The sequence below is a fragment of the Lissotriton helveticus genome, chromosome 4_2, assembly GCF_964261635.1.
Source record: "Lissotriton helveticus chromosome 4_2, aLisHel1.1, whole genome shotgun sequence".
In the NCBI taxonomy this organism is placed as follows: Eukaryota; Metazoa; Chordata; class Amphibia; order Caudata; family Salamandridae; genus Lissotriton; species Lissotriton helveticus.
In genome coordinates, this window is record NC_136064.1 from 34,592,877 (window position 1) to 34,664,965 (window position 72,089).

Consider the following 72,089-nt stretch of genomic DNA (forward strand, 5'->3'; position numbering starts at 1 on the left):
CCCGGCCCAATCGATGAGCGCTTTGGATGTTGAGCATCGTACCTTCTGGCATGTTTAGTAATTTGTGGAGGAATGATTTGAAAAAAGTGAGTGAGTCAGATCCTTAAAGGTTCTCCCCCAGGCCATAAATACGGAATTGTTCCGCCTATTCCAATTCTCTAGGTCTTCTGCTTGTTGTTGGAGCGATGAGACTTTTGAGTGTAGTTGAGAGACACTGACGCAGGTTTCTTTTAAGGAAGAAACACTTTGTTCGACTGAGGAGACCCTTGTCTCTTCCATAAAGGGTCAGAGAGCTCTGATTTCCTCTAGCAGTAGCTCCATAGATACTGGTGAAGTTGGATAAGGTGGTGAGGGAGGATCCTTTTTTAGCCGTTTGGTGTTAGATTTCTTTAGGGGTAGAGAAGAGTAATCCATTGTACTCTCCAAGCTCTGAGGACAAGACGCTAAAAAAGTCCTCTAGTCTGGAGAACTCAGAGAATATCTTTGAATTCTTAATAAATATGTGCTTTGGTTTAATAGATGAGGAGTTTTATTCTGCCCATAAATCACATCCATAACACTCCCTTCTGAACAAATGTACATAAGGTAAAGCACTCTAAGATCAAAAATTATGTAAGATGATGCACATCCATGGAAAAGAGAGACAGTTCAGCAACAGACAAACGAGGTTTCTATGTGCAAGCCTAAGAGCAATTTTGTTAATTTGAACAGTACAAATGTTGAAGCGCAGTGATGCCTCTTTCTAAATGAAAAATGCGAATTTAATAAGAGCTACGTGCTGTGGGAGCGTAATAGTAAGTATGTAGTGGTTGCACTGCACGTTGCAGAAGATATGCATATCAGTATTCAGCAAATGATATGCAGCGTTGCTTAATGATGCTCCGGCGTAAAAGACAAGAATTCCCCAATCCTGGGTATACTGAGGGCACATGTATGTAAATATTGTAATTTTGATATTTTTATGGCAACATTATGAGGAGACGTTATAGTAACTCTTTATTCATTACAACATGGATGCTCTTCACAATGCAGTGTGAATGCCTCAGCAGAAATCAATTGGTGAAACACTTCTTCAAGAAATCCCATTCCCAGCGTAAGTAAGCATTAAAGTCTCATTTCTGGGCTCATTTAAGAGACATGCGAGTAGTTGTGAGAGTTAAGGCTTACTTACTGCAGTTTACTGAAGAGACGCGCAATTGCGTGAAAAACAAAATGGCGGCTGCGGCAAAACGGAGGCGCGAGAAGACTTACTGCAATCGATAAATCTTCCCAGACAACGTTTATGGAGTTGCCAATGTTAACAAAACGCTCCCGTTGTCTTCATGAGTCTGCATTTGCCTCCTGCAGCATGAAAAGCTGCCTGGTATCACAGAGTCCGCCGAGCACACCGGAGAGCCTACCCATGTGCCGCCATACCTCTTGGGCACCTAGCCACACAACCCCCCTGTAAGCATGTTTTTATAACGAAAAGAGCACACACACTTTAGCACTTGTTAGCAATAGTAAGAGTCCTGAGGCCAACAAAAACGAATTCAGCAAAATATGAGGGGAGAAGGCAAAAAGGTTGAGAGGACCCTGCAGAAAGGTCCAAGTCTAAAACAATCCGTTTTGGGAACATTTTTAAAATGGTAATAGACTAAATAAGATAAAATTATATAAAGTTTAAAAGCGTACTGTGCAATATGAATTTTTAAAGTTTTACTGCAAAATGGGTTAACAAATAACCAAGTGGAAATTAAAGTCAATGGTTGCAGATGAAGGGGAAGAAAAAACGTGAATTAGGCAGGAATATATGGGCTCCAGTTAGAAAATGGAGGGAATCTAGACACTGAATATACAAGATGAAAAAATGTATAAGATTGTCTGGTCCATATGTATATTCGTGTTTTCTTTTAATCTTGCCTTATTATCCCCTTTTAAGTACCCTGATTTTAATATCTTTGTATCACTGATGAGGCATCTATTTATTCTGAATATTTATCCTTATTTGTATAATGACTGTCTAATGAATTGATATATGCAATGATATATGTAATGTAATTACTTTAAATACTTGAATCATCTCAATAAAAATAAAAAAAAATAAAAAAAATGGTTGCAGATGACCTGGAACTAGGTGCAAATTCTAGTCACATAAGAGCAGGGGTGAGGCAAGTCTTGCATGTTGTACCAGTAACATGTTTTACCTTGGAACTGAAGCCATCACTTAGAGATTGGTGGGATGGAAGCCTCAGCTTGTTCTAATGTTGAAAACTCTAGACATTTCGGCTTGCCGACCTTCAGGCTGCCAATTTTCAGTACTACTTACTGTGCCCTATCTAGGGAAGGGTGACGGTCATTGGATTACCCTGCCTGGGTTTGACATACACACAAACCATTGTGGACCCAGACAAGCAGTAGGTAGTTTTTAGGTCTCGGCTAGCGTAGGCTGCGCATGCGCAGTCTCGCTGGCGAGATCTCATTTCTCAGAGTAGCGAGGCTTAAACCCGCCCCTCTTCTCCATTGGCTGGCTCCCTAAACGGCGGCCAGCCATTGGAGAAGAGGTTTCTGTGACGTCATTTTTTGTAGCTAAGCCCCGTCCTTTTCGGATTGAGGGGCGTGTTTTTTCGTTTCTTTCTCTTTGAGTCAAAAACACGCCCCCCAGTCTGAAAAGGACGGGGCTTAGTGAACAAGGTCTCAGGCATTTCGAGTTGTATTCTTTATTATTATTATTATCCAGGCTCAGCGCAGACTCTGTTCAGATAGAACACGGGAACTGCCTTAGGCGCTGTCGTAAGCAGTCCTCATGTAAGGGTCAGGCAAATGCAAATACAAACATTTCCTGGTACCGTAACAGTTTTTTTGACTCCAACAAGACACCGGCTGTTTGTTGACTCTACTCTGCCCAGTCTGGCATGGGTATTTGCTGTGAAATTCCGGCCACATCGACTACCTCACTAAAGTCTTACAACTATAGGTTAATAAGCGTGCCCAGGGGCCTCCGCTAGCGTTTAGTGTGTGTCGGGAGCGCACGTGCCGCCGCCCGCTCTATGGCCTGTAGGGTACTCTGTGCGCCGTGTGCCAGTGGGGGACCTGGTGCGGTGCGGGTGGATTGTCGTGGCCCTCCCCTCCGGCTGGGGGGTGAGCGCAGAGGCTCCCCTAGAGCGGGGTCTGGGGCAGCGGCTGCAGCCAGGGGATGAAGATGGCAGACGCAAAGCACTGGATTGGCTCTGAGACAGACCAGGAGCCGCCCGTGGTTAGGCGCAAGAAGACATGGGTCAAGTTCAATGATGGCACAGTCTTCCTAGCTGTTTACACTTTGCTCCGCTGGTATCGTGAGTGTATTAAAGGCACAGGAAGTAACTGATAAACTGTAACCATCATTCACAACCCATTGTCGTCCCAGTCTCTGTTTGCGGTATTTTTTTGGGTAAACAGACATAATATCGACTACAAAATAACGAATGGACATAATAACGAGTCCAAAATATAGGCTGGACAAAATATCGAATGGACAGAATAAGTAATGTAATATCGAATGTTAAAAATATAGAAAGTTAAAATATCGAAGTATATAATATAGGTTATTAAAATTATCGCATTTTTAATAATATGGCATTTTTTATAGTGTTTGTTATGTTATTATATGTGTGAAAAGTGTGTATTTATGTTATAATTAATTTTAATTAATGAATTTTGTTTATTTATTTTTTGCGTAATTTAATTCTGTAGCGGGGTGAGGGTTTATAGGGGAATAGGGTGGGAAGTAATTGAATAATATTTAATTAAATATGTAAATGTATATATTGGTATTAATTTTTAATTAATTGTTAATTAATTTATATTTGGTAATTAATTACATTTTAATTGGCAATTAATTTATTTTAATTAATTGATTAATTGGTAAATATGTTAATTTTACTAATTTATTTTCTGAAGCGGGTTGTGGGTTTATAGGGGAATTGGGTGGGAAGTAATTTATGTATAATTAATTAAATATGTAAAAATATGTATTGGTATTTTTTTAGAAATAATTGTTACTTAATGTGTATGGGTAATTAATTAAATTTTAATTGCCAATTAATTTTATTTATTGATTAATTGCTATTATGATAATTTTACTAATTTATTTTCTGTAGCGGGTTGTGAGTTTATAGGGGAATAGGGTGTGAAGTAATTTATTCATAATTAATTAAATAAATATTTTTTTTAATTGTATTTAATTTGAATTATATGTTAATTAATTTTTAATTGTTAATTAATTAATTGTTAATTTGTAATTTATTGGAATACGTAACTAATAGTAAAAACTAATTTGTAATTTTAATTGATTAATTATTATATTATATTAAATTGGTAATTACTTTTAATTCATTTTTTATAGATATTAATTTATATTTTTTTAAATAATATAAGAAGTATTTACTTTCCCTACTGTTGCACTCTCTGGAGTGGGAATAGTAATTTTTACCCCTACGCTATCCAACGCTTTCCTTACTGTTGCACTCTTTGGAGTGGGAATAGTAATTTTAACCCCTACGCTATCCAAAGCTTTCCCTACTGTTGCACTCTTTGTAGTGAGAATAGTCATTTTTACCCTTACGCTATCCAACGCTTTCCCTACTGTTGCACTCTTTGGAGTGGGAATAGTAATTTTTACCCCTACGCTATCCTATGCTTTCCCTACTATTGCACCCATTGGAGTGGGAATAGTAATTTTTACCTCTACGCTATCCAACGCTTTCCCTACTGTTGCACTCTTTGCAGTGGGAATAGTAATTTTTACCCCTACGCTATCCAACGCTTTCCCTACTGTTGCACTCACTGGAGTGGGAATAGTAATTTTTACCCCTACGCTATCCAACGCTTTCCCTACTGTTGCACCCACTGGAGTGGGAATAGTAATTTTTACCCCTACGCTATCCAACGCTTTCCCTACTGTTGCACTCACTGGAGTGGGAATAGTAATTTTTACCCCTACGCTATCCAACGCTTTCCCTACTGTTGCACTCTTTGGAGTGGGAATAGTAATTTTGACCTTTACGCTATCCAACGCTTTCCCTACTGTTGCACTCTTTGGAGTGGGAATAGTAATTTTAACCCCTACGCTATCCAACGCTTTCCCTACTGTTGCACTCTTTGGAGTGGGAATAGTAATTTTTACTTCTACGCTATCCAACGCTTTCCCTACTGTTGCACCCACTGGAGTGGGAATAGTAATTTTTACCTCTAGGCTATCCAACGCTTTCCCTACTGTTGCACTCTTTGGAGTGGGAATAGTAATTTTCACTTCTACGCTATCCAACGCTTTCCCTACTGTTGCACCCAGTGGAGTGGGAATAGTAATTTTTACCCCTACGCTATCCAACACTTTCCCTACTGTTGCACCCACTGGAGTGGGAATAGTAATTTTTACCTCTACGCTATCCAACGCTTTCCCTACTGTTGCACTCTTTGGAGTGGGAATAGTAATTTTAACCCCTACGCTATCCAACGCTTTCCCTACTGTTGCACTCTTTGGAGTGGGAATAGTAATTTTTACTCCTACGCTATCCAACGCTTTCCCTACTGTTGCACCCACTGGAGTGGGAATAGTAATTTTTACCCCTACGCTATCCAACGCTTTCCCTACTGTAGCACCCACTGGAGTGGGAATAGTAATTTCAACCCCTACACTATCCAACACTGTCCCTACTGCTGCACTCTTTCTATTGGGAATAGTAATTTTTACCTCTACGCTATCCAACGCTTTCCCTAATGTTGCACCCACTGGAGTGGGGAATAGTAATTTTTACCCCTACGCTATCCAACGCTTTCCCTACTGTTGCACTCACTGGAGTGGGAATAGTAATTTTTACCCCTACGCTATCCAACGCTTTCCCTACTGTTGCACTCTTTGGAGTGGGAATAGTAATTTTTACACTACCGCTATCCTACGGTAATAATATTGGATATTATTTATATATATTATGTTACTATATTTGTAACTGAGTTTTGTATCGCGCCAACTCACCGACAGGTCTCAAAGCGCTTCTGACAAGTACAGCAACAAGAGAACAAAGTGGAGATAAAGATGTTAACTAGACTACGGGGATGTAAATGCGTCCTTGAAGAGCAGAGTTTTCAGGGTTTTTCTAAACCTGAGAAGGTTAGCCTCTCTACGGAGCACCTCCGGTAGCTTATTCTAGATGGTGGGAGCTTGAACTGAAAAAGCTCTGCCTCCTTTTGTTGCCAATTTGAAACGTGGGCAGGATAGCAGGAGGGAATCGGAGGATCTGAGGGCGCGCTTAGGTTCATAGATTCTGAGCCTATCTTTTATGTAGGCTGGCGCCTGACCATGAATTGCTTTATGGCAGATGCACATGCTCTTAAATTCCACTCTTTGTTTCATAGGGAGCCAGTGCAGCCTATAAAGCAAAGGAGAGGCATGGGTCCGCCTAGGTACTCCGAATATCAGACGGGCTGCGTCGTTCAGGATGACCTGTAGACGATTGATGGAATTTTTAGGGAGGCCTAGGTATAGTGCGTTGCCGTAATCAATTCTCGACACAATAGTAGCTGAGACGATGGTTTGGAGCATGCTCCTTGAGAGTAGAGGGGCAAGCTTACGTAGCTGCCTGATCAGATTAGTGCATGAGCCAACGACAGCGGACACTTCGTTAGTCATTGATAATTCCTGGTCGATTTTCATCCCGAGGCTCTTTACATTAGAGCACGGTTTTGGGGTAGGTCCAAGTTCTTGTGGCCAGAATAAGTCATTCCAGGGGGAGGTAGAAGTAGAAACTACAAGAACCTCCGTTTTATCTGGATTTATTTTCAATAGGTTGGACGACATCCAGTTCACTGTGAACCGTAATATATCTTGGGCTAAGGACTGAGCCGATATGGTATTGTCGATACTCAGCAGTAGTTGAGTATCATCGGCATAATTAAAAACTTTACAGCCCATGTGTGCCAGGGATTCTATCAGTGGTTGTAGGTATAGGTTGAATAAGAGTGGAGAAAGCGCAGACCCTTGCGGGACTCCACAAACTAAGGTACCTACTTCGGAGACCTGATCTACTAACTGGATCCTCTGTGTCCTCCCTGATAAGAAGGCTGTCAGCCACTGGAGAGCTTGTTCTCTTATCCCGGACCTAGCTAGTCTGTCCAGGAGCAGTGCATGGTCGACAGTATCAAACGCCGCTGATAGGTCTAATAATATCAGGGCGCTTGGCTTTTTACTGTCGGCCATGCATCTGAGCTCATCTAGTACTGACAGCATTACTAGTTCCGTGCTATGGTGGGCACGAAACCCAGCTTGCCGCTCCTGGAGAAGATGGTGGGTTTCCAGGAGGGATGACAGGGATTTTAGTACATGTTGTTCTAGTACTTTTGATAAAAATGGCAGCTGAGAGATTGGCCTGTAGTTCTTTAGACTAGTTGGATCTGCTCCAGGTTTTTTTATTAATGGTTTGACACGTGCCTCTTTGAAGGTGGTTGGTAATGATCCAGTAGCTAGTGAGGTGTTCAAAAGGTCTAAGATCTGGTCCTCTAAGATCGGGATTGCTAATCGGAAAATATCGGGTGGACAGGGGTCAGCAGGGGAACCTGACTTGGTGGATGCTGCTAGCTGTCTAAGGGAGGTAGCATTGATTTCAGGAAACCTAGTAATGATAGGGGTTGAGGAGTGTGAAGGGGACAGTGGCAAGATGTGTATGACCGGGTTGTCTTTCTTGATGTCTGACAATATGGACGCTACTTTTCCAAGGAAATATCCCTGAAAGGTGTCACAGTTAATCAATATGTCTACCTTTTCCTCCTTCTTACTTAGCTCCTTCAGAATTTGAAAGGTCTCTTTCTGGATGTTTATGGCATTATTCATGCGTGTCTCAAAGTAGTCCTTCTTGGCTGAAATAATGAGCTTTTTATACAGTTGAAACGATGTTCTGTATAAATCCTATATATATATATGTTTTAACAAATATGATTGTACATTTTTTTTAAAACACTTTCATTAATTATTTAATTATTATAAGGTAATTTAAGTATTTTTAAGTATATTTTAGTAATTCATTTTTTATATTAATTCAATTTAACATTGTTTTTAATAAAGTCGATATTTTTATAAACTATATTTTTTTACTCGATATTTTTGTACTTACCTGTTTGTAGATACAAAGTCGATATTCTGTCTGTCGATATTTTGTCGCCGATATTTTTGATAGTCGATATTATGTCCCTCGATATTATGTCAGTGATCCATTTTTTTTTATACCTACAACATCACCCAGATTCTGAACGAGGGCCATTCCACCCTTTTCGTTAATAGCCGTTTTTGTAAAATTCGATAATGAGTGATGATGGGGCGGGTAGTGAGGTGTGTTAGTGTGTGGGTAAGGAGGGTTGATTCAAGATTGTCTGGTGCCTTGTAGTGATTACCCCAGACTGTCAGGAAGCAGAAAATCATCTTTAACGAAGCGCTGCTGCCATATGACTGTGTGTGTGTGTGTGTGGCTCTGTGTGTAGCTCTGTGTATGGCTCTGTGTGTGTGTGTGGCTCTGTGTGTGTGGTTCTGTGTGTTTGTGTGTGGCATTTGCGAGAGATTAAACTATTGGCATTGTAAATGACAATGCAATGTTTTTTTTCTTGCCTCTGTTCCCTGGGGCGTTACTAGGCAGAGATGGGCGCGTGGCTGACCTACACTGAGGGAAGTGTAGCTCTCTATGTGTGGCTCTGTGTGTGGCTCTGTGTGTGTGGCTGTCTGTGTGTGGCTCTCTGTGTGTGGCTCTCTGTGTCTGTGTGTGTGTGTCTGTTTGTGTGTGTCTATGTGTGGCTCTCTGTGTGTGTGGCTCTCTGTCTGTGTGACTCTGTGTGTGGCTCTCTGTATGTGTGGATCTGTGTGTGTGTGTGTGGCGCTGTGTGTATGGCGCTGTGTGTGTGGCTCTGTGTGTGTGTGTGTGTGGCGCTGTGTGTGTGGCTCTGTCTGTGTGTGTGTGGCACTGTGTGGTGCTGTGTGTGTGACTCTGTGTGCCTCTGTGTGTGTGTGGCTCTCTCTTTGTGTGTGTGGCTCTCTATGTGTGTGTGTGGCTCTGTGTGTGTGTGTGGCTCTGTGTGTGTGCGTGTGTGTGCAAATGCAAAAGGTCTCGCATTTGCGAGAGATTAAGCTCTTGGCATTGTAAATGACAATGCCATTTATTTATATGTTTTAAAAACAAAAATAATGTCATGAGCAATGCCAATAGCTCTAACTTTAAGAAAGACGAGACCATTGCATTGTAAATGCTTGTTGCTTTATGGAACCAAATTCAAGCACAGCAAGAAACTCAGTTGACAATAGAAACCTAGCACCCACTTGCCATTCAGCCCTGTGTACAGTACACCTGCAGCACAGAGTGGCAAGGCAGGATGCTGAAGCCAGCAAGGATCCCTCAGTCTCAAATGCATCATGTCTGGGCTCCAGTTGAAGCCATGCATTGTGGTGTAAAAAGCAGGGGCAGGGGCAGGGGGCCGGGGGAACATGGCGGCGGCAGGCTAGCGGCTGCTGCGAGGCTCCGATCCTGAAGCCCTAGTTCGAGTTTTTTACAGGTCTCTTCCCCTCTACGTTTAAGCGGATTTACAGCGGGTTTATAGTGGACCATGCTGGCTGTATAGGTGAGTGAGAAGTCGTACTTTGTTTTCCTTCTCGGATGTACGGCAACTTAGTTCTCCCTCTTACCTTTTTCCCCGCGCCTATGGTCCGAGAGTGACTGCGGAGAGGCAGAACGCTGAAACCTCGAGCGTGGAGCAGTGAGCAGTGAGCATTGAGAAGGAAGAAGAGGGCTCTAGGACCTACGCGGATCACTTGGCAGATGAGAGAACAGCAAGTTTGGACTCATGAACGGCGGTACGCCAGGGAGCCGGTTACCGGTCAGCTGTATCGGGTCTCTGGTGAAGCGTTACTGCCGACATCAGGAGCAGGACTTCAGCGTACCAAGAATGGATGCAGTGGTAGCATTATACGACCCCAGGCAGAGCTGACTGCAGTCCGTGCAAAGCCCAGGGTAAGCTCTAATAATATCGGGCTCCGCAAGAGAGCAGCCCTATGGTATCGGTTGACAGGGGTTGTAAGCAGAGAGTACTACTCATACGTCCCTGTGTCCGTATCTTGTTGGGAATCCACAGTTTGTATGGATGCAGATAGGGGTCCTCCTGTAACACCGCAATTTGCTTTGGGAAACGTAAGCCCCTCCAGGAAGAGGGACACAGCGAAAGGACTCGTTTCAGTGAATTCACCTGTACAGCCTCCCAAGGTGGGAATAACTATCAGCGAACAAAAGAGTGCTACCAAAAATAGATACCAGCTTCGCTCTCGAAGGGAGCTTAAGATAAAGGGGGTCCTAAACACTGCTGACTTGGTCGAGGCTAGTAGTAAGGGTCCAGAGCCAATTTCACCTGGCAAACAAAGCAGAAAAGGGGGGGCGAAGAAGGGCAAGACTAAAGATTTAAAACAATCCAAATTTAATTTGCCTAGAGGTACCCTGTCACTCAAGAGTTACTTTAAGATAATGGAGCATGCACTGTCTTCCAAGTCGGACAGCACCGGAATGGATGGAGGGGGCGAAAGGGAGCAGAGTTTAAATAATCTGGCTCAGGTAGCAGTTTACCCGCTTTTAGCTTCTTTCCCCTTGAGTAATAAATATGGGGGTTTGGAGTCAGCTGACACGTCAGAAGTAACAGTTGAAGCAGTCTCCACAACCAAAGCAATTGATGTAATTGATGCAACTGCACAACCCTCAGTTAGTTTTCCAAGGATCATTAATCAAGAACTAAGTCATGAAAGTGAGCAGCCGGAAAGTATCACGCAGGATGCTGAACCCCAACCTCTCCACATCGAGGAAGAAGGGGCTTGTGGAGGCAGTGAAAGCCTTGGATCTCTTCTGCAGTCTTTAAGAGGAGATTTACTAAGCAGATTTGAGACTTCCGAAAAAAATCAACAGCGTTTGCATGATAGATTTGATCTACTAGAGGCAAAAATCGATGGTATCAGCATTAGAACCAGTACGTTGGAAGGGAAGGTTTCAACACTCTCAGAGACCTCAAACATTAATTCGAAAGATATAACAGCCTTGAAGGCCCAGAATCGATCTCTGTCTATGGATCTAGAGAGATTGGAAACCCAATCTCGCCGGAGCAATTTGAGGATTCTAAAAATTCCGGAAGGGGCCGAGGTGGAGGACATAAAAGGCTTTGTTTGCAGATTATTACGGGAAGATATTCTCAAGGACCGTCCGGATATCGACCTAGAAGCAGAAATTCAGAGGGTACGTAGAGACCCATATAGGCTGCACCCAGACAGGAAGGCCCCCAGGAAGATTTTGGTATACTTCCAAACATACAGTGTGAAAGAACTGATCCTGAATAGATGTTTATCACGCACTTCCCTACACTTTCAAGCTAACCCATATCACATTAGATCTGACATAGGCGGCAAAACTGCTCAAAGGCAGTGGGAGTTAGGGTCTAGAATGCCAGAATTACGTTCCATGGGGGCAAATGTACAGATGAAATTTCCAGCACTTCTCAAAATTATGTGGAACAATAAAATGTACACGTGCCAATTTCCAGAGGAAGTAGATGCTGTTCTTGATAGAATGAAGGCTCAAGAGGAATAGTATAATTAGAGACAGTTTAGATGTTCTATTCCCCAAAAATCTACCATTTAGCGGAGGGTAGAGTATGCTTGCAATGGAGTACAGGGAAAGAGAGGAATAAAAAAGAAAAAAAAAAAAAAGGGGGGAAAAAATATATAAAAATAAAAAAATATATATAATGTTTCCACTACACATCTTTAGTTAAGAGTTTTTTTTAAGAGTTTGCACGAAATAAACAGGTAACATAGGGGAATGAGACCTGTACATATGTTTTTCTTTATTCTTAGGGTAGGGCAATCAGGGAATAGGGCCTCTTAGGGCGTATTTTTGCCAATTAGGAGGGAAGGGTTCCCCATAGGGAGGGTGGGTGGGTGTTCCAGGGGAAGGGGTAAAAAAAAACAAAAAATGTCCTCATGCACCATAAAAAAGCTTTTTACTTTTGTTAATAATTATTATTTTTATAAGGTACTACGTTTTGCTATTAGCCACATTCAAAATTTAAAATTAGAGTATGACTCAAGCTAGCCAAACTACAATCCTCTCCTGGAATGTGAATGGATTAGGGAGTTATAAGAAACAATTCAACGTTTCTCACTTCTTAGAAAATTCTGGAGCATCATTAATTCTTCTACAGGAGACTCACTTGGAAGCAAATAAATGTAGAGATATTTTTACAAAACACAAGTGGGTTCAGGAAATTTTTTGCTCAAAACAATCGGGTACTACGAGAGGGGTGGCAATCATTATTCGTGCCAATAAAGGAATAGTTGCCCAGGATTGGGCTACAGATCAGTCAGGGCGGTGGTTGGCGGTAGTGGTATCAGTGGGCACTGTTAAACTTTTATACTTTCATTACGGCCCAAATGAAGATAATCCATGTTTCCTTCATAAACTAGCAAGCTATTTATTACAATTTTCTATCCCTATAGTGCTAGGGGGAGACTTTAACTTGTTATTGGATGCAGATCTAGACCGCACTTCAAAGGCTAGATACAACAGCCCAAAAAAATCGATTTGTATGCTACATAATATTATTAAGGAGTATGCGCTGTGCGATGTCTGGAGAATCAAACATGGCTCCCAGAGAGAGTACTCGTTCTACAGCAAAAAAAACACCAATTCTCCAGGATAGATTATTTCTTGCTTGATAGAGCGATGTTATCAGATATACATTCTATTGCATATATTCCGAATGGATTATCAGACCACTCCGTGGTTAAGTTATGTATTAGCATGCAAAAAAGGAACCCATCAGAATACAGGTGGACTCTGGACAGGACTATTTTATTAAAAACAGATTTCAATATTAGCACTAAGAAAAGTATAGGAGAGTTCTTCCTATTTAATAATGATTCAGCCCCGAACCAGATCATATGGGACGCTCTTAAATCTTTTTTAAGAGGTATATACGGTTCTCAAATGGCCTTGAATAGAAAGCTAATTAAAGGAAAAGAAGTAGACAACCTCAACTTAATTAAAATAAAAGAGCAGCAACTTCTCTATGCCACCTCTAATGATCGAACTGAAATATTGAGGTTGGAAAAAGAATTAGATGACCTACGAATTCAACATAGATTACACTCTGAAAAAATAATAAGAGATAAGTGGGAGGTAAGCAAGTTGCATAATTTTGAATATGGGGAGAAATGTGGATCATTACTTGCCTGGAAAGCTAGATCTGACAGGTCCAGAAACAACATTAAAACTCTAATACAACGAGGAACTGGCGCTGTTCTATCTGAGGATGAAGATATTAAAGAGGAGGCCAGATCTTTCTATGAAGATCTTTATCGTGAAAAAGTGAATATTTCATCGGAGGAAATAGAAAACCTAGACATTCTGAGAAATTTAACTTGTTTGAGCAACGAAGAAATATTTTTTTTCGGAAAAGAAATTACCGAGGGGGAAATCAGATCTCAAGTCGAGAAAATGGCAAGAAAGAAAGCTGCAGGTCCGGATGGGCTCCCAACAGAAATCTATAAGGATAATTTGGATGAATTTATTGCTCCAATGCGTAAACTTTTCAATGAAATCTTCATCCAAGGTCAGCAAATCCCGTCTTCTTGGCTGGACGCAACCATTTCATTAATTGCGAAGCCGAACAAAGACCCACAAAGGATAGAATCATACCGACCCATATCCTTACTGAATTCAGACTCAAAAGTTTATTCAGGTATCCTGGCAAACAGGCTCGCTAAGGTGATTAAATCCATTATACATCCGGACCAACGCGGATTTATCCCGGGCAGACAATTAAATGAACTCACATTTCAGGCAATTGGAGCTATCGACTATGCAGTTCAAAATAAAAAACCATTGGCCATAGTCGCAATAGATGCTGCGAAAGCCTTTGACCAAGTAAACTGGAAATATTTATGGTCAACGATGAAGAAATTTGGCTTTCCTGAAATTTATATCAAAAGTGTGGTGTCTTTATGCAGAGGTCCCAGGGCCAAGATTCTGGTCAATGGAGGATTGTCAGAATGGTTCAGTGTTGGCAGAGGAACAAGGCAAGGATGCCCCTTGTCTCCACTGCTGTTTGATATCTACATTGAACCTTTTGTCTGTTCTTTAAGGCATGATTCTATTATTTCTTCGTTTAAAATTGGGGAATTATTAATTAGGACAGCACTATATGCAGACGATCTTCTGTTGTATACCTCAAACCCCCTTGTAGCAATTCCTAGGCTATTTATGCTTGCGGAGAGTTTTGGCTCGATTTCAGGTTATACTATTAACAAGGAGAAAACCGAGGTAATGTGTTGGAATAACTTACTCCCCATTCCAGAAGCCAAATGTAAGATGAGATATTTAGGTATTTATTTAACCCAGAATATAGATGACACTCCGAAGGTTAGCTGGGAAACAGTGATAAAGGAGATTAAAAAACTTCTGTCTAGGTGGAACACTCTGCCTTTAAACATCTATGGCAGAGTGAATCTTGTCAAAATGATCATTCTTCCCAAGGTTACGCTTTTGTTTAATTCTATCCCCTTAGTTTTCAGTAGAAAAGATATTCTTAATTTGCAAGGTAGAATAGGGTCGTTTATTTGGGCAACAAAATCTCCAAGGATAGCCTGGAAGAAGCTAAGGAGAGGATTAAAATTAGGTGGTTTAGCTCTCCCCGATTTATTATTTTACTGTTATGCTTTCCAGCTTAAAAACTTTAGGATACTAGCTAATAAATTGGATTTTACCTCAAATAGTTTACTATTCCAGGCAATGCTGCAGGATCTCCCGTTTGGTACTGATTATTTTCTGTTTAAATTTGGTGACAAAATTTTTTTCAAAAAAGTCAGGCTGAAAGTTCGAAAGGCTGCTTTATACTATTGGTCGCAGATGTGTAGGTTGCTGTGTATTCAATATTACCATCAATACTCCCCAATTTGGGACTCACCAGGCACCCCGGAATGTTTAATGGACCAATTGGCTCTCCCCTTAAAAAGAGCAGGCCTCCTGAAATGGGGGGACTTATGCGATGAATCGAAAGCTTTAAAGTGGGAATTTCTAGAGGGCATAACTGGAGGGACGTTAACAAGGTTTAAGTTTTATCAACTATCGGCCTGGTGGGGTAGTCAAAACTGGGACATAAATGATGAGGAACCGTTCCTAGAACTATTTAGTAAGCCTAGAGAAATGAAAAGGGAAACGGCACAATGGTATAATATATTATTGAATAATAAAGACAATTTGGAAATAGAGATTGCAAGAATATGGGACCCCTCTACAGTTCAGATGGCCGAGGATGTAGAGAAATTATGGATTGATTCTTTTTCATTATCCCAAAAGATAATCAAACCTTCTAATCTAAGAAGAAATCACTTATACACATTGCACAGAGTATATTGGACTCCAGCGAAACTCTCTAGGATCTCTGGGGCGCAATATTTTTGCCCTAGGTGTAACCTAATGAGCGCAAATGACATTCATATGTTTCTTGAATGTCCTAACATAGCTAATTTTTGGGAAGAATTGTGCAAATTCTTAGAAGAGGTACTGTCGGTCCCAATTCAATGTACACCCAGATTGGTTTTCTTCGGCCTATTACCTGATTATGTGTTTAATAGTAATTTATCACAGTTTATTTTCTATGTAATGACCATTGCCAGAAGAGAGATCTGCAAAGCATGGAAGTCTGTATCCCCCCCGAAATTTGCAGAGTGTCTTAAATACATCGTCGCGGTGAGTAAATTTGATATTTTATGTGGGGGTGATAAAGCTGTCAGGTTGTGGTCAGCAATGAATGCCTGGATCGAAAAGTAACAATAGTCCAATGATTATGCCAGAGGTAAGTGGTCCTGTCCTTCCTTAGCAGCAAGTACCAATCTGAAAGGAAGTTGGACGGGTAACGACCATTCCTCTGGGCAATCTTCCACAGCTATCCACAAACACGAGGGCTGGAAAGGACAGTTTGTGACAGTGGCTTGAAGAGCGCCTACTATAGAGCAGTCATTAACTGGTGGCATATATGAGGACAAAAAAAAAGAAAAAAAAAAAAAACTACTGTGAAGGCTTTGCTGACTTTTTTTGGTTTTCTGAATATCCAGCATGGCAAGGTCGGAATCTGTGTCACAGCTCAATGACATTGCATGCTTATTTTGTTTGAAAATGCTCTGAGTAGATTAATGTCCAATTCATACCATTTAGAGTTGTATCTATGTCAGTGGCCTCAGCCCCTTCTCCCTGGCCTTCAGATGCCAGAGAAGTTAGAAAATCTCCCTTTTGTGAAGGTGCTATGAAACCTCTTGGTTTCTCCTATGGCCCCTAGGCCTCCAGGAACAAATTCTCTGTTCCATGTATCTCGACGGCTAGGAATCCCACAGGGTTCAGGACAATCTACTCATGAATGGGCAGGTGGTTCTTCCATAGAAGAACAGAGCTGTTCTTAAGTTGTTTACTTTCCCAAGGCCAAACAGGAGGCTAGGCAGTTGAAACTTAGAGAATACTTCAAGTTCCTCAGTACAGGTGGACAGAAGGTCACCCCTAAGCCTCTTTACACTTGGGCCCACACAATCATAATTCTTCTTCCTAGTCTTTACCATGCCCATTGGCTTTTTTATCAGTCTGTGGTGCACAGCCACTTTCATCCTGTACACTAAAAAGTGATTGATGACAAAAATGAACTAATTAGTTCAGACTTAACCTGTGCAGCAATTCATATTTATGTGCCTGCAAAAATATTCCAGAAACTATTGTTCAAAACGGAAGGCACCAGGTTCTGAGGCACTTAAACTCCACCATTTTCCTACACCCTGGTCTGTCCATGGAATAAAGCTACATCAGCCTGTACAGTGGAAAGAGCACTTTGTATGTAGCTACTGCAGTAATATACTATCTTTAATATTTAGGATGTTGTACCTTTGTATACAAAGCACTAAGCCATAGACATTTGGCCGACGAGGAACATGCCAGGGTAAGTTACTTAATGTACAAAGGTAACTTTTTGTACATACAAAACAGTTTCTGTTGTTACTCTTAAGCTAGGAAAGCTCGCTCCAATGGTAGGTCTGAACCGTGTTTTTCCAGTCACAACTTAATTGGACTCAGAAGTCCAACAGTTAACTTTTATGCCATTGGTGCATTTCCTGTGCCAACTTACAGTTGTCTTTCTTAAATTATTAATAAACCAAATATTTTTGACCCATTTTTTCCTTCTGCTTGGAGGCAGATCACATTCACTGGGAAAGGTAATGGGATTTCAAAGTGCCCAGAGTCAAATTCCAAAAATCCAAAAATTGGGGGACGGGGTTAGGACGTTAATGGTTTAATATCTGTATCAGGGTGCTTCTTTTTTAGAGTGGATACTGTGTGTGTCTCTGAAAATTCATGGGCCATACATGTAAAAAGGAATGTATATTGTGTAATCTTACAAATATAGTTATATGACCGTAAGTACATAGCAAAAAATAATATGATTACAAAATTTACTGGGAACCAAGCACTCCTTTGTAGAACTTGAATCTCCTGGGGTAGCAAAGCCGAGCAGTCCCAGGCCTACTCCTGGGAGGTGGCATGAAACAAAAAACACTCATTAAATTATTGTCCATTCAGTGTTTTTTTATTGTAAAAAGAAAAAAAGTATTTTATTATGTAAACATTACTAAAGACTACACCTTAATTAGCGCTATAGACAATCAGGGGAATTGAAATACATTTGGTTATGTCATTAGAACATTTTACTTCCCCAGCAAGCCTCAAACACACAACTCCCCCACCTGCATTACATGCACTGCCATGTAAAGGGGTAGTCTATTCAGTGTGTCAAAACATTAACAAAAGCAGAAGACATGTATAACACACCATTACAACACCATTTAAATCAATGGGAATAGTATCAACATTCAATACTATGTATTATTTTATCTTTTTAGAGTTTTATATAGCGCGAACTAGACCCGAAAATATCAGGTATTGCTTTACATGAGCACCAAATTTGTTCCACAAGGACATGGTTATTTTTGTAAGGCACCGGGAGATTAAGTGATTTGCCCAGAATAAGAGGATGTTGAGCTTTGTTGCCAAGACTCGAACACTGTTCCACAGTTTCAAGGTCGACACCGTTCTAGACGTAAGGCTATATCCTCTCCCCAACTATTCATTGCAGTATAAAACTTTGCACTATCACTAATCAACATTGTCAATTAAGCTTTATGTTTAGTAAAATGTGCCCCACAGTGTTATTTCTATCTTTACACTGCTGCAAATGCAGCCATAGGAACCACCAACAGGGGCCCATGCTCTCCCCAACCCAATTAAACACACGAAGGCTCTAGGAGTGGTTTGGAAACCAAGCAAGCTTTTCCTGGGGACATCAATATTACCCCAGGAACACTTAGAGCAACACTAGGGATTGAAGTTGCAATCTCCTCTGCCTTCCACCCACAAACAGATGGACAGACAGAAAGGGTCAATCAAAGTCTAGATCAGAGCCTACTATTTTTAACATCCACTCTAATCCCTCACTGGGATCAGGCCGTACCCCTGGTAGAATTTTCATACAATAACAATATTCATGCAGCTACGGGCTGTTCCCCTTTTTTCCTCACAGGTCATCATTCACGCATTGTTCCAGCAATCCTCCTATTTCACCCATGTCTTATGCCCTCTGTATCTACTCGTTTACCATTATTGCAAGAGATACAAGGGCAAGCCTTTAAGTGCCTCTCACAGAATAAAAAACAATATCACCTACACACACGTAAAGACAATCATGCTCCCCTGTTGTTATAGGAGATCATTATGAGTATGAAGTTCAATATATTTTGGTCACCAAGTGTATACATGTGAGGTTGTATTATCTCATAGATTGGAAAGGTTACCATACATCAGAATGATCAAGGGAACCAGCATCATTCATCCATTGACACCGGAAGCTACCAACACCAACACTCCGATTGGGCCTCAACGAAGTCAGAATCTGCATCTGGAACATTAACGGCTTAAATTCGAAGCTGAGCGACCATGACTTCTTGAACTATCTCAAAACTTTTGACATTATACTACTCCAGGAGACCTGGGAAGATAAACCCTTCGACCCACGGGGAACAGCTCTAGCTTTACCTCTGCTATTAAACACTCCATATTCGGACGCCGATCGGGAGGTTTACTCCTTCTCTCCTCTATAACAAAAATTGGTGAGATGCATCCTATAAAAACACATATCACCGCCCCAAGCTGTATTCAGGCTTCAACGGTCACGCTGTTCTTCAATCAGACGCGGTACAAAAGGGGGTGGTGATGGACGGAGCATCTGAATCAATCAAACACTCACACCCAGTCAAAAGATCTGGGTTTAATCAATCACCGTTCTTTAGCCCACTCTGCCACCCCAGTTCTGACATGGCTATATGCAAATCAGTCTGACCCTGTGCCTCATGGGAACAGTCCAGCCCGAACTGCCAAGCCATGTCTTTCTTGGACCGGAAACAAGCTTCCGAGGACCGGTTTCTGGCATTCCAGCCGTCTTCAGCCCGGCTTGCTTGGGCTAAAGAATGGTGATGGATTAAACCCAGATCAGTTGACTGGGGGTGAGTGTTTGATTTGCTCAAACGCTCCGTCCTTCATCCCCCTTTTGTATCGCTTTGTTCGCCCTAAGTGTGGCAGTGTATGCTCAGACGTGAGTCCCTTGCTCACTTGGCCACTGGATTCAAGATAGCCTGGCTGATGAGGATTATGAATCCGAAACCGGTCCCAGGATACTTGTTTCCGGTCCAGGGAAGACATGGCTTGGCAGTTTGGGCTGTACTGTTCCCGTGAGGCACAGGGTCAGACTGATTTGCATATGGCCATATCTGAACTGGGGTGGCTGAGTGGGCTAAAGAATGGTGATGGATTAAACCCAGATCCGTTGACTGGGGGTGAGTGTTTGATTTGCTCAAACGCTCCGTCCATCATCCCCTTTTGTATCGCTTTGTTCGCCCTAAGTGTGGCAGGGTATGCTCAGGCGTGAGTCCCTTGCTCACTTGGCCACTGGATTCAAGATAGCCTGGCTGATGAGGATTATGTATCCAAAACCGGTCCCAGGATGCTTGTTTCCGGTCCAGGGAAGACATGGCTTGGCAGTTCGGGCTGGACTGTTCCTATGAGGCACAGGGTCAGACTGATTTGCATATGGCCACGTTTGAACTGGGGTGGCTGAGTGGGCTAAAGAATGGTAATGGATTAAACCCAGATCAGTTGACTGGGGGTGAGTGTTTGATTTGCTCAAACACTCTGTCCATCATCCCCTTTTGTATCGCTTTGTTCGCCCTAAGTGTGGCAGGGTATGCTCAGACGTGAGTCCCTTGCTCACTTGGGAATTGGATTCAAGATAGCCTGGCTGATGAGGATTATGAATCCGAAACCGGTCCCAGGATGCTTGTTTCCAGGCCAGGGAAGACATGGCTTGGCAGTTCGGGCTGGACTGTTCCCATGAGGCACAGGGTCAGACTGATTTGCATATGGCCATGTCTGAACTGGGGTGGCTGAGTGGGCTAAAGAATGGTGATGGATTAAACCCAGATCAGTTGACTGGGGGTGAGTGTTTGATTTGCTCAAACGCTCCATCCATCATCCCCTTTTGTATCGCTTTGTTCGCCCTAAGTGTGGCAGGGTATGCTCAGACGTGAGTCCCTTGCTCACTTGGCCACTGGATTCAAGATAGCCTGGCTGATGAGGATTATGAATCCGAAACCGGTCCCAGGATGCTTGTTTCCGGTCCAGGGAAGACATGGCTTGGCAGTTCGGGCTGGACTGTTCCCATGAGGCACAGGGTCAGACTGATTTGCATATGCATGTCTGAACTGGGGTGGCTGAGTGGGCTAAAGAATGGTGATGGATTAAACCCAGATCAGTTGACTGGGGGTGAGTGTTTGATTTGCTCAAACGTTCCGTCCATCATCCCCTTTTGTATCGCGTTCTTCAATCAGACAGCACAAAAGGTAATCTTGATAAACATCTCCCTCCATCCTAAACATAAACTACAAGCATCTAAAGAAGCAAGTAAGAATTATAGAAGAGGCTGACACAGACAAAGTCATCTTGGCAGGAGACTTTAATATGCATCTTTTAGGGAATAACCAGGAAGATGACCTCAAGCAGGATCTAAATGGTATATGGGACATCCCGACCCAGGACCGCACAACGGTAACAAAACCATCAAAGACCTCAAACTACCTACTCTCAGAACTAGAACATCTCAATTTGAGGGCAGTCAACGGCCGCTTTAAGGAAGATAACCCCCCGGCACCCACATTTCATTCTCCTAAAGTATCCTCCTACCTTGATTTCACTTTTACAATACTATCTATGTTCGACAAGATAACCTCATTTCAAATAGGGAACAGTACACTTAGTGACCACATGCCACAAGAAATGACACTTTATACTACAGCAACATTATTTCAGGAGGCCGAAAAATCCATTGTTACAGTAGGAACAACCAACCTTCATCGTATTAGGTGCAATTCAACAAACATAGAAACAGTAGCAGTAATAGCAAAAGAAGTGCTTAAGGAAGTACATGACCTCTTAGGCCACCCGTTGGAAACGTGGGAAAAATTCACCGTTGCACTTGGCAACAAATTTCCCATCAGCAAAGGTCCAAAACGAAAGAACGTAAACGACCCTCCGAATTTGATAGCAACGAGCACAGCCTCCAAGAAACTGAAAACAGCAACTCCGGAGGTCACCTGGAAATCAAAATTAGCAGCAGTCTCTATGTGCCTCAAAGGCCCTTCTTAAGAGAAGAAGATGGGCCAGGAAAATGACAGTGAACAACGAATTTTGGGCTAAACCTTATCACGATGCTAAACAGAAAAACAGCACAAAATGTAGGCAAACAGTAAATAAAGTACATCGGCCAAACATTCACGGAATTAACTCCCACATCTCTGAAGAGATTTGGACAGCGTTCCTCTTTAAACATTTTAATAATAAAGAAGAAACAGTTTTACACCCCAAAAGTCTAGAGCCTGTGAGCTGCAATAGCAACGCAAAAGAGCCAGTACCACACTGCCAATCTCCTACTGAGGATAACAATAGATTAGTATTAATCCAAGAACAACGAGTACCAACAGAATCCCAAGCACTTAATGCCGATTGGAGATTAAAAGAGGGGTACACTACCCAATCAACCAAACAGATAATGAAACAAATAGCAAGGGGCCGACTGGCAGGAGCCCCGGGTCCTAATGGAATTCCAGCTATGCTGTTTAAAAATGACCCGGACTACTGGAGCAACGCACTTGAACCTGTTTTCAAGTATGCAGTTAGAAATTCCACAATTCCAGAATTGTGGAGAGGTTCTATTATAAGCCCAATTTATAAACAAGGAATAAAGGCTGAGCCGAAAAACTATTGCCTAATAGCTCTGATCGACATCGAGGCTAAATATTTTGCAGGACTCCTCCTAAACAATATACCCACCTGGGCTGAAAAGAATCAAATAATACCATTAACACAAACTGGATTTCGGAAAGGGCAAGGATCAAAAACCAACATAATGGCCCTGACCCTCCTCATGGACGCAGCTAAACGGGAAATATACGCTCTTCCTCTGCTTTATAGACTTTGAGGCAGCATTCAATCACGTAGATCGAAATTAAACTCTGGCAAAAACTTGATGGCTGGGGGATTCCTTCAAACCTCCTACTTCAATTAAGGAACTTACACACCAAAACATGGGTCAGGATAAAGCTCGGTGACGGTCGACAAATATAAAAAAAAATTCCCACCTCAAAAGGACTTGCGTTTTAGCCCCTATGCTATTCAACCTCTTTGTAGCGGACTTACCAGTGAAGCTGAATAGCTGTGCAGCTCACGCACCAAAATAGGGAACTCTACTCTGTCAAACCTGCTTTATGCGGACGATTTAGTTCCGATAAGCAGGACCCCAATAGGTCTCCAGTACCTACTGAATGTCACTCAGACATACTCTCAAGAAAATGCATTAAAAATAAACTACAGCAAAACAAAAATAATGGCAGTAAATTACCGCAAGAAGAAACATCTGAGCTGGTTCCTTGATGGTCATCGCTTGGAACAAGGAGTAAGCAATAAATATCTAGGGGTAATGTTGGACCAAAACAATTCATCAAAACCACAATTAGAAGCCCTGCGGAGAAAGGGGGCAACGACGTACCTTGCCATAAAGCCCTTAAAGAAGCTTTTACCGGGCCTGGCATTCGACCCTCTACTAAGGATCTTGCAAGCAAATCTCCAGCCAACGATTACTTACGGGAGTGAAGCGCTGAAGGGAAAAGATGCAACAACTCTTGATAATATAATAACTATATCATACCGCGCATTTTTCCAACTCCCGAAAATGGTCTCCCCGGCCCAAATACGATTGGAATTTGGGCTCCAAAAACAGTCCCTTGAACGCATGGGAGAATATGTGAAATGTTGGCACAAAATTAAAGGCGATGAAAAGGGAACCCAGAACGACCAACTTTAGATGGAGCTTTCCCGTCCAGGAAAATCACCAGCAAGCGTTTACCTTGAGGAATCTATTAAACATCTAGGTTTAAGAGAGCTGTGGGACGTCCAGGTAAACCATTTAACATTCAAAAAAACGGTGACAAAAGTAACTTGTTTACTATCCGCAATTGAGGACAAGAAAACTTTAGCCAAACGATCACACGACTGGATGGTTCTACATACATAAAACAAATTAAAACCCAAGTTTTACCTGAACATGGGATTAAAAATTAACATCAAGGAAAAGGAGAAGCGTGGCTCAGTGGTTAGAGGCGGCAGACCTGGAAGCTGAGATCCACTGTGGACCAGGGTTCGATTCCCCGCCACAATTCTCGCTCTGGTGCCTACTCAACTCACGGGGTCACACTCTGCGACTCTGGGCAATAGCTTGCTTAATCTCCACTACGGCCCCTCGCGGCGGGATGCCTGGCTTTCACCTTGTGGACACCCTGCTGGGGTTTCTCATAGGGGAATACCAGGACGGGTTCCCTAAGCAAGCGCCGGGACGCTTACGGGCAGCTGTGCGCTTTACAAGTCCAGCACATTTACATTTACATCCAGGTAAACCATCAAACATTAAAAAAAACGGTGAAAAAAGTAACTTGTTTACTATCCGCAATTGAGGACAAGAAAACATTAGCTAAACGATCACACGGCTGGATGGTTCTACATACGTACAACAAATTGAAACCCAAGTTTCACCTGAACATGGGATTAAAAATTAACATTAAGGAAAAATTCCTAAGACTCCGACTGGGGGCCGGCCCCTTTAAACAATCCGCCTTGGGAGAAAAACGAAGGAGCCCAGCAGTGTAGTTTATGCGGCAGCGGTGTTGAGGACGCAATTCATGTTATATGCATCTGCAATACGTTAAAAGATATAAGGGTTACCCTGTTAAAGCCAGCACTCTAAACAGTACGGAGCCAGAACATGCAAGGCTTGAACCCCGATCTGGTTCAGCTAAATTGCCGGCTAATTAAATTCCTCGATATAACCAAAAAGAATAAAATACGGGAATGAGCCGCAAAAAGACTAATCATCACATGAACTGACTGGAACGTAACAAGAATAGCCATAGTCAAAATAATATTAGCAACGAGCATGGGTAATGTACAGAATGTTTTAATAATTTGTGTTATTTTAATACGATGTAAAACCATTTATTATATAACAATTTTAACACAATAAATGTTATCTTTTGTATGTAATGGTTTTAATTAATCAAGCATAATAAAATAAACTTCAAACTTCATCCATGCTCCCCGTCTAACAAGGCTATTACATGCTCTCAAATCCCCCTCAAAACCGCTCCTGGTGAGGAGGCCTTTGGAGGGTAAAACTGTCATGAGGGTCACCTCCCCTGAACATCTGAGGTGCTGTCATGCTGGTTGTCTGGACCATTACCAACATGATACAGCTTTAAGCCTGCTGTCAGAAGAAACTTCTTGCTGTCAAATGTGCATATTATATGTATATGCAAGAACTTTAGTCTCTGGTGACAGTAATAAAAACCGAATGTTGTGAGATACATCATTGCATGAAGATGTATTTTTTTGCTTGTCACGTATTTCAACAACTTTGTAAACCCCTGGTGGCATTGGAAGGTTGACACTATGACTCATGTGTGTGCTTTTATAATATTTATTGAACTGTTGGCAAGTGAAACAGTTGGCAATTGAGCACGTGCAGATTGCCCCCATGTGCAAGCATCCGATGTAATGTTTCTACAATGTGCTCCATTCCATGATGTGAAAGTGCCGCCTTTGGTGTCACTTGCACATGTTTTGTGCACTCCCACTTATTAGTAGTTAAAGCTCAGCACTCTGACTCAATGCTTAGCCTCGTCAGATGTGGAACACTTACCTGACTCATCCGGTTCCTAATGGTGCCGTCTTCGCTCTATACACCACAATGGCCTTCTTCCACACCTTAATTTGGATAGTAGCTCCCTCGACGTCTTCGTCATATCTTCAGCTCCCTGGCAACCTGTAATAGATGCGCAGCACAAAGAGTAATGGTTATTTGTTCAGGTTTCCTCCCTCTTCGTGTCAGGTAAAAACAAACCTTTATTCTAAGATCTTCATGTTTTAACAATGAAACAAGAAAGACGTATTTCTTGTTTAGCACAAAATGGTATTTCATTTACTTTTTTAACTCTGTAAAGTGAACCTTGAATTCTTGCTAAGATACAAGTAGCAATAGAGACTGGGGTTATAAGTGTCTGTTGTCGGAACATTATTTATGAAACATTTCGTTGACAGAACTTAATTATGCAGCACGTGTTCGCTGTTTATGAAATGCGTTGTATTGCTTGTTAACTGACCCTTGAGGAATACTCGTGAAAACAGACAGTCTTTATTTTTGCGACAGTGTTGTAAAAAGATTGTGTTATACATATTTCTAATCAGTGGCTGTGATTAGGAATAAGTGGTGATTATTAACTAATGTTTTTTTCATTTTGCAGATCCTATACATATTGATAGGAGCCTTGCAAATACTGATATTTTTGTGGATTGCATTATAATCACCTAAGAACTAAGCACATTAATGACAATTGAGCACTACATTTATATATTATCATAAATAATTAGTTTATTTCTTTACAATTAAATAGTGTGCAGTAATATACCTTAACTTAACACCATTTACCGAATATCACAGTGTGCTGCGGACCTAAGCCTGAACCTGAGACCCTAGGAACCCAAAACCAGAACACATCAGCACCCGAGCGGCAGACCATATCGGTGATGTCCTGGTACTTCTTTCTCTTTTCTCTCATCCCAATCCCGGCTTCCACTTGGTAGGTCAATAGCGGGCAGTGTTGATTTCATTATTTATTTTTTTTTTTTATCCTCATATTGCGATATTATGTTTTTTTGGGAATATCGGGTTTCAGCCTCTGCAACTGGTGTACCTGCACTGCCCCCAAATACGAGTGGGCTAGGGGAGTTTACCATTCAATCCAATTTGCATAGGAGACCCCTTTGAAGCCCTCACATAAATAACTTTTCTTTTTTTTTTCGTTATTGGGGGGAGATAGCCACCATTGACTACTCGATGAGTATTAAACTCATCAACAGAAGTTACCATCGCTTAATCATAGGATCATAATTCCATCTCGACCACTAGTTAGGATTATAATGATTTTCCCATATTTCCCAAAATTTGTTCCTGTTAGTATGCTTTCCCCTTCTATCTAGTTTGTTTACTTTCAAAGCTGAACTCATCCATTCCCCAACCGTGGGGGGTACTGGACCGACCCATTTAATACATATATCCCTTCTTGCGAGGAGAATCAAAACAAAAACCAGATTTTCTTGCTCTTTTGTTAGTTTACCGACTCCTATGTAGTCAATCCCAAAAATTACAAGAGTAGTACTTACAGTTAGTTGTTGCTGAAGAATTGAGCTTAGGGTCTTACCCACACTGGACCAGAACTCGTTGAGGGATGGGCACTCTTTAAAGATATGGATGTCGTCTGCTTTCTCTTCTCCACATTTTGGACATTTCCTGATTTGGGCACCTTTAAATTTTGACAGTCCAATAGGCCCTATGAATCGTGAAGATATGGTTCCTTTTTAGAGCTGCTGATTTTAGTGTAGCCCAGCATTTCTCGATTGATTGTAGCCACATCCCCTCAAGGTCTGGAATTTGTAGGTTCTTCCCCCAGATTGGTTCTGCGATCTGAGCATTTTCATCTTCTGATGTTATTAGGGCCCAATACCATCTGGCTATCTCTTTCTTTATGGGTAGGACTTTCAGCATTTCTTTTTCTAGCTCTTCAGTGTCCTTTTCCTGATATGTGAGAGTATTTGCCCAGCTGGATATCTGATAATATTTGAATTTAGAAATGGTAGAGTTGGTGATGGTTTGAAGATTCTCCCAGGTGATCAATGATGATCCCTTCAGTATTTGACCCCAGTGCTCGATGTTAGCTATTCTTAACGGATTTGCCAAGCTATCTTTTAAGCAGTCCGGGGTACCTGGGGTGTCCCATATAGGAGCATAGGGCTGTAGTATGAAATATTTAGAGTCCCTCTAATCTGGGCCCATACTCTGGCCGCGTACTTCAGGACCTTCAATTTTATGTTTTTTTTTTTAATTTTGGGTGGCCGAATTTGTATAAGAAATGGTCAACTTTCATAGTCATTGCTTGAAGATATTCAGGATAGTAATTGTAAACTCTCAACAGTGGTCTCATGTTTTTAAAGAAAAAGGCTCTATAATATTCCCACAGATCAGGGCTAGCTATCCCACCGTGTTCTTTTCTTCTTCTGATTTTTTTTCACGATATTCTAGTTCCCTTAGACGCCCATATAAAGCTCGTAATTTCTCCTTGTAATTTTTTCAGTGAGTTCTTTTTAAATTCTAGGGGAGTTGTGTTGAACAGGTATGTATATTTAGGTAATATAGACATTTTTATAATGTTTGATCTGCCTAAGAAAGTTAGTGGAAGGGTATTCCAGGTCTTTAGAAGTTTTCTTGTTTCGCCTGCCACTCTTTTTTAATTTATCTGTGATATTTTTTACAGGTCGTGTACTAATGTAATTCCTACATATTTGATTTCTTTCTTTGTATTTGGGTTGGACAGATTTGTGTTCCATGTCATAATTTCAGTTTTGGAGTGATTAACTAGGTAACCTGAGACTTTCCCAAAGTGCTCGGGGGTGGTTTTGATTTCAAGTATAGAAGACTCGTAATCGATAGTGAAGAGCATTAAATCGTTGGCATATAGGGCCACTTTTTTGGACCATTCATGATGTTATGTTATGTTATGTTAATTGAGGCTTATTGAGCGCACTAACACCCGAAGGTTTCTTGGCGCTAACTGAGAAGACATGTGAATGAGCAGAAAAAAATTTATTCAGAAAGGGTAAACAAAAAAGTCTTAAGGAGTTTCCTGAACTGAAAAAGAGAGTTGCTGGATTTAATAGTCAGAGGAAGGGAGTTCCAGAGCCTGGGGGCAAGAAAAGCAAAACGACGGCCTCCAAATTTATGAAGTTTAAATTTGGGGATGACAACCAAGTGATGGGAAGCTGAACGAAGGGAGCGAGCAGGTTGATACAGGGTGATCCGGGATTTCAGAAAACCAGGGCAAGGACAGTGAAGGGATTTGAATGCCAGGCAGCCCATCTTGAAGGCCGCTCTCTCCTTCATTGGCAACCAATGGAGCCTGCGAAGCAGGGGCCTTGCCGATTGCCACTTAGGGATCTTGAATATGAGGCGGGCTGCCTGGTTTTGGACCACCTGAAGACGGTGTAAGAGGAAGCGTGGGAGTGCATGATAAAGGGAATTAGAAAAATCCAGGCGCGATATGACAAGGGACAAGACGACCTGACACAGGGCCGCGTGTGGGAGTAGGTGCCTGATCTTCTGGATTTTTCTGAGTTGAAACATACACGAAGAAATCGTGGCACCCACTTGGGCCTTAAGTGACAGTTCGGCATCGATTGTCACCCCCAGACTCCTGACGGACTTGAGGGGTGTCGGGGGGGAGCCCAAGTCAGGAGGCCAAAACTGCGGGCCCCAAAAAGCGGCACTGGCACCAGGAAGGAGTAGCTCAGTCTTTCCAGGATTGAGTTTCAATTGATTCTCATTCATCCATTGATGGATGTGGATCATAGCGGCGTGGAAGTTGTTAGTCGCCTGAAGAGAATCAAGTGGAAAGACGAGCTGCAAATCGTCAGCGTAATTGAAGACGCTGACGTCCCAGTTGTGAAGGGAGGAAATTAAAGGACGCAAATAAAGGTTAAATAATAACGGGGAGAGTGAAGAACCCTGGGGAACACCGCAAGTGATGGGGGATTTGGTTGCAGTGAAGGGGCCAAGGCGCACAGCTTGTGATCTTCCCGTCAGGAATGACTCCACCCACTTGAGAGCCATGCCCCGGATGCCAGCTTGTTCGACACGGTGGAGAAGAATGTCATGATCCACGGTGTCGAACGCGGCAGACAAGTCCAAGAGAACCAGAGCCTGCGGTCTCTTGGCATCTGCGTTCTCTCTCAAGGTATCCATGACTGCCAGGATGACTGCTTCCGTGGAATGGGCTGGCCTGAAGCCGGCCTGATTGGGCTCAAGGAAGACCGAGCTCTCGATGAAAGTGGAGAGACATCCGGTGACATGGGCCTCAAGGAGTTTTGACAAGTAGGGCAGCAACGATATTGGGCGGTAGTTGGAAAGTTCGGCCGCATCAGCCCCTGGCTTCTTCAGAAGAGGCAAGAGAATAGCCTCCTTGAAGGTTCCAGGGACTGTGCCAGAAGTGAGCGAAGCATTCAGAAAGGGAAGTACACACTCCGGCAATTTTAAGCAAACCTCACGCAATACCGCGGGAGGACAATGATCCTCCGGCGAGCCCGATTTTACACGATTGGCTAGCTTCGCCAGGGAGGGGGGGTCCAGAATGGGAATTGAAGTGAAAGAGGATAGATTGCCCGGGGGGGTGTCCAGAGATAAAGACGGCCGAGGAGTAAAAATGATAGAATTTTTTATTTTAATGATTTTTTCAGAAAAAAAGAGGTTGAGAGCATCACAGGTCTCTTTAGAAGGGGTTTGAACTGGAAGAGTCCTATCGTCCGTGGTCAGTTCGTTCATAATCCTGAACACCTCACGAGATTTGTTGGTAGCAGTCGGAAATATGCTCCGATTTGGCTGATAAGATAGCCAATTTATATTCCCTCCGAGCGGTAACAAACAACTGTCTGGAAGACAAGGAATAATCCCGTCTCCAGATACGTTCCCATTGGCGTACCTCAAGTTTCATTTGCTTGATGTTGGCCGAGAACCATCGGTTGGCATTAGGATGTCTGGTACAGGGGAATTTGACTACTGGGGCAAATAGGTCACTAGCCCCTTTCAACCAGCTGCAGATGTTAGTGTCGAGCCTATTGATATCCTCATAAGGGAGGGTGCTCGGACAGGTAGAAGCAAATGTAGTTATAAAACCCTTGGTATCGTAGTTCTTCCAATTGCGTGCAGAGCCCCCTGCCCTTAGTGGGGCCTTGATTCGCCCACTAAGTGTGATGGTCAGGTCAACTATGAAGTGGTCTGACCAAACGCATGGGAGTGTAGAAGGGGTTGAAAGGGATATATTCGAGGTCCAGACCTGGTCTAGTATGTGGCCTTTTGCGTGCGTCGGAGAGGTGACTTGCTGACTCAAATTCAGACTAGTCAGAATCTCAGATAATGCTGTGGCCTGTGCCCCAGCATTGGTGTCCTCAAACCAATAATTAAAGTCCCCAACTAGGGCAAAGCTAGATAGTGAAGGCAAAAGGGCAGACAGCTGTTCGCAGAGTTTCTCTGCGAAGTCTGGCATGGGACGGGGCGGACGATATAAAAGGCCGAATGAAAAGGCCCCCACTTCCGTCCCCAGATTAATGACCAGATTCTCTACTTGAGGAAGTGCAAGGGAAAATGACGAGATAAGATGAAACCGTTTCGAGATAATGGCAGCCACCCCCCCACCGGGGTGATCGGCAGTGCGGTCAGCATGGAGAATAAAATAATCCGGGGGAAGGGCTGCCAAGATGTCAGGAAGAGAATTCTCAGTGAGCCAGGACTCAGTAAGCAGAAGGAGATCGGGGCTTTCTTGTAGCAGCAAGGTGAAAATATCTGCCTGGTGTTTGACCATAGAGCGGGTGTTTAGAAGTAAAGTCCGGATGGGGGTGTGAGTCTGTGCAGGGGCCGACCGGGAGACCGGGGGGCCGGGCGAAGGGGGGGGGTTGCAAGAAATACCAAGTGTAGTAAGTTTCCCCATGGTGACAGAAGGGGGGGCCAACCCAGGTAGATGGTAGAGTCTGAGTTGGCTAGCAGTGTATGAGATGTTATGACAAGCCTCTCCTGCCCCTTGCCCCTGCCGGCCGCGGACGGGCGCAGACGGGCTTAACTCTGGCGCAACTCCGGCGCGCCTACGTCGCGCCCGCTGCGCTCGTCCGCTGCGCTGACACATGGGGGACGTCTAAATAGGCTATGACGCGGTGGTGGGAGGAGTCAGGAGGGCGGGATAGGGGGGAGTGAATTAAAATAAAGTTACCGTTCGCCGCTCGTACTCAGCGGGACGGGCAAGGCGTGGAGCTGCTCGCAGTCAGCAGCAATGAACAGGCAAGTTTAAAAACAAAGTTTCTGCGCTCAGCGCGCAAGCCCTCTGCCCTCTGCCACAGGGCTTCAGACTTCACACGGAGAAAAGTGGGCGGAGCCTATATAGGCTATGACGCTGTGGTGGGAGGAGTCAGGAGGGCGGGATAGGAAGGAGTGAATTAAAATAAAGTTACCGTTCGCCGCTCGTACTCAGCGGGACGGGCAAGGCGTGGAGCTGCTCGCAGTCAGCAGCAATGAACAGGCAAGTTTAAAAACAAAGTTTCTGCGCTCAGCGCGCAAGCCCTCTGCCCTCTGCCACAGGGCTTCAGACTTCACACGGAGAAAAGTGGGCGGAGCCTATATAGGCTATGACGCGGTGGTGCGAGGAGTCAGGAGGGCGGGATAGGGGGGAGTGAATTAAAATAAAGTTACCGTTCGCCGCTCGTACTCAGCAGGACGGGCAAGGCGTGGAGCTGCTCGCAGTCAGCAGCAATGAACAGGCAAGTTTAAAAACAAAGTTTCTGCGCTCAGCGCGCAAGCCCTCTGCCCTCTGCCACAGGGCTTCAGACTTGAATGGAAGTATTTTTTCGTTTCCCCTTAACAAATTTGCCAGAGGCTCAATGTACAAGTTAAAAAGTAGGGGCGAGAGCGGACACCCTTGCCTAGTGCCTCTTTCAATTTGTACATTATCGGTTAAACATCCATTCACCAGAATTTTTGATCTTGGGGTTCTATAAATCTCCTTCACTGTATGTAAAAAGGATTGTGGCATCGAATGTAAGTATTGTGAGGGGCGATTTTTCAGAGGTAGCTACATCTATTGCCCTGAATAACTCGTGAGTCAGGTCTTGAAGTTGTCTTCCTTTGATGAAACCCTTCTGGTCAGAATGAATCAGTAGGGTCATCATTTTCCCCAACCTTTTTGCCATAATTTTTGTGCAGATCTTATAATCACAATTAAGCAGTGAAATTGGCCGGTATGATTCGCACAGTTTTGGGTTTTTTCCGGGTTTTAGTATTATGGTTATGATGGCATCATTCCAAGAATCTGGGATCTTTTCATGTTGTTTATACACCAGATTGAGTAGTTCTGTAAAATGAGGCGAAAGCGTTTCTCTAAGCGCCATGTATAGTTCGTTTGGAAGAGCATCTGGGCCGCAGCCTTTCCTTTTTTCAGACTCTTTATTATCTCTTCTACTTCCTCTTTAGAGAATTCTTTATTTAGAGATGTTTTCTCCTCTTCTGTTAGGGCAACAGTGGGTAGAGTATTCAAATAGGCTTCTATTTGGTCTTCCGATGGATTTACATCTTCCGAGTATAACTCAGCAAAAAAAATTGTGAATTCCTGTCTGATTACCGTTTCTTCAGATGTTGGGGAGGATTGAATGTTTTGTTTTATGCTTACTACTTTATTCCTGGTTATATCCGATTTTAGTTTCCAGGCCAGAAGTTTCCCACATCCTTCGCCATACTCGTGATTTGCTAATTTGCTCGCTTCCCACTTCGTCCTTACTCTGTCTTCTAAAATGTCAGCTAGGCAATCTTTTAGTCTTTGACTTTCCTTCTCTGCTTCCTCTCTTTTGTCTGATCTGTGTTCAACCAGTAATTGTGCGTCTAGCAGTTTTATTGAATTTTCCAGATCACTTATCTTGTGTTTTATTGTTTTTAGTCTGAATGCTCCTTGGCTTAATAATTTCCCTCTTAAAACTGCCTTGTAGGTATCCCACGTGTTCTGTCTCGTTGTGCCTACCTTATTATTTTCAAAAAAGAGTTCTGTTTCTAACCTGAGCTCTTGTATTCATAATTGGTCGAGCAATATAGCCCGTTCGATTGTCATTCTATTTTGTGTGTTGCTTATCGTCCTTTGCAATGTAAGCTGGACTGCAGAGTGATCTGATAGGTGAGCAGGAAGATGATCTAGTTTTATTACATCTTCTGAGAGGCTTCTGTCAATTAAAAAATAATCAATTCTTGATCTATGCCCAAGTTTTTTATTATGTAGAGTGAAAGGTTGTCTTTTGTCTCCTTTTATTTTCCAAATATCAAGTAAGTTTAGATCTCTCATATAGATTCCCAGCCACTCTCTCATATTGGGGAGATATTTATGTTTTCCTGGGGGTGATCTATCTACATTAGGGTCCATAATTATGTTAAAATCGCCTCCTAATATTATTGGAGAGGTGGCTGACAGCAAGTGTGTATATAGCTTTTGCAATGGCTCTGAGTCGTCTGTGTTTGGGCCATAGTACCCTGCTATTGTGTAGAAATTATTTCCGATTCTTACCCTAGCTATTGCCCACCTACCTTTACTGTCTACTTCATAAGATTCGAGCTTAGCTTTGAGAGTTTTTTTGAAAATAATAGCTATCCCTTTTACGTTACATTGTTGATTCGTGCATACGTACGTATCTACCCATCCAAGATTTTTCATACTCTGGTTCCATTCTTCTTTCAAAAGATGTGTTTCCTGTAATATGATCACCTCACTATCTGATGTCTTTAAATATTCTAAAATTCTATTTCTTCTGCTCTTCACCCTGAGCCCGTTTAAGTTCCATGAGAGTATGTTAAGCTTTCTGTTAATTGACCCCATCTATTAACTGAATTGTATATTGCGTACTGGTAGTAATAGTGGTTTTAGTAGTGGTTTTATTAGTTGGAGCCCTTAATTCCCGGATTTTCGGAAGGTTTGAGGATTTATTTTTATTTTTTTCGTTAGTTTGCTCCCCACCCGTGTTCTGTTTTATATATTTTGGTTTTGTTTCATGTGCATTTTGATTACCCTCCCTGGGGAAGCCTCCTTCTTCTTCTTTTTTTAGGGCTATTCTCTTGCCCCTTTCAGGCTCCTTGACTCTTCTATTTTTAATTTACGCTTACTTTAACTCTTTCTGATTTTTCTGTGGTAAATTCCTTGAGTATTTCTATTGGTTTGTGGGATTTTCGGACCTAATGTTGTCTCGTGCCATCTCGAGAAATTCTTTGACCTCCTCAGGGTCTCGTATATTTCTCATTTTATTTCCCCACATAATTCTGAGTGATGGAGGGAACTTCATTTGTACCACGGCCCGAGGGATTTTAGTTCTGCCATGAATTGTCCCAGCTCCCACTACCGATCTTGCGAGGCTTTGGACATATCTGACCTTATCCTGAAGGACCAATTGTCCTTACTGAAAACTCCCTTTTTAAGAGCTTTGCCTAGTATTCTCTCCTTCAACGTATATGTTTTAAAGTTGATGAGGATTCTCCTAGGTGTTTTCCTTTCCTTGGCTTTCCCAAATGGATCTCGGTGAACCCTTTGTATGTCTTCTTCTAGGATTTCTTTACTGGCCCATGAGAAGTGATCTGCAAGGTGTGTGATCACAAAATTTTTGATATCGGACCCTTCTTGGTTCTCCGGGACATTCAAGATCCTTATGTTGTTTTTTCTGGCCTGATTTTCCAGAGACTCAAGTTTCTCGCTCATATTCTTTCCTTCCTTTCTTAGGGTTCTGATCTCCCTTTGATGGGCATCTACTTTTCTACTAAGACCTCCTACCTCTTCTTCCACTGCTGTCACTCAATCTCCAAGCTCTTTTAATTTGCAGTCTAGTGCTTTGTAGGTATTTTGAATTTTACCCTGGTTAGCCTCTGAAATCGCAAATTTGTCTCTCATCTCGTTTAGCATTCTCTCCATGAATTTCTCCAGGTGGTTTGTCTTAGACTCAGCGCCATTTCTTGTTATTTCAGCTTCATCTTCTTCTTCTGCTGTATCCTTTTCACTGCTCAGTTGATGCGCTTCCCCTATCCCTGCTTGGTCGATTTGGCTTGCTTCCTAAATATTTGAGGTTTCGATATTCTCGAGATCCTGTGTCTTTAGGTTTGGATCTTGGACTCTTGGTGCGGTGAAAAGGGTGTCACTGAATCCCTGTTGTATAGTTTGTTCTCTCTGTGCCCTGATGGGTGGAATGGTTCCTTGTTGAGAGAGATGTTGGACTTTAAAGAAGGTCTTCAGAGATGGAGTGATTTTTGCTTTCGGGACTCCTTTCTCATCTGAGTTTAGCTTATCTGCTCGGGTCCAAGGTATAGGGCATATCTTCTTGGGCTTCTTTCCGGACTTCTTCGGGGTTATACCTTTAATTGCTGGGGGGTTATAATCCTGTTTGAGATATTGTTTGCTTCTGAGACTGTAGCAAGGTCTTATATGTCTATTTTGTTCTGTTTGTTCTGTTTGGGAATCTATTCCTTACTTTGACACTCCCTGGTTGTATGTGCTCAAAGGATTGTTTAAAAAGGTAACTGGTGTATCAGCAATTTTTACTCCCCTGCTCTCAGCCTCTACTCTGAGGGTTTCAATTCCCTCAATAGTCGTGTGTGAGTCAATGTCAATAGGGATGAAATCCCCTATTCCCCCCCCCCACTCAATGCCTTGCTCATGGGCTGATATTTGTTAATTTGCTCTTTTACTTCTGGGGGTTTAATTACAGGCACATTAAAGTAGTCCGCTCCCTTAAGAAGACACCGGTAAAAAGAATCTTTTTTCCCTGTGACACTTACTTCCACTTCCACTGCTGTCGCTTCCGCTGTTACTGACACCACCTCCGCTGCCTGGAGGCTTTCAGTGCGAGCGTTCTGATGCTTGTGGTGGTAATTGTAATTGTGATTGTAATCGCAAACCATCGGCGTCGACGATCTCCCCTGAGAGCCCTCTGTATGCGCTGTCTGCCCCCTGCCTCTCTCGCCCCGGAAGTGGAACCCTAATTTCCCGGCGATGCTCCGGAGATTCTTCCTCGCAGAAGCGGCGGCTGCCCAGGTTCGAAGAATCAGTCCGTCAGCTGCGACTCGCGTCTATTTCCCCTTCCGATCCTGATGCCATATTTTTTCCGTGCTTAACATGAGGCAGGAGGTAGGATAATTGTTCTCACTCGAAATGAAGTTGTTTCTCTTGGTTTTGCAAATGTTTTCAGTTTTCAAGTCATAGTATATGTTAGAAGCGCCATTCCTGCGGAATTCTTCTGGATGCGAGTCAGGAGCCTCCGACCGGACGTCCTACCCGGCCGCCATCTTCCCCCGTGTCCAAGCCGTTGATTTCATTATTGCCTAGTACATTTCCATAGGGATTCTGGGAATATCCTCATCAAATTGGAACCACCCGGGGTTTAGGTGAGTGGCCTATGACATTAGGGGTGACTTATATGTCATATAAAAAGGAAGGTTTAAGCTTAGCAAAAGGTTGATTTTGCCAAATCATACTGGCAGCTTAAAACTGCATATAGGCTGTAATGGCAGACGTGAGACTTGTTGAGAAAGGCTACTTAAGTGGATGGCACAATAAGTGCTGCAGGCCCACTAGTCGCATTTAATTTACAGATCATGGGTATATGTGGTACCACTTTACTAGGGACTTATAAGTAAATTAAATGTGAAAATGGGCTGTAAGCATGTTTTTAATGAAAATAAGCCTTTCTGCTGGATGTAAAAGATGCATCACAAATCATTAAGTACCAGGATTTGGTGCTGAATCCATAAAATAGCTTTAGGGAAGGTTATCTTTTTCATAAAAATAGAATGTTTATACCACAAGAAAAATTATGAGAGCAAATGTTTCAATGGCACAATGACACGGCACTAGCAGACCATCCTGGTATTCAAAATGCTCTTGAAAACTGTTTCAGGAATTGTTGGTAAGGTGCAATTTTTAAGGATGCACAAGCTTATGTTAGTGCATGCCCTGTCTGTGCCTGTAACAAAACACTGCATATAGACCCTGACAGACTCTTGCAACCCTTAGCAATCCCTCCACTTCCATGGCATACAATCAGGGTGGAGTCTATTACAAATGTACCAGAATCCAAAAAAACACTACTCAGCTGGTGGTTGTTGATCTATTGTCCAAAATGGGCCATTTCATCACTTTAAAAAAAAATTACCCACAGCTGTGGAATTTAGTGACATATTTTTAGCACAAATCGTATGGCTACATGGCTTTCCTAGCAAAGTGATATGTCACCGTAACCCACAATTTACATCTAAATTCTAGAAGACCCTATGCTCCACACTAGGGATTAAATTTGCTCTCTCATCTGCCTTGCACCCATGAATGGACCGACCAACAGAAAGGGTCAATCAAAGTCTAGAGCAGAGCTTACGATGTTTAACATCCACTCTAATCACTCACTGAATCAGGGAATACACCTGGTAGAATTTTTATACAAAATTAATACAAATGCATCTGTAGGTTGTTCCACTTTATACTTTTCCACAGGTCATCATCCATGTACTTTCCCGGGAATCCTCCCAGTTCACCCAAGTCTTATGCACCCCAACTTTATCCGTTTACAACAATTACAGGAGATACAAGAGCAAGCCTGTAAGTGCCTCACACAGAATAAAACAACCACTGAAATATAAGCGGATAAACATAGGACCCCAGAACCTTGATATAAATAAGGAGACATGATTTGGCTATCCACCAGAAACATCTGTCGTGATGGACGTAGAACGTTACAACCAAGGTTCACTCCCCTTTCACTTTCTGAAGATAAATCAACACGCTCACAGTTCATTTGCAATTTATCTGCTTATATTTCAGTGGTTGTTTTATTCTGTGTGAGGCACTTACAGGCTTGCTCTTGTATCTCCTATAATTGTTGTAAACGGATAAAGTTGGGGTGCATAAGACTTGGGTGAACTGGGAGGATTCCTGGGAAAGTACATGGATGATGACCTGTGGAAAAGTATAAAGTGGAACAATTTTTATTTGCAATTACCTGAAGATCATACTATATATCTAGGCTGTCCGGAATTCGGTTAAAACCGATTGTCCACGACAGTACACTACCGGCTGAAAATTAGCTGACTCGGTTTAAACCGAGTATCCCTGATTTTTTACCTTGGTTGCATTTACAGTTATTGCACTGTTTGGCCACTTGAGGGCGCCAAAGCAGTACGGAAAAACGATCCAAGCTACCATCGGTAATTGCAATAAACCGTCCGCCCTCCTCCCGCTGTTCATGGTGTTGTTTTGGTCCCTTCCTCCTGCTATCTGTGGCCTTGCTTTCCTGTCCCGCCCTCTTCCCAGTGTCCATGGCTTTGCTGCTCACCATCCCGCTACCCTGCTGTGCTGACTGTTGACCTATGGAAAAAGAAGTTATGCTTTCCCTGCCGAGATCGAACCCGCCGGCTGGACACGGATCACTGCAGCAGGCGCCTTGATCACAATTTGGCTGAGCTCTGCTATCTGGTAGGGTAATTCGAGTGCTCCTAGCTGTGCAGTCGTCTCCACATCTCCTCTGCCCCCAGTTTCTTTTGTTGCTGATTGCTCGCCGTCAGTTGTTACTAAAGGCACCATACACAGCCCAATGGCTTTGGTTCAGTTGATCACCCTGGACAGAGGCGCAACTAGAGTCAAATTCGGGGGGGGATGGGCTGGGGGCTAAGAAAAAAATTCGTAGGAGGGCTGATTGTTCCAACAAAAGGCAGAGTGGAGCTGCAGGGGCTCAAAGTAGGGGGGACATTAATGCCAAATTAACAAGCAAAGGTCTTTAAAAGACCTGTTAAGTGCTCGGATGTGTGTGTGCCCAGGAGCCGTCTGAGCCCGGGGGGTGGGGGGGCTGAAGCCCTTGGAATTCCATGGGCGTTGCACGCCTGACTCTGGACATTTATTCGAATCGAGGCTCATGTTACACCAACAGACCAAATTTTTAGGAGCGCAACCTTATGTGCAAGTGACCAGGCCATTAAGTTAATCAGATAAGTCCCTGAGGAAGCCAGAAAGCAAGACTGGTGATTGCTTTCAATATAAAAGTTACACGAAAATGTGAAACTTGAAAAAAAAATTGTTTATCTAGAGGGCAATGTTACCACTTGTTCAAGGTCTCATTTAGCAAAATGTGTTTATGAATGCCAATATTAAAAAATATAAACAATGGAGAATCTGTGAGGAGCCATACACGGAACAAGAAAATAAATCATGGGCTGAATTCCTAAAGTAAGTTACGTTTTACCGGCTGGCATACGCCCTTGCATATGGTGCAGGTTTACACCTTTCGTGCATTCTCAGGGTTTTATAGAAGTAGACCGGGAACCCTAACTCTAACCGAAATTTTGTGAATTCGATATTTGCATGAGGAGATATACATGCGTACATTTGCATATGAACACTTTTGCTCACTGATGTGGAAAGAGATTTCAGACGATTTGCAAAATAGCCTTAAAGATGTATGTTTGAGGGTGTGCATCCCGGACTAACACAAACGACGGGGGCATGGGGGGAGGGGGGGGGGAGAGAGGGGGTTGCGCTGAAGCCCTTGAGTCCAATGTGCGCCTGACTCTGGACATTTATTGAAATTGGGGCTCATGTTACACCAACAGAGCGAATTTTTAGGAGCGCAACCTTATGTGCACGTGACCAGGCCATTAAGTTCATCAGATCACTTAAGGAAGCCCTTGCCTCACACACCAGGATACTTCTTTTGGCCGTTGGCTCGAGGCAAAGACAGCTGTTGCACGAATGAGCATTGTGGGAGGTGCAATGTGATTAAATGGTGAAAACGGACGCAGCATTTCAGCTGCTTATGCTCGTCTTGCATGAAGGATGGGGCCTTTTAGTTGTTCTACATCTTCCAGGAAGGGAAGCATGTTTTAGTTGGTAATGGTTAGCAGCATTTCATGAATTCAATGTACGTCTTACAGGAAGGAGGGCTTAATGTGTTTCAGTTAGTACTGGCGCTCAGCATTTCAACTTTCTTTGCATGTCTTTTCCCCCTGCCACTCATAAAAATGAATTTCACTATAAACCTCGCCTGTTAATGCCGCGTGAATAAGAACAGAGATTAGGAAATATTAATAACATGCGCAGGCAGGACTTTGGGTGCATTTAAGGTGACATCAGTGCATTCTATAGCACCTGCAGGCAGCCTCAGGCCACATCAAACACCATACAGGTAGCCACATTGTCCTTAGAGTATACACGCAAACCGGGGACATATTAGAAAGTGCAAACACAGCAGAGAAGCAAATCTCTATTTAAAAAAAATAATATAAAAGCAAGTCAAAAGATAGGGGTCCAGTACAATATATTAACTAGTCACTAAGGGAGCATTGCAGCATTGAGGCACATCACTAAAAGGGGTACCTTACAATGTACATGCAAGAAACAAGTGAAGGTTTAGTTGTGAAATATGGGCAGCTCAAAAGAGGAGTGCTGAACAATGTGCTTGAACCCCAAAAGAAGAGTTTTATAACTCACAAGTACAGCGCAAAACGTGCTGCTTTATTCCTCAAGAGAACTACAAAAGCGGCACATTCTATATAGGGGCACATAAAAAATGTACATTTATTACCTACTGGCGGTCGCCAGTAGGTATATATAGTTAGGATTTTTTCTCTATGGGTTTTTTGAAAATTCTATGTCTAATAACTTTGGCGTTTGTGGACGGAATCGGCTGAAATTTTCAGGAAAATGGCACATTTTGTTTCTGAGCAGCCCTTGAAAATTTGGGGGGGGTTCGTCCAGTGGGGGCCGAGAAAAAAGGGGGGTCCCAAAACGTGTTTTTAACATTGAGTTTTCCATAGGGCGGTTGGCCTCACTTTTAGCCCGAACGGCTGAATGGATTTGCACGAAACTTGGCAAAATTGTAGGGACTGGTAGCCCGATGTGCCTTTTGTAGGTCTCAATATATGTGCTCCAGTGGATTTTGAGAAATTAACGTTTAAAAAAAGATATATATCTGTAACAGCGGACCGGTTAGCGCTCTGGTTCGCGGACTTTTCGCGCAACGGAGCTTTGTGAAGCGAAGCTGATTGGTTCTCCGGCGTCTGTCAACATTCCAAACAGTCCGTAGCGGCCGCCATCTTGTCTCTCGGTAGGATCGAGAGACAAGAGGAGGTCAAAACAAAGGGGGAAATAACTATAAGGGGGCATAGTAGATCCTCGCTGACCCCCTAGGTTTGATGTGGAGGTTTTAAAAGGGCCCCGCGGGGCAAAAAAAAATAATAAAAATAATAATCGAACGGCTGAATGGATTTGCACGAAACTTGGCAAAATATTAGGGACTGGTAGCCCGATGTGCCTTTGCTAGGTCTCAATATATGTGCTCCAGTGGATTTTGAGAAATTAACGTTCAAAAAAAGATATATATCTGTAACAGCGCTCCGCTTCGCGTAACGGAGGTTTGCGAAGCTGATTGGTCATTCTGTCACTGGGCTATAGTTGGGCTACATCTGGCTGATATTTGGGCTACATTTGTTTTTTTGTGTGTCTGGCGGCCATCTTTGGGCTACATTGGGCTACATTGGGCTTCATTGGGCTACATTCGGCTAATTAGCAAATAGCTCATCGCAAACTAGGAATGGTAAAGAATCGCTATTTATTCCTTAAAGTTCGCTATTTAGGAAATGCAAATAACTTTGATGATACATATGGCGGTTCATCTCTAACAAGATAAGAAGCATAGGGATAGATTTATGATGACTGGCGCATCACCAGGGATGTGTTAGTCATTCTGTGCCGCTGTTCCGTCACCTATGGTGTGCTGCATTTACAATGCGGCGCATCACGGGGCAAAAACAGCACAGATGCGTGATGTATCTGTGCCGTAAAGGTGGCGCATTGCTGGAGTTGTATCGCAAGTGTGATGAAGCTCCAGCAAGGGTCGGGGGTGCCCCTGTCGCAGGGTTTCTGTTCTCACACAGAACTGTGGACAGAGGATTGGAACCTCGGCGAATTAGGGTGTCCCAAAACTCACGTTAGTAATCAAAAACTATTTAGCAAGCTAGGTACAGTGTCACATTGGATATAACAAACTCTCAATGTTTAGACAATCCAGAATATGAACTTATAGTACCTCAGGATACGTGGAACTCATGAACAGTCGGTCGTTATATATTTCTTAGAAACCAGAACATGGAGTTAAGAAGAACACATGTGTATTTGAAATGTTTATTTACTAATGCCGTCTTCTCAGGCGTAGTACCTTAGATAATAAAAGTACACATATTATCAGTAGCAAAATTACCAGCATAGTTACTAGTACATAAAAAGCGAATGGTGACAGTATGTTAACATGCTGTAAATGAATAAGAGTTAGCAACACTTATAAGCAGCCGCGGGCCGTGGAGGGAGTTACGGTGGGGCAGGGAGGCGGGGAGGGGGAGGGGCAAGGTAGAGAGGGCTCCACCCTGCTTCTCCCCCTCCCCGCCTCCCTGCCTCACCGTAACTCCCTCCACGGCCCGCGGCTGCTTATATCTCACCCTCCCTAATACACATATTATATTATTTGCTAAGAAGGTCTCTTTGTGTTGGTTTAGGGCGTGCCCATACTTTAGTGTCTTAGATTTGAAGGAATCACATCAGCATACACCAGCTCTCTCTTCATGTGAACCGCATCAACTGTTGTGTATGTGTGTTCGGCAAAGCAATATAAAACCCGCCTCATGCCCAGAATTGGCAGAAGTTGCACTTATGTTATGAGTATGAAGTCGTGGAGATCAGACCTCATAATAATTCTGTATCGTGTTGTTCTTGAAACTTTAGCACTCGCTGTACAGATATAGTTTAACAAGTAAAGCAGATAGTAGACCAATAACATATTATTCTCATGTAAACCACGATGAACTACTAGGTGGAAAGCTAAAGCAACAACTAAATGTCGTGTGCAGAAGTTGCAAAAAAGGAAAAATGGCGTTTAAACCGGTAATGAGCCCATGCTAACTTAACACGGTGTAAAGATATCCAGGACCTAGATGACACCTCCCCATGATCCGGAAACGAACTGAATAAGATAATAGAAGTGCCATCTCATGAGAGCAGATTGCAAGTTTATATGTGGACGGTCCGCAAGGTAAAGCATTAAAAACTAGGAAAATTCAATGCTAAAGAAAAATAAAACAGCCAAGTACTTTATCGAGTCTTAAGCCAATAGGCAAGGTAAATAATAAAAACTTGACAATTAAGTCAATGAATTGTCAATGAAATGCTAGTACTCAGCATATGAAACATGAAAAAGGTCTATGACATAACTGTGTATGCAAAATAAGCTGCAACAGCCTCCAACAGGAAGTCACCGTCTTCATCCGAAAACAGTTCAGCCATCCAATTTAAAAGCGGAAAAGAACATACGTGCTCTCCCAGCACCGGATCCTCTATCACCATCAGAGGACAGCTCGGTGGGTTTTCAAGAAAGCTGTGTTCCAAGAAAGACTGTGCTGCCGCCAGTAAATTCCAGGGACCAAGTAGTCCATGCATCAATGCCACAGCCATAATCCTTTCGCCAGGACAAACCAACTCGTGAGTAATGATAGGAGTCATCAGCTGATTAAAGTCGACGTCAGGAGAAACCGGTCCGCAGAGACACAAATCAATGGCCCAATCGAAATCACAGGTCAGGCAGTGAAATACAGGCTGGACACAGGTGAAGTAGGAGAACCGAAAAGATAATCCATATGCCGTGCTTAATATCGCCAACGGCATTGTGCCATAATATTCTAGCATGCGATTGCGGAACAGTGTCAGCAGCTGCAGGGTCGGAGGTTGCATAGGAGGGACATCCATATTTAAAAATGTAAAAAAGCACAAGAGCGTCCGCTGGTAATGCAAGTAAAAATGCAATCCACGAACCAGAGTGGAGAAAATGGAATGAAAGGGAGCAGGGATGACTCCAAAGATTTTCTCAAATGAAGTCACGAGACCACTGGTAACAACTTTAAAAAAGTGTGCCAGGGATTTTGTGGAGGATGCGTTAAAGATAGTCGGAAACATGTTGCTGAAATTGAAAGGCAAACCTGTGTACGGGTGTTCGCTATGTGAAGTACGAAAGTTTCACGGGCCGAACTCAAGGCCACCTCTCTCTGAGACAAAAGAGCTCTTATTCTTGTCATGCCGTTGAAACGTGTCCCAAGGTTGGTATTTGTGGCCAGATTGAAAACTCCCTATGTTCATGTGTGGGAGGAAATAGAACATTTCTGCAGCAAATAACCCGTTCACTTACTGTTACGATAAAAGGAATACTTTTAATTAACTCAGAACAATCTTCATTATTGAGCATCAAATAACTACCATTTTCCAACAACTTGAACGTGGGGATGATAGCAGGAACTGGCGTGCCTTGCAACACGCAAGCCATATTTGGTCGGTGTTTGTTGCATGAATCGTGTAACTGTATGTGCCTACACATTAGTGAATGATCTGGCGTCTCAGTGCATTCCTCTCCATTCAGATAAACTTCTTGATCATCTTTGAAACATCTGTATGTGTATGGAAGCGACCAGACCTCATGAACAAAAGCACTACCTAAAGGTTCATAAAGACCTATTGGTATATATTTCATACAATTTGAAAACTTATATAAAGCAAAAGGCAGCGTTATTAAACCGTGGATAAGGCATGTTGCCAAAAAACCCGCAATCCTCTGCTGATGATGTCACTGAGCATGTCATGAATGATGTAATATGTGACATCATCAGTAGTGGATTATGGGTAATAGTATCTCTAGTTTACTCCCCTATAGCTGTCTTTCTTTTAACATAAGTGTGTGTTTCCTTCCCTTATACTTACTGTTTTTGGTTCGCTTCCAGTTCGCGTACCAGCGAGCGAACTAGGAAGCGAACTAAGAGAAATAGAGGTTGGCACAGTTCCAAATATTGTACCAATTTTTTAATAACGGGGAGGTAGTTCTGAAAAGAACTTTTTTTTTTATTTTTCTGAACATTTTTTTAATGTTTTTGAATTTTTCGGAACAGTTTTATATTTTTTTGGGTTTTTCTTGGAGGGGGCAATGAAAACGATTCATTGTAAAGGGCTCAACAGGAGCAACAAAACAAAAAAAAGAAGTATTTATTATTTTGGGCGTTTCGGACAAACTTGCATATGATAGTCAATAGCTCTGTTGATCAGAGTGATGCTTCTTTCTCCGTAGGAAATGAATCCATCGCAAAATACGCAGGTGTGTTTTACTTCACCAAATCTCATTTGTATATTTGGCACCATCTCCCTGCCCTCTGGTCCCGTTACTTCCGGTACAACAGATCTTCTGGCCATAATAGGGAGATTATCTAGGTCGTTCCGAAACTGTGCAGCACTGTAGTTGTTAGGATGCCACCTAGTCATATGGCGATGCATTGTGTAGTTTCCGAAACTGTATTTTTTGTCGGTCCCTCTGGACAGTCTATCTTGACATATAAGGCAAGTTACGTATCTTGCATTTACTTTTTTCTGACCTTTGGGAATTTTAAAAAATTGCCAAATGAAGTTTTCTTTCCGGTGAGACGTCTTGGGCTGCTCAGGCAAAAACTGCCTCTCTTCGTGCTCGTCCTCCTGTTCCTCTTCTTCTTCTTCTTGTTGAATTACAACTTGAGCAGGTGGTCCTCTCTTCCTTGGAGGTGGTGGAGGTGGTGGGGAAGCACCAGCTGAAGCTACTAAAGAAGCCATTGCTCAGTGATCACAAAGGGTCTTTCTCTCACAATGATGAAAGTCAGAGTGAGGAAAGAAGGAGGGATTTTCATCATTTGGGAAAAACAAGAGTTCTCAACCAATCAAAAGTGTTCATTTTAGATTATATGACCTAGTCTTACATCATTAGGAAACCAAAAGTGAAATGAACCAATGAAAAGTGTTATTACCAAGTCACATGACCTGCTGTGTTTACGTTACGCGCTTTGCAGGGCCTCCCGGTTTGCTTCCAGAAACCTGCGCTTTGGCACTCGCTTCGCGTACCAGTTCGCTAACGTAGCACGTCATATGACGTATCACGCGACAACGTGGAACGTCATGCGGACGGGAGGCGTCACGATGTTGTTTTCTAACGCGGCACTTGCGGTAAAGAAACGTTTACCGGCTCGCGGTCTATTTCGCGGCATCAAGGTCAGCTAACGGGAAGCTTCCCGATTCGCGAAGCGGGAACGAAGAAAAAAAAATATTTAAAAAAAAAATTATTCATAAACATATAAAATATATTTTTGGATTTAAAGAAGAATACATTTTACAGCTACAGATATTAGCTGTTAAAAAACCAATGAAATTCACAGAAAAAACCATAGGTTATAGACCATATATAGTTAGGAATTAGCATTTACAAAACCTTGAAAATTCACTGAAAAAACCATAGGTTATAGACCATATATAGTTAGGAATTAGCATTTAGAAAACCTTATTTTACTCACACAAAACCATTGAAATTCCATATATAGTTAGTTGCACTAACTATATATCGCGCACCCGCAATCCACTGCTGATGATGTCACATATTACATCATTCATGACATGGTCAGTGACATCACTGATGACATCACTGATGACATCTCAAATGACATCACTGATGACAACATCCAGTGACTGTATGTTTCTGTAAAGTTAAAATATGTCTTAGATATTGAAGAATGAGTGGATGTATAAGTGTCTGGATGAAGGATTTAGTAGGTGCGTGACTGACTGTATGAGTGAGTGATTAAATGTGTCTCACTGAATGCATGGGTTAGTGACTAAACTGTCTTAATTTGTGCATCATTATGTCTGTTGTGATGTAAACTGCTGCATGTGTTGATCATTAGCTATACGAGAGGCTATATGTGTTATTAATTGGTTGCCCAAGTATTTCTATGGGAGATTGAGTTTGTGTGGGGGTGGCTGGGAGGTGTGTGACTCTGTGCATAGATGTGTGAGCAGTTGATTCACTAGGTGTATGAGTTCAAGAGTGCATGTGGAAAAAGCTACATGGGCGGTTGACTGTGTGCATGAGTGTATTGATGAGTGAATGGATATCTCAATGCTACATGTCATAGTAAGTACATATGTAAAACACAGTACATGTGAGAGTTGGCATATATAAATAACTGTGCATGAGAGCCACTGAATGTGTGAGTGGCTGTATGGATCATTGTGAACTTGTATCAGGGATTGTATAAGAGAGTAAATATGTGTTAGTATATGTTTGAATAAGTAAGGTGTGTATAACTGTATAGTTGAGGAAATGGAGGTGAGATTGTTTATTTGCATGACTGACTAGGTGTGTGAGTAACTCCATGGATGAGTGACAGTGTGTGAGTGTCTGTATACACTGAGTGTATCTAAGGTTATATTAGAGTCTGAAGAGGTTTATCGTATTAGCACAAGAATGATGTCAAATGAGATGTCATCAGTGATGTCATCAGTGATGTCATTTGAGATGTCATCAGTGATGTCATCAGTGATGTCACTGACCATGTCATGAATGATGTAATATGTGACATCATCAGCAGTGGATTGCGGGTGCGCGATATATAGTTAGTGCAACTAACTATATATGGAATTTCAATGGTTTTGTGTGAGTAAAATAAGGTTTTCTAAATGCTAATTCCTAACTATATATGGTCTATAACCTATGGTTTTTTCAGTGAATTTTCAAGGTTTTGTAAATGCTAATTCCTAACTATATATGGTCTATAACCTATGGTTTTTTCTGTGAATATATATATATATATATATATATATATATATATATATATATATATATATATATCAGTCTTGTGATCGAAATAAAAGAGGAGAGGAAAATAGCACAGATTTTAACTTTAAATAATGAGATTGAAGCATGAGCACAAATAGCCAAACCGTCTGACAGTTTCAGTCGGCACCTTTATATCAGCCAGTTTTCCACCAGTCACTGAAACGTGTGTGCACTCTGAAACATGTGTGCAGATCGCATTTATAATTGTTTCACCTGATCACTGGGCATTTACAGGTTATAATCTGATGCAAGAGTTGCATTATTTACAGACAAATAAATGCAGAGCAGTATTTCCCAAAATATTGGGATAGCAGAGGCACCTCGGTGATCATGATCCTGGAGTTTAAAGTGCTTGTTATCCATCACAAGCACAATTTGCTTACCTCTCATCCAGTTACTGAGGACTCTTAGGCTAGCTGCCATAGGGCAGCATGGTTCCTACAGACACCAACCTAGAACCTACAGTCTTGTCCAAAAAGGAAAAGGAAGGCACGCGCTGCAGGGTTAGGGCTGCTCCTGGTGTGAGGAGGATGACTCTGCGGGAATGGTATGGATGAGCGTCAGGAGAGTCAGAAGAAAGAGACAAGTCCTACCCCTTCTAAATAGAACCAAAAGGGACCATGGGATAGGGTTGACCAGCACACAAAAGGGCGACGACTACTCGTGAGATGGAGCTGGAAGGTAAGGACAATGCCTTTGAGCACAGGATTGCAAATAACAATGCCTTTTATTTTTGTTTTTAAAACATAAATAAAAGGCTTTGTCTTTTACAATGCCAATAGCTTAAACTCGCATAAATGCGAGAACTATTGCATTGCAAATGCTTGTTAAATCTGAGCTGTAGAATCAAATAACAATGGAAAGTATTTAATGACTTTATTGAGCTTCTGAAATGTAGAGCAGTATACAATTTCTGAAAAAAAAATTGAAAAAGCAATCATAAAAGCAAAGTGTTCCATAAACACCGGCAAAACACCGTTTCAGTTGTTTTTTACGGCGCGAAAATGAGTAAACACTGAAAAGCACTGTTTTTTTGAGGTATGGAAATAACTGGAAAACACTGAAAAAACACCACCAGAATTTACCAGAAATAGAAACTGAAAACAGGAAAGCCTATATATATCCAGTGTTTCATGTATCCCTACTCAAACCATATCACCCACTCACATGTAAAGACAATCCTCCTCCTCCTGTAGTTGTAGAAGTTCACTATGAGTATGAAGATCAACTTATTTTGGACGGGAAGCATATCCACGTAAGGTGTTGTGTAATAGATGGGTAAGGGTACCATACAAATGAAAGATCCTTGGAGCCTGCATCTTTTATCCATGCTCCCCATCTTACAAAGCGCTTTCATGCTCTCAACCCCTACAAACCGCACACGCTGAGGGGGCGCTTGGGGGCAGAACTGTCATGGGCGTTACCTCCCCTCAACATCTCTGGTACTGCCACTCTGGTTTGTCAGGACATTACAATATGGTACCGCTTTAAGCCTGCTGTCAAAAGAAACCTCTCGCTGTCAAATGGATATCATACGTATATATGCAAGAAAAGTATTTCCTGGTGACAGTAAAATATACAAAACTTTGAGAGATACATCATTGTATAAAGACATATTTTTTGCTTGTCACACATTTTCACAACTTTGCATATCCCTGGTGGAAGTGGTAGATTGATATTTTGATTCATGTTGTGCTTTTGTACTATTTAACAAACGTTTGGCACGTGACACTGTTGGCAAGTGTGCACATGCAGATTGCTCCCATGTGCATGCACCCAATGGAATGCTTCTATAACGTGCAGCGTTCCATGATGTCAATGTGCCACTGTTGGAGTCACTTGCATGTGTACTGTGCACTCCCACTTATCACTATTTAAACGCTCAGCACTCTAAGCTTAGCCTCTTCAGATGTGGAACACTTACTTGATTCATTCGTTTCCAGCGGTGTCGTCTTCTCTCTGCTCCACGTCGGCCTTCTTCCAAACTGCAATTTGTACTATGGTTCCCTGTCAGATCTTCATCTCTCTGGCAACCTGTAATAGATGCACAGAACAAACAGTTGAGGTCATATGCACATGTTTCCTCCCGCTTCGTGTCAGGTAAAAACAAATCATCATTCTATTCTGTTCAGTTTTTGAAACCGTTCGTATTGCTAGGTAACTGTTCATTGTGGAAGTACCCGTTAAAACAGACAGTCTTGATTTTTGGTATAGTGCTGTACAAAGATTGTGTTATGCATATATCTAATCCGTGGCTGTGATTAAGATGAAGTGGTCATTATTAACCACTGTTTTTTTCCCCAAGTTGCTGATATTGACAGCCTTGTACTCCTTTAGTAACCTTGTACATTTCTGAAAATGTTGTGGTACGCATTATATTCACCTAATTACTAAGCATATTAATGACAATTGGGTTTCATATTTATATATAACTGAAAGTAATTAGTGCATTTCTTTACAGATAAATAGTGTGCAGTAATATACCCTAACTAAACACCGTTTACCCAACATCACATTGTTGTGCGGACCTGAGGCTGAGACCGTAGCAACCCAAAACCAGAACGTATCAGCACCAGCGCGACATACCAGATCGGTGTCATCTCTTTTCTCTCATCCCATCCCTCCTTCCCCATGGATGTTCATGAGCAGGCAGTGTTGATTCCACAAACAAAGAACAAAAATGTAAGGAAGGGTCTAAGGGGAAAAAGCTTTAAAGACCAACTTGCATCCTGTCCCCCAAACTGACTAGCAACAACACACAGGGGTAGCTCAGGGTCTGGAAAAGACTACAAAATACTATACACTCAAATGTAGCGTAAGGAAGTAGCCACTGTGAGGAGAGAAGAGGACAACAATGTGAAGGATGAATAGAATATGAGAGAAATACCCATCAGCCCACCCATTGGCGGAATCTCATCATCTGGGTTTTAGTTGGAAACTGGTATCTACTAGGTACCTCTCTGAACATTTGTAGAGGAATGCTAGTATTAGATCCACCAGTGAGAGAGAAAGCCAGCAGGATGTATTGGTAGGCTGAAGGGAAAAGAGTTGCAGTGCTCAGAAAAGTGTGTAATGGTGAAAAAAATGTGATATTTAAAATTGCCTGTTATGGTGCCACAGTTACGACTTTATTAAGGGAAGGTCAACATAACGACGAAGGTTAAAAGCAGAGTGATGATAGTGTGTCAAACAAATACTACTATCAGTTGTGGAAAATAAATGGTCAACATGTTTCAGCCTGGCAAGGCTTTCTTCAGGATCTGTAATATAACACTACTGCAACAGTGAAAAAGAAATAATGTAGACCTACCGGTAAAGGATTACTATATGGTAGTCTCATATCATTGTGACAAGAACTCTCCTAAAAACAGAAACAAACACGGCAAAACAGATGTAGACGTTTGAAAACATCAGTGCAAGTGTAGATCTTGAAGCAACTCACCCATAAATTGTATGGAGATGACCTCACCTCGCCTGGCACTCGCTCAGGTCAAAGAGGCCCCGCTCTAAGAAAATGGGGAGGGAAAATAGGTTTTATTTATAAATATAGACTATGAACATGTGTTGGGATTCCCTCAATCATCCCATTTCTAAAATAAAAACCCCTTGGGTCAGGTAGACAGTAAAGAATGGCGATTACAGCATTCCATGCATCGGTTGTCTCGTGGTCTAGTACGAGACACCTCAGAGTTATTTATATGCATGGTAGATTGTACGCTGAGTAGCAGAATTGTATCCCCATATCGTGTATCTCTAAAATGATGTTACAATGTAGAGCTAGGGGTGCAGACATGAAACAATGAAGAGAGTATGAAGAAAAAATCCCTTCATCAATCTCTGGCACATGTCTCCTATAATTTTAATGTCTGGTGCCTGAATAGAGTACAGAGTTAGTATCAATAAATTCCGCATGGCAAGCTACAGATAGCAAGCGGAAAGGACGAAGAAGCGTCACTATGAAACCACAATCCAAGGTGGCTGCACGGAAATCAGTATAAGGCAAATTTGCAGGCAAGAAATACTGTAGATGTCCCGAGGATGCAGTCACCCACCTGTCCTTCGTTGCCACGGTCTGCCTTCTGAGCCGAGGGGAAGGTAACGGACATGGCGGCCTGGTCAGGTTAAATTAAAGGCATGCGGACCAAAAGGGGACAACTAAGTAAAACAGAACCACGTTTACTGTGTGGTGATTGGTTCATTGCATAAACCGGAAACCGGAAATAAAATGCAGACCGGAAACCGGAAATGTTAGTCGGGCAGTGAGCAGTCCGGACTGTGGAACAAAACATCTGGTCAGGTTAAATTTAAGGCGTGCGGACCAGGGGAGGACCACTAAATCAAACAGAGTCACGTCTTCTGTAAGGTAATTGGTTCGTTGAATAAACCGGAAACTGGAAATGAACTGCGGCCTGGAAACTGAAAATGTCAAGCGGACAGGGAGCAGTCCGGGCCTTTGGAAGTGTAGTGAACAAACATCTCCACTATGATTGTCATGTGCGCCAAAGAGCATGGGCCGTAGACGGCAAAGAATTCCCTCGCCAAAAGACGGCGCAGACAGGCAGGCAAACCTACAGTCCAAAGCTCATATGAGAGGCCGCTGTAATTCACAAAACCACAGCCAACATGGAGGTGTAAGGGCGATCCCAACATAGACGGCGGTCCCAAAAATGAGGGCATGCGTCAGCTGCAGTGAACTTCCATAGGGATTCTGGGAATATCTTCGCCCAAGTGGAACCACCTGGAGGTCAGGTGAGTGGCCTACGACACTAGGGGTGACTTATATGTAATAAAAAGGGGATTTTAGGCTTGCAAAAGGTCGATATTGCCAAGACTTACTGGCTTTTTAAAATTGCATGTATGCTCTAATGGCAGACTGGAGACATGTTTAGAAAGGTTAGTTAATTGGATGACACAGTAAGTGCTGCAGGACCGCTGGTTGGATTTGATTTACTGGCCCTGGATACATGTAGGACCACTTTACTTGGGATCTGTAAGCATGTTTTATTTTAAGTTCAGAAAAGTTGTATTCATAGACACAGGGGTGTCAATACAAAGTTTACAATATTAAGTGCAAATCATACAAGAGAAATTACTTAAGAAAATTACTTCAATAAAATTGTATGAATCGGGCTCAAAAGTAAAAGTAAAAAGAGTAAATGATATATATAATCATGGAAAATAATGGGATAGCAAATATTTTAAGAACGTTTAGAGGGTTCAAAGGGGTTTTGAGACTTCTTGTTGAGTTGGCTGCAACTGGAAAGATCGAGAGGCACATATGTCAAGATACATTGTGACAGCTAACCATAAATCCAGTTGTTTTGCTGCCTTGTGTATAGTGTGTTCAAAAGAGGTGTCCAACCTGTGATTATGGCAAACATTATACCACCATGCTCTATAAGAGATTTTAGAAAAGTCTTTCCAATTAGCTGTAACTTGCTGAAACGTGACTGCCAATAACAAATCGATAATTTTAACATCAATCGTAACATTTTCCCAACAAGATGAGAGACTTCCTAAAAAAACAAGAGATTAAAAGAAAGAAACTTTAGTTCCAAAAATTGAATTGATTTGGGACCATACTTGTTTCCAGAAATTATGTACAGTAGGACAAGCAAATAACATATGAAATAAATCTGCATTTGGAGAGGAACGTGTCCAACAAGCATCTGGTACAGTCCGAATTTTTTTCTTAAATGGCTTGTGTCAAAAAAAGTCTGTTATAAACAAAAAACAGGGTCTGCATTATATTAGCTGCTCTGGACGACTTCCGAATAATTTTGATCCATATGTTATTCCATAAGGACACTGGCCAGGATAATGCGAAGTCCCGTTCCCACGTCTCTTCTATTTTGGATTTCTGCCTAATAGTACCAGTACTATGTAGAAAACTGTGAATGGTAGAATCTGTGGGTGTAGTTTTTAACTAGTGGAAGAAGTAGGTGTGGCAGACAACTGGGTGTATGTATCTATCACAGCCTTCTTAAGCAAAAGGTATTTGTGAGTGAATGAGGTAGGTAAACTGAATGATTGACTGAGTAAGGAGAAAAGCATAAAATACAACTGTGAGAATAACTGATGTATCCAAATTAATCCTCTCTGACGCCAAGTCTTCCAATAGAATGGTTTATTTCTAATAAGTAGGTTTTTGTTGTGCCAAATTGAAGAGTTAAGGAAGGAATCTACGGTGCTATGAGGATTGGGGCAAGAAGATAGCAGGAGTTTAGATGTTAGTTTGATTATGGGAGTGGATAAGGCTTGTGGTTTACGTGAAAAGGAAAGGTATTCATCAAAGGAAAAGGGGGACAGAAAAAGACGTTCAATTGTGGTCCATAAAGGACAATCATCTTTGGGATAACACAACTAAAGGGAGGCTCGACATAAAAGGAATGTTTTCTGATATGCCGGAAAATCGGGAAAGTTAACTCCACATTCTGTCTTGGGGTGTATTAATTTAAGTAGAGACATTCGAGATTTTTTTGTATTCCATAAGCAGGAAGAAAGAATGGAATTGACCCTCCTAAAAATTGTTGTAGGAATAGGGACCGGGATATTAGAAATAGTATATATTATTATTGGTGACAGCATCATTTTTATAGTATCAAGACAGCCCCACCATGATAAGTAGAGAGGATGCCATTGGGTGGTTAGGTCCGAGATCTTTTCTATACATTTATTCATGAAAAGTGATACCATATCTGAAATTGAAGAGGTAACATGTAAACCTAGATAATTAATGTGATTAGGACTCCATGTGAAACTGGAGGCACTAAAATCTGATTTAAAAGTGTATTTCGTTAAGGGTAGAAATATTGGAGTACTCATGTACTTCTGCTAGAAAGTCAGGGATTGAATTACTTGGTTTAGACATGAAAAGCAAAATATCATCGGCATATGCTGCAAGTTTGATGTGGGAATTTGATGTTTGAAAACCATGGATATTGTGGTTCTGATGTAGTTTAGAGAGGAAAGGTTCCAAAGCCAAATTAATAAGAAAGGGGGATAATGAGCATCCTTGATGCACACCTCTTCTTAAATCAAAAAATTGAGATACTAGACCATTGGCGCAGGGTTAGAGTAAAGGAGGGAAATTGAGGATGTGAATTTAGGGCCAAAACCAAACCATTTGAGGGCATAAAACATATATAGGTAGATTCATGAAAGAAAAATCGGCTCGCAAAGGGCCAGATTCTGAGAATCTGGCCCTTTGCGAGTGCAATTTTTGCATTTGGGATTCATCATCCCAAATGCAAAAATCGCTAATTGCGAAATCGCATATTTGCAACGAATAGCATTTAAGGAATCTCTTTTTGAGATTCCTTAAATGCAATTCATTAACCAATTTTAATTTGCGAATTCGCAAATTTTGGCCGCTATTTGCCACGAATTGTAACTTCGTGGTAAATAGCGAAAACATAGAAAAATGCACTTCAGTGCATTTTTCTAAGTTGCATGTTACACACACATGTCCTTTGGACATGTGTGTGCGCAACACATGTGTACATTTGCATTTCAGGGGTGCTACAGGGTGTCCTTTGGACACCCCTGCACCCTTGAAATTGCATCCTTATTTGCGATTAGCAAATTGCTAATCGCAAATAAGGAATAACTCCCCATTCATTCCTAAGGGCCTAAGGGCCCATAGGAATGAATAGGGAGTTATTCCTTATTTGCGATTAGCAATTTGCTAATCGCAAATAAGGAAGATGTAGGAATCACAATATTTTTTGCAATTCCTACATGAATCCCGTTTTGCTAGTCCTTAATAGCGATGCCTTATGAATCGCTATTACAGACTCGCAAAACAGGACTTTGATGAATCTAGCTGATTGTTCCATTCACCTCTCTTGAACGCCTTTTCAGCGTCCAATGTAATCGATACAAGGGATTGTTTTAAATGTGAAGACTTAGATAAAACATTGAAAACGAGTCTCGTCTTATCAGTTATGAATCGCCCTTTGACAAATCCAGATTGTTCTTTGCCCAGTAAATCAGGTAAATGGGAATCTAATCGTATAGCTAATGCTTTGGCAAAGAGTTTGTAATCAATATTAACCAAGGATATAGGCCTATAATTTTTACAGTGTTTAGAGTCTTTACCTTCTTTAGGTATAAGGCATATATGTGCTTCTGAGAAGGAACCCGAGGAACCGCCTAATGTATTAAAAGAATCTGTGAGGGAGTGCAATTTGGGCAATACAAGTTTAGAAAAATGTGGATAAAATTCTACTGTAAAACCATCAGGTCCTGGTGCTTTGTCACTTTTAAGGTGTTGGAGGGCTGTGAATAACTCTTGCTGTGTTAACTCTAATTCCCAGGAAGAAAGATCTGTAGGAGAATGTTGAGGTTTTTGGATACTGGAGAAAAAGTGCATTAAGGAGTGATCAGTAGGTTGTGTTTCAGTAGCATATAATGTTTTGTAAAAAAGAGATAATTCTTTCAAAATATCAGCATCCTTGTATTTTAAATCTGAATTTGTTTCATAAATAGATTCAATATTTAGTTTATTCTGTCTAACTTTCAAGTAATTGGCCAAAATTTTCCCGGCCTTATTTTTACCTCCATCAAATTTTGCGCTAGATTTTAACAAATATAAAGAGGCATATTCTGTGGATTTCTTGTTAAAGTGCATCTTGGCATTAATGAGGGCTGTTAAACAGTCTTTCGAATGCGAGATGTAGTAAGAGTGCCCCAATCTCTTAATAACTTGAAAGAGGTCCTTAGTCAATTTACGGGCATTTTTTCATTTTTTTTGCAACAAATCCAATTATGAAATCTGTAGCTGAGGATTTAAATGCGTCCCATAAAGTGGAAAAGGCCATGGTTGAGTTTGATTCATCTCAAAGAAATCATCAAAAAAGGTAGTAAAAGAAGCAGTAAATGTTGGATCTAAAAGAAGAGCATTATTAAAACGCCATCTTCTAGGACCTGTAACTTTAGGTAAGATGTCAATGTTTAGTGAGACAGGGGCATGATCTGACAATAAAATGGGACCAATCTCTGCATTAGTAAGAGTTTGTGCAATATTATGAGAGTCAAATATATAGTCAATCCTTGATTGAGAATGATGAGATGTAGAGTAAAAAGTAAATTCTCCAGTGGTCGGATTACAAAGACGCCAGGCGTCAAGGAGTTTGTGCTGCGTGATAGCTTGAACAAAAGACTTATGGGGTCTGTTAGGAACGTAGGTGACTTTAGAGTTCCTATCGATGAATGGATCGAAAGTCTGATTACAATCACCCACTACGATAAAGTTATCGTCTATACAATGAGTGATTTGCTCGGCCAACGTGGGCCAAAATTAGGGTACGCCGCATGTAGGGGCATAAACATTTAAAAAAGAGACTGGAACACCCTTTAGAGACAGCTTAATGTTTATCCATCTGCCATTAGTATCTGATTCTTGAGATAGAAATTAGTACGAGAGAGATTTATGACATAGTATTATTACGTTACGTTTGCCATCTCCTGGGGAATAGAAAACTTCACCTACCCAACCTCTTTTTAGTTTTAAAGATTCAGTATCCGGAAAATTAGTGTAGCGATCGCCCATGGTAGGGCAGCCGGATGCAACAGACATCGTGTTACACGCCCCCTACGGAAAAACTACCAGTCCCAGAAGGCCAGGCGGCACTGGGGTTTGGCACAATGGGAGGATCTTATATAAACTCCGCCCCTGGAATGAAACGGCGCTTGTCAATCTTGTTCCTGGTTTTCCTCATGTTTGTTTGGAGTTTCATCAATGGAGCGTCCGTGACTTGCCAACGACGACGAAGAGCCTGCGTGGTCAGTTTTCCTGTGTGTTGCCACGACGACGAAGAGCCTGCGTGGTCAGTTCCTCAGTGCCTCACCACGACGACGAAGAGCCTGCGTGGTCAGTTTTCCTGTGATCCGCCACGACGACGAAGAGCCTGCGTGGTCAGTTTTCCTGTGACTCACCACGACGACGAAGAGCCTGCGTGGTCAGTTCCTCAGTGTCTCACCGCGACGACGAAGAGCCAGCGCGGTCAGTTTCTGTTGCAGTGAGTAAAGCTGAATATTGTCGGGTAAGAATCCTCGAAGAGAGCGGGCTCGCTCTCTTCCATTTTACGTTATCTTTATTAGTTTTGAGAAACGTTTAGTACATTGTGCAGAGCGCACCTTTCCTTAATTGTTGAACCTTGGGATTCGAACATACCTTTTTCAGTATATCCGAAGCTTGCTGGTATATATGGCTATTTGTACTCACAAGGAGTATTGTGGGTCATTCTAGAATCATTATCTTGCCTAACGCTTCTCGCGTGAAAACCCACTTAACTGATTCTCTTGGCGGAAAGTGTTCGAGAAGTGGAAATAACTTTTCGACTCAGTGGGAAAGACTCTCCCCTCACCAAATACAGTATTCGGATTCATTCACGGAGTCTAGAGTGGAGGAAGTGGTGAGTTTAGGAACATAGGGGAAGGGAGAATACCTTTGACATTACGGATCTACATTATTCTCTTTATCTTCTCATCCGTCTACAGGGAGGTCCTACCAGTGATCCGTTGGGGGTATACCTTGACTTGAAGATACCTAACGTACCCCGCATCCCTTCGCCATTCCACCTCGCGGCCTCCGGCTGTGCTTACTCCAATAGTGGTGGTAGTCCCATTGTTGGGTATTGTACGGAGGGAGGTTGTGAGGACTGTCATCTCCTCGTCTCTGCTGGGCATCGGAGTCAGGTTAGTGGCGCGTGCGTGTTCTTGCGCTGCTTTCAATCACAACAATTAGTTTCTTGCAGGAATGCGATATCAGCATCTAATTTGGCTAGGTGGGACAGGACTCTTTGCCTCTTAATGGGGGAAATCAAACCTTTAACGTTCCAAGTAATACATTTGAATGACATAAGTTATTAGAAACAAATTGATCCAAAAATATGAAATAAAAACCCAACTCAATATAACAATGGTGAAAGATGTGAGGTAAGAAGAGAAGAGAAGTAATAATAAAATCAATGTCACAATAGAGAAGAGTATGGAAATTAGATAAAATAACAAAGTAAAAGAGATCATAGAAAAGTAGGAAGAGAATGACACCCAGAGAAAAAATAGGAAGAGTGTTTGGGGGGAATAGAACAACATTTAGGAACAAAAATAAGATGAAAATACAAAAAGAAAACATACCTACATAAAGAAAGGTCAGGGAAACACGGTCAGGAAGACACGAGGAGGAGGATGGAACCACATGAAGTAGGCGACACATCCAGGGTCAGCCAAACGGAGAACCTGGATGACACCCTAGACAAGGGTACAAAATCTGTGGAGACAAGAAACAATGAAGTTAGGAGAAGTTGCTGGAAAGGACGTTATCGGGAATAACCAACAATGACAATAAACATGTGTACGGAAAATTTTGTAACTTAGTAATACCAATAAATGTAACAAATATTTTAAAAACTGGATAAATCAATTCATGGAACATCAAACATTATGAAAAGAAAACAAAGCCTAGAGAAGCTCAATTGTAGGAAAAAACAGTCTCAAGTGTTAAATGAAGAAGAAGGACCCGAAGAATCCATATCCGTTGTTTTACAAGAGTTTATGAAGCTTTGTAAATGCAGAGGATATTTGTACGTTGTTGTTCTGTTGCTGTAGGTAACTTTGAAGAGGCAGTGGTGGAAAAGGCCGTATCGAGCCCCTATTGAACGTAGATCAGCTCTCATATTTAGAAAAGCCGTACATCGGTTGGGAGAGGCCTTGGCATAGTCCTGTGCAAAGAACAGAGATGAGCCTGACCATGTGATTCTTGGAGAAGCTTTGACCGCTGATAACACTTCAATAAATCCGTATACTCTAAAAAGTATAAGATGACTCCTCTTGGTCGTTGTGAAGCTGAAGCATGAGATAGAACCCGGCCCAATCGATGCGCGCATTGGATGTTGAGCATCGTACCTTCTGGAATGTGTAGTAATTTGGGGAGGAATGATTTAAAAAAAGTGAGAGAGTCAGATCCTTCAAGGACCTCCCCCAGGCCATAAATACGGAGATCGTTCCACCTATTCCGATTCTCAAGGTCTTCTGCTTGTCGTTGGAGGGATGAGATCTTTGAGTGTAGTTGAGAGAAACTGACACAGTTTCTTTTAAGGAAGAAACACTTAGTTCCACTGAGGAGACCCTTGTTTCAAGTTGGGACCAGTTATGCATTAAAATTTGCAATTTGGTGTTAGTCTCTTCCATAATGGGTCAGAGAGCTCTGATTTCCTTTAGCAGTAGCTCCATAGATACTGGTGAAGTTGGTTTAGGTGGTGAGGGAGGATCCTTTTTTAGCCGTTCTGTACCTAGGGGTACAGAAGAAGAATCCATTGTACTCTCCAACCTAGTCTGGAGAACTCAGGAGTGTAACACTTTTATTCTGCCCATAAATCACTTCCATAACACTCCTTTCTGAACAAATGTACATAAGGTAAAGCACTCAAAGATCAAGAATTATGTAAGATGATGCACATCCGTGGAAAAGAGAGACAGTTCAGCAACAGACAAATGAGGCTTCTATGTGCAAGCCTAAGAGCACTTTTTTAAATTTGAACAGTACAAATGTTGAAGCGCAGTGATGCCTCTTTCTAAATGAAAAATGTGAAGTTAATAAGAGCTACGCGCTGTGGGAGCGTAATAGTAAGTACGTAGAGGTCGCACTGCACGTTGCAGAAGATATGCATATCAGGATTCAGCAAAAGATATGCAGCGTTGCTTAATGATGCTCCGGCGTAAAAGACAAGAATTACCCAATCCACGGTATACTGAGAGCACATGTATGTAAATATTGTAATTTTGATATTTTTATGGTAACATTATGAAGAGACGTTATAGTAACTCTTTATTAATCACAAAATGGCTGCCCTTCACAATGCAGTGCGAATGCCTCAGCAGAAATCAATTGGTGAAACACTTCTTCAAGAAATCCCATCCCCGGCGTGAGTAAGCAATAAAGTCTCATTCCTGGGCTCATTTAAGAGACATGCTAGTAGTTGTGAGAGTTAAGGCTTCCTTGCTGCTGTTTACTGAGGAGACGCGCGATCGCGTGAAAAAACAAAATGGTGGCTGCGGCAAAACGGAATGCGCGATAAGACTTACTCAAAAAACTATGCACAAGTCCCAATATTCAGTCTTTGACAGGACCTCTTGTATAAACCCCTCACAACGCAAGAAACCAAACTTAATGACAACCAAATAATCCAGGCAATATACCATTTGGCACGTAAAATACAAACAATAATATTCAAAAACAATTTCTTAAAAGATGAACAGTTTATTAGATATAATTCAATAAAGTGTTTGGTAACAACAATGCAGAGTTAATCAATTACATTTTTTTTTAAATGTGCCATTTCACATAAAGAACATTAAAATTACAAAGTTCAATGTAGTCGACGCAGCGTTTCGGTTTATATTGATAGCACCTTCATCAGGACAAGGTTCTGATTACAAAAGAAAACATACAGTTAGGAATAGGCATTGATTGTTTTACAAATAATTTTGTCTTTTACGTGTTCTACGGTACAAGCAAATAATTATACATTTTCAAGTTATACCACTACTATATATGTTTTCTACATATTTATATACTCATGTTTTTCTGGTTATGGTAGTTGAGTTACATGGGGTTATACATTTGGGCACAAATGGGAATGATCTATGTCATTCTCTGGTAGCACATCACGATGATTTATTATTATGCATACCTTAAATTGATAGTTCAGCCTCACTGTTAAATTGGAGGTTTATTTTTCAGGGGGCCTCGATAATTAAAGGCTTTGTTCTTTATAATTATTTGCTTGTACCGTAGAACACGTAAAAGAAAAAAGTTATTTGTAAAACAATCAATGCCTGATCCTAACTGTATGTTTTCTTTTGTAATCAGAACCTTGTTCTGATGAAGGTGCTATCAATATAAACCAAAACGCTGCGTCGACTACATTGAACTTTGTAATTTTAATGTTCTTTATGTGAAATGGCACATTTTTTAAAAAACAATGTAATTGATTAACTCTGCATTGTTGTTACCAAACACTATGTAATAAACTGTTCATCTTTTAAGAAATTGTTTTTTGAATATTATTGTTTGTATTTTACGTGCCAAATGGTATATTGTCTGGATTATTTGGTTGTCATTAAGTTTGGTTTCTTGAGTTATGAGGGGTTTATACAAGAGGTCCTGTCAAAGACTGAATATTGGGACTTGTGCATAGTTCTTTGAGCTAATCCTCCTTGTCCTGAATTGGACTACTAAGGAGACCTCCCTTCTTTTAATATATCGATAAGACTTACTGCCATCAATAAATCTTCCCAGACACCGTTTATGGAGTTGCCACTGTTAACAAAATGCTCCCGTAGTCTTCATGAGTCTGCATTTGCCTCCTGCAGCATGAAAAGCTGCCTGGTATCACAGAGTCCGCCGAGCACACCGGAGATCCTATCCATGTACCGCCATACCTCTTGGGCACCTAGCCACGCCCCCCCATTTAAGCATGTTTTCAATGTAAAGAGCATACACACTTTAGCACTTGTTAGCAGTAGTAAGAGTCCTGTGGTCAACAAAAACAAATTCAGCAAAATATGAGGGGAGAAGGCAAAAAGGTTGAGAGGACCCTGCAGAAAGGTCCAAGTCTAACACAATCCGGTTTGGGAACATTTTTAAAACGGTAATAGACTAAATAAGACATAATTATATAAAGTTTGAAAGCGTACCATGCAATATGAATTTTAAAAGTTTTTCTGCAAAACGGGTGAACAAATAACCAAGTGGAAATAAAGTGAATGGTTGCAGATGACCTGGAACTAGGTGCAAATTCTAGTCACATAAGAGCTGGGGTGAGGCAAGTCTTGCATGTTGCACCACTAAAATGTTTTACCTTGGAACTGAGGGCATCACTTAGAGATTGGTGGGATGGAAGCCTCAGCTTGTTCTAATGTTGAAAACTCTAGACATTTCGTCTTGCCGACCTTCAGGCTGCCAATTCTCAGTACTACTTACTGTGCATTATCTGGGGAAGGGTGACAGTCACTGGATTTCCCTGCTTGGGTTTGACATGCACACAAACCATTGTGGATCCAGGCAAGCAGTAGGTAGTTTTTGATTTATGGAACCAAATTCAAGCTCATCAAGAAACAGAGTTGACAATAGAAACCTAGCATCCTTTTGCCATTCAGCCCTGTGTGCAGTACACCTGCAGCACAGAGTGACAAGGTAGGATGCTGAAGCCAGCAAGGATCCCTCAATCTCAAATGCATCATGTCTGGGCTCCAGTTGAAGCCATCCGTTGTGGTGTAAAAAGCTCTATGTGAGACAAAGCTGGATTCTGTAGCTGTTATGGTGACTTCACTACTGTGAAGGCTTTGCTGACTTTTTTGATTTTCAGAATATCCAGCATGGCAAGGTCGGAATCTGTGTCACAGCTCAATGACATTGCATGCTTATTTTGTTCGAAAATGCTCTGAGTAGATTAATCTCCAATTCTAACCATTTAGAGTTGTATCTATGTCAGTGGCCTCAGCCCCTTCTCCCTGACCTTCTGAGGACAGAGAAATTAGAAAATCTCCCTTTTGTGTAGGTGCTATGAAACCTCTTGGGTTCTCCTATGGCCCCGATGCCTCCAGGAACAATTTCTCGGTTCCATGTATCTCGCCGGCTAGGAATCCCACAGCGTTCAGTACAATCTTGAATGGGCAGGTGGTTCTTCCATAGCAGAACAGAGCTGTTCTTAAGTCGTTTACTTTCCCAAGGCCAAACAGGAGGCTAGGCAGTTCAAACTTAGAGAATACTTCCAGTTCCTCATTACAGGTGGACAGAAGGTCACCCCTAAGCCTCTTTACACGTGGGCCCACACAATCATAATTCTTCTTCCTAGTCTTTACCATGCCGATTTGCGTTTTTATCAGTCTGTGGTGCACATCCACTTTCATCCAGTCACTAAAAAGTGATTGATGCCAAAATGAACTAACTAGTTCAGACTTAACCTGTGCAGCAATTCATATTTATGTGCCTGCAAAAATATTCCAGAAACTATTGTTCAAAACGGAAGGCACCAGGTTCTGAGGCACTTAAACTCCACCATTTTCCTACACCCTGGTCTGTCCATGGAATAAAGCTACATCAGCCTGTGCAGTGGAAAGAGCACTTTGTATGTAGCTACTGCAGGAATATACTATCTTTAATATTTAGGATGTTGTACCTTTGTATACAAAGCACTAAGCCACAGACATTTGGCAGACGAGGCACATGCCAGGGTAAGTTACTTAATGTACAAAGGTAACTTTTTGTACATAATACAAAACAGTTTCTGTTGTTTATCTGTAGCTAGGAAAGCTTGCTCCAATGGTAGGCCTGAACCGTGTTTTTCCAGTCACAACTTAAATGCACTCAGCAGTCCACTTGCAACAGTTAACTTTTATGCCATTGGTGCATTTCCTGTGCCAACTTACAGTTGTCTTTCCTAAATGATTAATAAACCAATTATTTTTGACCCATTTTTTCCTTCTGCTTGGAGGCAGATCACATTCACTGGGAAAGTGAATGGGATTTCAAAGTGCCCAGATTCAAATTCCAAAAATCCCAAAATTGGGGGACAGGGTTAGGACTTTAATGGAATATTATCCGTATCAGTGTGCTTCTTTTTTAGAGTGCATACTGTGTGGGTCTCTGAAAATTCATGTGCCATACATGTAAAAAGGAATGTATATTGTGTAGTCTTACAAATATAGTTATATGACCGTAAGGAAATAGCAAACAATAATATGATTACAACATTGAACGAATGATAATGAATGAGAATGGATGTGAAATGTTTACAAGTGATAAGTCCTCAGCCTTCCCTTTACTGGGAACCAAGCACTCCTTTGTAGAACTTGAATCTCCTGGGGTAGCAAAGCCGAGCAGTCCAAGGCCTACTCATGGGAGGTGGCATGAAACAAAAACACTCATTAAATAATTGTCCATTCTGTGCTTTTTATTGTAAAAAGAAAAAAGTATTTTATTATGTAAACATTACTAAAGACTACACCGTAATTACAGCTATAGACAATCAGGGGAATTGAAATACATTTGGTTACGTCATTAGAACATTTTACATCCCCAGCAAGCCACAAACACACAACTCCCCCCTTCTGCATTACATGCACTGCCATGTAAAGGGGTAGGCTATTCAGGGTGTCAAAACATTAACAAAAGCAGAAGACATGTATAATACACCATTACAACACCATTTAAATCAATGGGAATAGAACCAACATTCAATACTATTTAATTTTTTATTTTTTTTAGATTTTTATATAGCGCGAACTAGACCAAAAAATATCAGGTATTGCTTTACATGAGCACCAAATTTGTTCCACAAGGACACGTTAATTTTTGTAAGGCACCAGGAGATTAAGTGATTTGCCCAGAATAATAGGATGTTGAGCTTTGTTGCCAAGACTAGAACACTGTTCCACAGTTTCAAGGTCGACACCGCTCTAGCCGTAAGGCTATATCCTCTCCCCAACTATTCCTTGCAGTAAAAAACTTTGCACTATCAATAATCAACATTGTCAATTAAGCTCTATGTGGAGTAAAATGTGTCCCACAGTGTTATTTATATCTTTACACCATGCTCTCCTCAACCCAATTAAACAAACAAAGGCTCTGGGAGTGGTTCGGAAACCAAGCAAGCTTTTCCTGGGGACGTCAATATTACCCCTGGAACACTTAGAGCATCACTAGGGATTGAAGTTGAAATCTCCTCTGCCTTCCACCCACAAACAGATGGACAGACAGAAAGGGTCTATCAAAGTCTAGATCAGAGCCTACTATTTTTAACATCCACTGTAATCCCTCACTGGAATCAGGCCGTACCCCTGGTAGAATTTTCATACAATAACAATATACATGCAGCTACGGGCTGTTCCCCTTTTTAGCTCACAGGTCATCATCCACGCATTGTTCCAGCAATCCTCCTATTTCACTGATGTCTTATGCCCTCTGTATGTACTCGTTTACCATTATTGCAAGAGATACAAGGGCAAGCCTTTAAGTGCCTCTCACAGAATAAAAACAATATCACCTACACACACGTAAAGACAATCATCCTCCCCTGTTGTTGTGGGAGATCAATATGAGTATGAAGTTCAATATATTTTGGACACCAAGTGTATACATGTGAGGTTGTATTATCTAAAGGTTACCATGCATCAGAATGATCAAGGGAACCAGCATCTTTTATCCATGCTCCGCGTCTTACAAGGCTATTACATGCTCTCAATCCCTCTAAACCACTCCTGGTGAGGAGGACTTTGGAGGGTAAAACTGTCATGAGGGTCACCTCCCCTGAACATCTGAGGTGCTGTCATGCTGGTTGTCTGGACCATTTCCAATATGATACAGCTTTAAGCCTGCTGTCAGAAGAAACTTCTCACTGTCAAATGTGCATATTAAATGTATATACAAGAACTTTAGTCTCTGATGACAGTAATAAAAACTGAATGTTGTGAGATACATCATTGAATGAAGACGTATTTTTTTGCTTGTCACGTATTTCAACAACTTTGCAAACCCCTGGTGGCATTGGTAGGTTGATACTATGACTCATGTGTGTGCTGTTGTAATATTTATTGAACTGTTGGCAAGTGAAACAGTTGGCAAGTGAGCACGTGCAGATTGCCCCCATGTGCAAACATCCGATGTAACGTTTCTACAATGTGCTGCATTCCATGATGTGAAAGTGACGCCTTTTGTGTCACTTGCAAATGTTTTGTGCACTCCCACTTATCAGTAGTTAAAAGCTCAGCACTCAGACTCAATGCTTAGCCGCGTCAGATGTGGAACACTTACCTGACTCATCCGGTTCCTAATGGTGCCGTCTTCTCTCTATACACCACAATGGCCTTCTTCCACAGCTTAATTTGGACGATAGCTCCCTCGACGTCTGCGTCGCATCTTCAGCTCCCTGGCAACCTGTAATAGATGCGCAGCACAAAGAGTAATGGTTATGTGTTCATGTTTCCTCCCTCTTCGTGTCAGGTAAAAACAACCCTTTATTCTAGAATCTTCATGATTTAACAACGAAACAAGAAAGACGTATTTCTTGTTTAGCCCAAATTGGTATTTCATTTACTTTTTTAACTCTGTAAAGTGAACCTTGAATTCTTGCTAAGATACAAGTAGCAATAGAGACTGGGGTTATAAGTGTCTGTTGTCGGAACATTATTCATGAAACATTTCGTTGACAGAACTTAATTATGCAGCACGTGTTCGCTGTTTATGAAATGCGTTGTATTGCTTGTTAACTGACCATTGAGGAATACTCGTGAAAACTGACTGTCTTGATTTTTGCGACAGTGTTGTAAAAAGATTGTGTTATACATATTTCAAATCAGTGGCTGTGATTAGGAAGAAGTGGTGATTATTAACCAATGTTTTTTTCATTTTGCAGATCCTATACATATTGATAGGAGCCTTGCAAATTACTGATATTTTTGTGGTATGCATTATAATCACCTAAGAACTAAGCACATTAATGACAATTGAGCATTATATTATCAAACATAATTAGTTTATTTCTTTACTGATAAATAGTGTGCAGTAATATACCTTAACTTAACACCATTTACCGAACATCACAGTGTGCTGTGGACCTGAGCCTGAACCTGAGACCCTAGGAACCCAAAACCAGAACACATCAGCACCCGAGCGGCAGACCAGATCGGTGACATCCTGGTACTTCTTTCTCTTTTCTCTCATCCCAATCCCGGCTTCCACTTGGTAGGTCAATAGCGGGCAGTGTTGATTTCATTATTGCCTAGTAAATTTCCATAGGGATTCTGGGATATATCCTCACCAAATTGGAACCACCTGGGGTTTAGGTGAGCGGCATATGACATTAGGGGTGACTTATATGTCATATAAAAAGGAAGTTTTAAGCTCAGAAAAAGGTTGAATTTGCCAAGTTATACTGGCAGTTTAAAACTGCATATAGGCTGTAATGGCAGACGTGAGACTTGTTGAGAAAGGCTACTTAAGTGGATGGCACAATAAGTGCTGCAGGTCCACTAGTAGCATTTAATTTTCAGATGATGGGTACATGTGGTACCACTTTACTAGGGACTTATAAGTAAATTAAAAGTGAAAATTGTCTGTAAGCATGTTTTTAATGAAAATACACCAATAAAAACACCACTCAGCAGGTGGTTGTTGATCTATTGTCCAAAAAGGGCCATTTCATTCACTTTAAAAAAAATGGCCCACAGCTGTGGAATTTAGTGACATATTTTTAGCACAAATCGTACGGCTACATGACTTTCCCAGCAAAGTAATATGTCACCGTAACCCACAATTTACATCTAAATTCTAGAAGACCCTATGCTCCTCACTAGGGATTGAATTTGTTCTCTCATCTGCCTTGCACCCATGAATGGACCGACCAACATAAAAGGTCAATCAAAGTCTAGAACAGAGCTTACGCTGTTTAACATCCACTCTAATCACTCACTGGATCAGGGCATACCCCTGGTAGAATTGTTATACAAAACTAATACAAATGCAGCTGTAGGTTGTTCCACTTTTTATTTTTCCACAGGTCATCATCTACGTACTTTCCCAGGAATCCTCCCAATTCACCCAAGTCTTTATTCGTTTACAACAAATACAAGAGATATAAGAGCAAGCCTGTAAGTGCCTCACACAGAATAAAACAACCACTGAAAGATAGGCGGATAAACATAGGACCCCAGAACCTTGATATAAATAAGGAGACATGATGTGGCTATCCACCAGAAACATCTGTCTTGATGGACGTAGAACTTTACAACCAAGGTTCACTCCCCTTTCACTTTCTGAAGATAAATCAACACGCTCACAGTCCATTTGCATTTACCTGAAGATTATACTATATATCCAGTCTTTCATGTATCCCTACTCAAACCATATCACCCATCCACATGTAAAGACAATCCTCCTCCTCCTGTAGTTGTATAAGTTCACTATGAGTATGAAGACCAACTTATTTTGGACGGGAAGCATATCCACGTGAGGGTATATTATGTAATAGATGGGTAAGGTTACCATCCAAATGAAAGATCCTTGGAACCAGCATCTTTTATCCATGCTCCCCATCTTGCAAGGTGCTTTCATTCTCTCAACCCCTACAAACCACTCACGCTGAGGCGGCCTTTGGGGGAAGAACTGTCATGTGCGTTATCTCCCCTCAACATCTCTGGTGCTGTCATTCTGGTTTGTCAGGACCATTATAACATGGTACTGCTTTAAGCCTGCTGTCAAATGAAACCTCTCGCTGTCAAATGGATATCATATGTATATATGCAAGAAAAGTATTTCCTGGTGACAGTAAAATATACCAAACATTGTGAGATACATCATTGTGTAAAGACATATTTTTTGCTTGTCTCAGATTTTTCCAACTTTGCATATCCCTGGTGGCAGTGGTAGATTGATATTATGATTCATGGGTGTGCGTTTGTACTATTTAACAAACGTTTGGCACATGAAACTGTTGGCAAGTGTGCACATGCAGATTGCTCCCGAGTGCATGCACCCAGTGGAATGCTTCTACAACATGCAGCATTCCATGATGTCAACGTGCCAGTGTTGGAGTCACTTGCGTGTGTACTGTGCACTCCCACTTATCAGTATTTAAACGCTCAGCACTCTATGCTTAGCCTCTTCAGATGTGGAACACTTACTTGAATCATTCGTTTCCAGGCGGTGTCATCTTCTCTCTGCTCTATGTCGGCCTTCTTCCAGTCTGCAATTTGGAATATGGTTCCTTGAACTTCCATGTCGGATCTTCAGCTCTCTGGTAACCTGTAATAGATGCACAGAACCAGCAGTTGAGGTCATATGCACATGTTTCCTCCTGCTCCGTGTTGTGTAAAAACAAATCATTATTCTATTCTGTTCTGTTTTTGAAATCGTTCATATTGCTAGGTAACTGTTCATTGTGGAAGTACACGTTAAAACATGCAGTCTTTATTTTTGGTATAGTGCTGTACAAAGATTGTGTTATACATATATCTAATCCGTGGCTGTGATTAATAAGAAGTGGTCATTATAAACCACTGTTTTTTTTCCCAATTTGCAGATCCTATACATATTGACAGCCTTGTACTCCTTTAGTAACCTTGTACATTTCAGAAAATGTTGTGGTACGCATTATAATCACTGAATTACTAAGCATATTAATGACAATTGGGTTTTATATTTATATAACTGAAAGTAATTAGTGCATTTCTTTTAGATAAATGGTGTGCAGTAATATAACCTAACTAAACACCGTTTACCCAACATCACATTGTAGTGCGGACCTGAGCCTGAGAATCTAGCAACCCAAACCTGACCGTATCACCACCAGCGCGGCATACCAGATCGGTGTAATCTCTTTTCTCTCATCCCATCCCTCCTTCCTGGTGGAAGTTCATGAGCAGGCAGTGTTGATTCCACTGCTCCGCAGTGAACTTTCATAGGGATTCTGGGATTCTGGAGTTCAGGTGAGTGGCCTACGACACTAGGGGTGACTTATATGTAATAAAAAGGGGATTTTATGCTTGGCAAAAGGTCGATATTGCCAAGTCTTACTGGCTTTTTAAAATTGCATGTAGGCTGTAATGGCAGACTGGAGAAATGTTTAGAAAGGTTAGTTAATTGGATGACACAGTAAGTGCTGCAGGACCACTGGTAGGATTTGATTTACAGACCCTGGGTACATGCAGGACCACTTTACTCGGGAGCTGTAAAACAAAACTAATAAATATTCCCCACTTTGAACTAACGCATTGATAACCATAAATAAACAAAGTAACTGAAGAGGTTGAGCAGAATGCCTGTCTCCACGAGAAGAGCTACCTTGCTTATTCATCCAAACAATCCAAATATTTATTTATCCTTTCATTCTAATTCACTTATATCACCCATGATTTGGCTTTACTATCTTTATACAGTCTTTCGCCAAAATTTCCAATCCATTATTCATACATTCAATATCCACTCTTTCTCCTAATCATCCTTTCGCCCATCCGTCCCTCAACCCATCCAAACACACTTTCACCCATCCACCCTTTCACTCATATCCCATTTTCCTTTTTTTTTTAACCTTCTGTTGTTTCACTTTTACCTCAAGTCATCAACGCTCATTATGTGAGCTTTTTGCTGAGTTGCAGATCGAACAGGCCATACTAACTCAATTGTCGCTGCTGCTGGTAAAACTGGGGGGTTCAAGGTCACAAGTTGACTGTGCTCTGGTATAGCTAGTCCGAATAATAGTAGGCTGCTCTGTTTGTGGAGTTTGCAGAGTTTTCTGCACTCTGAGGTCTGTGGAGCTTGTCGAGTGCAGAAAACTCTGCTTTGGGTAGCGCAAAGGTGTTTTTTCTCAACACGCGCTCACGAACTGTAAGTTCAAATGTATAAGCTGACGCGCGGTTAGAATTTTTACCCGAGCAGCAGGAAGAGCAGCACGAACAGCAGTTCGCTCTACACTATGCCACTTTTGGAACTTCGCTGATTTTTTTTTATAACTTACCGGAGTTCAGTATAGCAAAACTCTGCAAACTACACCCAGGCTTATATAATAGCAATGTTCAATAGGCAAGCAATATGTGACTTACCAGTGCCCCTCCCTGCTGCCGCTTCTCACCCTCCAACTGCCTCTCCTTCTGCGGCAGCACTAGAGCCGTCATCACTGGTGGTGTGTGTGGCTAGAATAAACCATGATACATATTTTAGTTGTCAGATATGCCACCCCTTCATTTATTCATTCAAAAATACAACCTCAATACATCATTACAGATCAGTTAGCACTGCAGTATCTACTAACAAAAATATCACTCTGGGCACTTGATTGGTTCATAATGGTAGACAAGACAGGGGTGGAATAATGGTGCATGAAAGACATATGGTGTTGGTTGGCAAATGCAATGGGGGTGGGACCTCATACTTTTTTCATGGAAAACTGCTGTTATACTGTATAAATGAATGAAAGAGAACACAACATTGGGGGGGTGCATGACCAT